The 69,644-nt window shown below is 46.7% G+C and overlaps 5 protein-coding genes and 2 long non-coding RNA genes across 19 annotated transcripts in view; 4 read left to right on the top strand and 3 right to left on the bottom strand.

Moving 5' to 3' along the window:
• LOC118379199 (zinc finger and BTB domain-containing protein 17-like) overlaps positions 1-3,079 on the top strand; it is a 6,229-nt gene extending 3,150 nt beyond the window's left edge. The window contains exon 3 of the mRNA XM_035766201.2: positions 870-3,079. Within this exon, the coding sequence (XP_035622094.1) occupies positions 870-2,540 (1,671 nt within the window). The 3' untranslated portion in view covers positions 2,541-3,079. The remainder of the gene's footprint in view (positions 1-869) is intronic.
• A 4,292-nt stretch (positions 3,080-7,371) lies between these two features.
• parn (poly(A)-specific ribonuclease (deadenylation nuclease)) lies at positions 7,372-34,486 on the top strand. 4 transcript variants are annotated; one of them, XM_052503207.1, is made up of 26 exons: positions 7,372-7,500; positions 7,723-7,800; positions 7,982-8,061; positions 10,516-10,583; positions 11,012-11,093; positions 11,633-11,693; positions 11,896-12,061; positions 13,744-13,806; positions 14,000-14,038; positions 14,487-14,529; positions 16,392-16,472; positions 16,897-16,953; positions 17,165-17,242; positions 20,101-20,144; positions 20,460-20,502; positions 21,053-21,128; positions 21,957-22,067; positions 24,636-24,705; positions 24,861-24,916; positions 26,453-26,539; positions 26,698-26,772; positions 27,282-27,477; positions 27,668-27,813; positions 30,794-30,860; positions 30,987-31,297; positions 33,894-34,486. In XM_052503207.1, exons 1-26 carry the CDS (start codon positions 7,482-7,484, stop codon positions 33,938-33,940), a joined length of 2,244 nt encoding a protein of 747 aa, XP_052359167.1. In that variant the 5' UTR covers positions 7,372-7,481; the 3' UTR covers positions 33,941-34,486. The 4 variants fall into 4 exon arrangements, with proteins under 4 accessions (XP_052359167.1, XP_052359168.1, XP_052359169.1 ...); XM_052503208.1 differs by having other exon boundaries at positions 30,987-31,267; XM_052503209.1 differs by having other exon boundaries at positions 7,373-7,500; positions 30,987-31,177.
• LOC127919531 (uncharacterized) lies at positions 15,611-16,378 on the top strand. Of its 3 annotated transcripts, none has more exons than XR_008103246.1 (3): positions 15,611-15,739; positions 15,777-16,035; positions 16,110-16,378. It is a non-coding gene; the product is annotated as an uncharacterized LOC127919531 (long non-coding RNA). The 3 variants fall into 3 exon arrangements; XR_008103245.1 differs by having other exon boundaries at positions 15,777-15,998; XR_008103244.1 differs by having other exon boundaries at positions 15,777-15,961; positions 16,073-16,377.
• Positions 31,386-33,188, top strand: LOC127919532 (uncharacterized). Its single transcript, XR_008103247.1, has 3 exons — positions 31,386-32,371; positions 32,439-32,505; positions 32,573-33,188. It is a non-coding gene; the product is annotated as an uncharacterized LOC127919532 (long non-coding RNA).
• Positions 34,487-39,383: 4,897 nt separating the features above from the next.
• LOC118379846 (zinc finger protein 585A-like) lies at positions 39,384-46,445 on the bottom strand. The gene is made up of 3 exons (XM_052503199.1): positions 45,121-46,445; positions 43,575-44,591; positions 39,384-43,329 (listed from the first exon to the last, which is right to left on the bottom strand). The coding sequence occupies exons 2-3, from the start codon at positions 44,310-44,312 to the stop codon at positions 40,654-40,656; spliced, it is 3,414 nt and encodes a 1,137-aa protein (XP_052359159.1). The 5' UTR covers positions 44,313-44,591; positions 45,121-46,445; the 3' UTR covers positions 39,384-40,653.
• Positions 46,446-54,647: 8,202 nt separating this feature from the next.
• On the bottom strand, positions 54,648-64,777 carry LOC118383031 (zinc finger protein 260-like). Of its 8 annotated transcripts, none has more exons than XM_052503200.1 (3): positions 64,378-64,769; positions 57,733-58,910; positions 54,648-57,005 (listed from the first exon to the last, which is right to left on the bottom strand). In XM_052503200.1, the coding sequence occupies exons 2-3, from the start codon at positions 58,222-58,224 to the stop codon at positions 55,230-55,232; spliced, it is 2,268 nt and encodes a 755-aa protein (XP_052359160.1). In that variant the 5' UTR covers positions 58,225-58,910; positions 64,378-64,769; the 3' UTR covers positions 54,648-55,229. The 8 variants fall into 8 exon arrangements, 7 of the variants coding, with proteins under 7 accessions (XP_052359160.1, XP_052359163.1, XP_052359162.1 ...); XM_052503203.1 differs by having other exon boundaries at positions 57,733-58,885; positions 64,378-64,492; XM_052503202.1 differs by lacking the exon at positions 64,378-64,769 and having other exon boundaries at positions 57,733-58,319; positions 58,433-58,939.
• Positions 64,778-66,825: 2,048 nt separating this feature from the next.
• LOC118379847 (gastrula zinc finger protein XlCGF26.1-like) overlaps positions 66,826-69,644 on the bottom strand; it is a 4,357-nt gene continuing 1,538 nt past the window's right edge. The window contains exon 3 of the mRNA XM_035766851.2: positions 66,826-69,327. Coding sequence (XP_035622744.2) covers positions 68,065-69,327 — 1,263 coding nt within the window. The 3' untranslated portion in view covers positions 66,826-68,064. The remainder of the gene's footprint in view (positions 69,328-69,644) is intronic.

Consider the following 69,644-nt stretch of genomic DNA (forward strand, 5'->3'; position numbering starts at 1 on the left):
GTCTTTCCTTGATTCCCCAAGCTTATTTTTATAAATGCATTGGGAGGAGAATAACGGAGACTCCACCTCTTGGACTTTGTCTTCCAATGCATTTTGAGAAGGAGGCAGAGTAATCGAGGATGAGAGTCATCGAGGAAAGACTCTTGAGACTTCCAAATTCCTTGACAGGAAGTAGAGCGTTTCCCACACTAAGGGTTTTTCTGGATCAAAAATGGACTTAGGGGGTGGGCGTGGCATGGGGTGTGGCATAGGGGTGTGGCATGGGGGTGCGGCATAGGGGCGTGGCATGGGGGGCGTGGCGTGGGGATGTGGCATGGGGGCGTGGCAATGGGCGGGTTCGGCCCATTGGCTCAGTTGAATTTTGGACAGCATTTTTGAGGCCCCCATCTTGGCGGTCTACAGAATTCTTAGCATTTTTAAGCCAATTTTCTGCAACTTTTCAAATTTCTCCATGGAGCTGAGAGAGATTTTTAACACATTCTTAAAGCAACATTTTTTTTTTGCGTTTCTACGTATTCTGCCATGGACCTGAGAGAAGATTTTGGAGTTTGAAGCTAATTTCCTTGAACTCTATGCATTTTGCCATGGTTATTGCTGTGTTATTTTGCTTAAACAAAGCAAATCTAAATTAATTCTGCTAAATTAATTGTTTTGGGCATTGTTTATTCTCCCTGACTGTCTGGTTTTTATTTTGATGATTGTTAGTTCTCAGATTATATTATTGAGACATGTATCAGTCTGTTATCTTTTCTACATACTTTCTATCTAGTTTTAATCCTTTACCCTGAAAGTGTTTTTTCAGGACTTCAGTGGCAGAAAAATCGCAGCACCCTGATTTTTGATTCCATGTCTATTTTTCTGATTTCCAGGACAAGCCTCTCTTGCCCTCCTCCACCCTCGCTGAGTCCCCGAGTCGTGCCTCTCCCGGTAGCGCCTTATTGTGCGGTCTGAAGAGGGTGTCTGTGCGGCTTGTCGACTGCAGGAAGACACCGGGGCAGAGTGGCCTTCAAATGCACAAGGCAACACAGACAGGAGAGAAACCCCACAGCTGGTCTAATGCGGAACAACACAAAACCCTCTCAGGAGACAGGCCTGGCTCCCATATCTGTGATCACTGTGGGAAGAATTTTACCACAGCAACCAATCTGAAAAGACACTTGCTGTATTTGTCTGGAGAGAAACCATACATCTGCTCTGAATGCGGAAAGAGATTCACGCAGGCCGGCAGTCTTAAGACACACCAGAGAACTCATACTGGGGAGAAACCGTACATCTGCCCTCGTTGTGGGAAGGCTTGGAGTGATTATGGAAACTTAAAGAGACACATGAGAAGGCATACTGTTAATAAACAATACACAGTGAAACCTCACCACTGCTCTGATTGTGGGAAACAGTTCATTGTAAAATCAAGCCTTAAACATCACCGGGAGGTTTTTCACACAGATCACCCTCATCGCTGTGGTCAATGTAAGAAGAGTTTCATAACCGCAGAAAGACTGGAATCACACATTAAGACACAACACCCGCCAAGGGATCCTCTGAAGAACCCACACGTGTGCTCTGAATGCGGAAAGGGCTTCCATCAGACCGGCTGTCTTAAGAGACACCTGAGGACTCATACGGGGGAGAAACCGTTTGTTTGCCCTCGTTGTGGGAGGGCTTGGAGTGATTCTGGAAACTTAAAGAGACACATGAGAAAAACTCACCCAGGAGAGGAGATGGTTGATAAGAGGGTTGATACTCAGAGGAGTGACCCTACAGGAAGTAGGGAGGAAATGAATGTGGATTCAATTAAATCGGAGGAGCAGGGAAGGTCTCCGGCACTCCAGCTGAAAGAGGACATCAGAAGGATACTGGTGGATGCCAGCGGTGCACCAATGAGTCCCATCCAAGCCGATGATTATTCTGAAGGCGGTGACGAGGGAGGAACTTGGTTGCCTAGCAACAGACTGGGGGCGAAATCTGATCTAGAGAGGCACACGCCAGAGCAGAGGGAGAGTGATGTGACTACTTCCCAGTCAGAAAGTGTTTTTCTCAAACCACACTTGTGCACTAAATGCGGTAAGGGATTCAAAAAAGCTGGCTGTCTTAAGAGACACCTGAGGACTCATACGGGGGAGAAACCATTTGTTTGCTCTTGTTGTGGGAAGGCTTGGAGTGATTCTGGAAACTTAAAGAGACACATGAGAAAAACTCACCCAGGAGAGGAGATGGTTGTTAAGAGGGTCGACACTCAGAGGAGTGACCCTACAGAAAATAGGGAGGAAATGACTGTGTATTCAATTAAATCAGAGGAGCAGGGAACGTCTCGGTCACTCCAGCTGAAAGAGGAGGATGCTTGCGGTGCGCCCGTGAGTCCCAGCCAGGCTCATGCTGATAATATAGACCTAAACGTTGAGGACAGGGATTGGTTGCCTAGCATCGGACTGAAGGCAGAGCCCATGAGTCCCAGCCAATCCGATGATGACGCTGCAGACCGCAAAGAAGAATGGAACGAACTGGAAGGCGCCCTTCGTTGTGGGAAGGCTTGGAGTTATTAAAGGGACCCATGAAAAGAGCTCAACCACCACCCAATCATCATGTCCCTTATCCCTACCCACCACCCAATCATCATGTCCCTTATCCCTACCCACCACCCAATCAGCATGTCCCTTATCCCTACCCACATCAGACACCATGGTAACCTGGTTTACACCTGTCCAATCTCTTATAGATGTGTTTACTACTTCAAAGAAACAAGATGTGAACCATGTGTTTTTTTTAAAGGGGGTTATATTAGATGTTGTAGTTGTTTTTAATGGAGAGGTTAGAAGTAGAGACAGAGACAGATGAGGAGGGAAGACAGTGAAGTAGATGCAGGGATTGAACCCGGGACTCCAGTGGGGAGGCTGAGGCATACACAGAGCATCCAGCTGTGCTACCACAAGACTACAGGCTATATGTACTAGAGCTGAGGCATACACAGAGCATCCAGCTGTGCTTCCACAAGACTACAGGCTATATGTACTAGAGCTGAGACATACATAGAGCATCCAGCTGCATCCAGCATCTAGCTTAATAAAATTATATTTTCCCCAAACGATTTCAAAGAAAGTGCAGACATGCGGCTATTCTGTGTTGAGAGGTTAACAAAGAAACCGGTTCTCTCATATGCTTCATTCAGAGTTATTTATTCGACTTTACTTGTGATATACGAACGTTGAGATATGTTCTTATTCTTAATATATTAATAAGGCTGCATGATGGGACTCTGATGATTTGAAAAAAAAGTCGCAAGCTGAACACACTTCATCAGTCTCTCATTCACAATTTCACTTGGCAATATTCTCAGCATTCTCAGAGTTTCCCGGTGGCATCCCCCTTGTGTGGCTGTAATGCCCCATTTAAAAAAAATGGTTGCCTTTTACGGCCAATGTGGGTGTTATAATAATTATAATTACTCTCACTCACATGGTTCCTTCAGATGTAGCCAATGCCCGTCACGTGATTGGTCCATCTGACAGTCATTTCAGCTAAGAAGTAATGAAGACAGACACATCGGGGGGCGTAACTGCGCGCGTCCAATTCCCGAGGCGCATATTGAAAATGTTAGAGAACTGTCCACATTTTACTTTTCGTCAGCCAATCAGATGAGTCGATCTAACCAACAGCAGCAGCTTATGCCCAATGTACTATCCCCCATAGTGCAAAAGTTGACCTATGCTATTGGTCAACTGTTCTTCTGTGAAATAAATAAATATGCCAAACATACTGTAGGACAGTTGTGGGATGCGATAGATCCCAATTGAATACAGCAACTCGCATCCAATTTTTGTATTTTTTTTAAAGCAGTGAGGCTGATGCAACAGATCAGAACGTTTAGCTTACGATGTTGATAAACTATTAAGGCTTTTTCTATTGGGCTTTTTCTTCACATTAGATGCGTATCAATGTGCACACGGTGGTAGGCGATTAGTGCGAATGTTCCAACATGCAATCAATTAGCAGGAAAACACTGTTCCCGAAAGTGAAGGCAAATGTGATTGTGCAATTAATAGTTTCTTTTAAAAAGGTGCATTTAATAGTTTATTTTAAAAAGGTGCATTTAATAGTTTTTTATAAAAGGTGCATTTAATAGTTTATTATAAAAGGTGCATATTTATGGTGGAAATTATCTTCCCCAAACGTGAAACTCACACAGCTTATGTCTGCCAGTTCGGCTCCGGTTATAAAGCGGTTTAATATTTATTATTATTATTCTTTATTTAACTAGGAAAGTCAGTTAAGAACAAATTCTTATTTTGAACGACGACCTAGGAACAGTGAGTTAACTGCCTTGTTCAGGGACAGAATGATAGATTTTTACCTTGTCAGTTCAGGGGATTTGATCTTGCAACCTTTCGGGTTACTGGCCCAACGCTTTAACCACTAGGCTACCTGCCGCCACTACATTCTAACCACTAGGCTACCTGCCGCCCCTACGCTCTAACCACTAGGCCACCTGCCGCCCCTACACTTTAACCACTAGGCTACCTGCCGCCCCTACGCTCTAAATACTAGGCTACCTGCCGCCCCTACACTCTAACCACTAGGCTACCTGCCGCCACTACATTCTAACCACTAGGCTACCTGCCGCCCCTACACTTTAACCACTAGGCTACCTGCCACCCCTACACTCTAACCACCAGGCTACCTGCCGCCCCTACACTCTAACCACCAGGGTACCTGTCGCCCCAACACTCTAACCACCAGGCTACCTGCCGCCCCTACACTCTAACCACTAGGCCACCTGCCGCCCCTACACTTTAACCACTAGGCTACCTGCCGCCCCTACACTCTAACCACCAGGCTACCTGCCGCCCCTACACTCTAACCACTAGGCCACCTGCCGCCCCTACACTTTAACCACTAGGCTACCTGCCACCCCTACTCTCTAACCACTAGGCTACCTGCCGCCCCTACACTTTAACCACTAGGCTACCTGCCGCCCCTACACTCTAACCACCAGGCTACCTGCCGCCCCTACACTTTAACCACTAGGCTACCTGCCACCCCTACTCTCTAACCACTAGGCTACCTGCACTCCCTGTGCTTCGTTTTAAGGAGTTATTTGGCCACTTTAGTTGTGATAAAAAAACACATCAAAACATATAGGCCTATGGGCTGGGCTACATACCTACGATTTGAAGATGTCGCAAAAAAACGCATGAGTTATTCCTTGCCTTACTGCACAAGCTGGGCGTCATTCACAAGTGATAGGCCAATATTGTCACCCATCAAACTATTCTTAATTTAATCTTGTCTTTACATATACTAAATAATATGTGTGTGAAATTAGTTTTGATTTAGAATGGACCATTATCATGCACCTGTATCGAAACAGGGGTATGGGGGGAAAGAATGTCAACTATGCACTTAAATAGCAAAATGGAGGACGCTTTTCCCCGTGGTTCATTTTCATGACAGCAAGGTAGGCTATACTCCTGTTGTAAAGAGAAGCAATGTGCTTAATATTAGGAAAGTTTATAAATATAATAGGCCTAGCCTATAGAAAGCTGATGGGATCCTCCTCTTTTTAACAGAAGCCATCACTCTGTTTTCTCACGCAGTTACATAGCCTATAGAAATGTTGCACAACATGAGCTCATGGGCTCTCATGAAGTGTTTTGATGAGATGTTTTAATACATTTACATTGATGTCAGAGTGATTTAAAGGGACGATACAGTGCTGAGTACCAGGCAGTTAGTTTGGTAGGTTACTAATGACCATCAGTAGCATCAGAGAAGCCTAATTACCGTGTCTAAACTGTCACGTGGAATTTTACTGTCTTCATGACTAGTGACCTCTGGTCTGGTGGTAATACCGTCACCTTGACAACCCCTCCATGTTGGCAGATCTAGGGACAAGATGACTGAGGTTACCAAAGACAAAACGGCTGAATGTAGAACTATATACAGCTGACTTCCTATCATTGGATCATTGGAGAAGGGCCCAATCCCAAATTGACATCTAGACCTTATGCACTTGTGGAGATGTAAGATAATCTAATTGGTTGTAAGCAATATGGGTTTACTTCCACCTAGCCTATCATTGAGTGGTAGAGCTATTACCATATTGCTTACACCTGACAAAACCTCTCTGATCTCCACAAGTGCATATGGCATAGGGTCTAGGGGGTATTTAGGATTGGGCCCATTGGGTCAATGTGTCTTGATTTCTGGTTTTAAAAGACTTGTCAGCAATCTTACCACCATGACTAGTTTATTCTAAATTCAAAATGCCATGCTGTTGTATCCTTTATGTATAACTTAGTTGGGAGCTTCATGAAACGGGTTTCAATGGCTGAGCAGCCGTACACATGCCTACGAAAAGTAATGTTCTGTAGCTGTTTTTCATGGTTCAGGCCCTTTAGTTCCAGTGAAGGTAGATCTTAACACGACAGCGTACAATGACATTCTAGATTAATCAACTTTGTGGCAACAGTTTGGGGAAGGCCCTTTCCTGTTTCAGAATGACAATCCTCCTGTGCACAAAGCGAGGTCCATTCAGAAATGGTTTGTCGAGGTCGATGTGGAAGAACTTGACTTGCCTGCACAGAGCCCTGACCTCAATGAGCCAGGCCTAATAGCAAGCCAGGCCTAATTACAAGCATCAGTGCCCGACCTCACTAATGTTCGTGCCTGAATGGAAGTCCCTGCAACGATGTTCCGAAGCCGTCCCAGAAGTGTGGAGGTTGTTATAGCAACGGGGGGGTCGTTTTAGTCATGTAGTGTATGTTGTCCATTTCAAATAATTTTTAGAATTTATTGCTGAACACCAACTAGAGTTAATAAAAATGGTGACAGCAATGTGTTGTTTGAGTAGATCTTTGAGTCAGGTTTATGTATAACCAAGGGTCCTAGTATAACCAAGGGTCCTAGTATAACCTAGGGTTCAAGTATCACAGGCAAAGTGTATGTATGTAGTGTTACATCAACATTTTGTGAGGACAGAAATGTAAGAAAGTCTTAGATTTGTAATTATTTGTTAATTGATCAATAATGACAAAGGTGAAACTCTAGCTTCAGTTAGATAACAATAGTCATATGTGTAATTTTAACATAAACACACATTAATCCGGATAAGATTGCTATACTACCATTATTTGACACCTAAAAAAATGGATCTTCATTTCAGTTTGCCTTACATGGCTTTTGCATTGGGTGACCGTTGATAGCATGAAAAGACAAATTAAAATTGCGGGTCAAAATGGGGGGGGACACACACCCATTATAACATGTTCAGTTGTGCTCACCGCACGACTGATAAACCCACACTGTACATTCGAGCTAAAAAGCGCGTAATCGTGATTCGTGCATCGTACGGCTTTTATTTTGTCGTAGCCATATTTTGATTGACGTCGTGTCAAAAACGTCACTACGCCGGAAGTGTTGGAAAGATTAAAATCCTCTTGAGTGACAGCAGCGGTTTGGTATATTGTATTTTTTGTCTTTCTGTAAGGATGGAGGTGACACGAACAAGTAATTCACTTCTTTATGCACCCTTACAGATAATATACACCAAGATTATAGTCATATGCTATTAGATACACCAATTTAGCTGTGGTTTCTCACCGCACAATCATGATTCCGTTAATTTCCGCGAGGTTGTGAATGCTAACCCGCTAACTAGCATTAATAGCTAGCTTGCGTGTTGAGTAAACCAGCAACGCATGTTGGCCGATTGTTGTTTTTGTATTACAGATTTCAAAGACAGTTTAAGCACTGTGTACAGCGCAATAGAGGAAGCAGACTTTCTCGCAATCGATGGGGAATTTTCAGGTAAGTCATTGTTAGCTATCTATTTAACTGGCAAACGTTTATAGTTACATCTTAACTAGCTCGCTGGCCAACCCGTTTCCGTGGCTGCTACAAGCCACACACACGCAGTCGGTCATGAACTCTTGACATCTTCATCATGTTCTAGTTAATACAGTAGAAAATACACTCTATTCGGTTTCAGGTATTAGCGATGGGCCCAACGTCAGCGCACTGACTAACGGGTTGGACACGCCAGAGGAGCGCTACATGAAGCTAAAAAAGGTAATAGGCAAGAGAGACATGCGTTTTAGAGTTGGGGGGGGCAATGCGGGTTCCTGCAATATGCTGCATTTACTTGACACTTCAACGTTTTATGGCAGCCATGTTGGTTCCCCGTTAGTTTAACATGGAGAATATTTAACAATGTAACGGAATGTCTAGAATGAGAACGATATTCAAAACTCTAAACATAAACAAAACACTAAATGTGGCCCCGGTCAAAACTGTCGGTGTCGGTCAGGCACTGAGTGAGTCGCTACAGTTGAAGTCAGAAGTTTACATACACCTTAGCAAAAGATTTAAACTCAGTTTTTTCCCCACAATTCTTGACATTTAATCCTAGTAAAAAGTCCCGGTCTTATGTCAGTTAGGATGACTACTTTATTTTAAGAATGTGAAATGTCAGAATAATAGTGCAGAGAATGACCCCACCCACCCACCAGCTTTTATTTATTTCATCACATTCCCAGTGGGTCAGAAGTGTACATACATACACTCAATTAGCATTTTGTAGCATTGCCTTTAAATTGGATAACTTTGGTCAAACGTTTTGGGTAGCCTTCCACAAGCTTCCCACAATTAAGTTGGGTGAATTTTGGCCCATTCCTCCTGACAGAGCTGTTGTAACTGAGTCAGGTTTGTAGGCCTCCTTGCTCGCACGTGCTTTTCCAGTTCTGCCCACACATTTTCTATAGGATTGAGGTCAGGGCTTTGTGATGGCCACTCCAATACCTTGACTTTATTGTCCTGAAGCCATTTTGCCATAACTTTGGAAGTATGCTTGGGGTCATTGTCTATTTGGAAGACTCATTTGCAACCAAGCTTTAACTTCCTGACTGAGGTCTTGTGATGTTGCTAAAATATATCCACATTATTTTCCTTTATGATGCCATCTATTTTGTGAAGTGCACCAGTCCCTCCTGCAGCAAAGCACCCACACAACATGATGCTGCCACTCCCGTGCTTCACGGTTGGGATGGTGTTCTTCGGCTTGCAAGCCTCCCCCTTTTTCCTCCAAACATAACAATGGTCATTATGGCCAAACAGTTCTATTTTTGTTTAATCAGACCAGAGGACATTAATTCAAAAAGTACAATCTTTGTCCCCATGTGCAGTTGCAAACTGTAGTCTGGCTTATATAGCGGTTTTGGAGCAGTGGCTTCTTCCTTGCTGAGCGGCTTTTCAGGTTATGTCGTTAAGGACTTGTTTTTACTGTTGATATAGATACTTTTGTACCTGTTTCCTCCAGCATCTTCACAAGGTCATTTGCTGTTGTTCTGGGATTGATTTGCACTTTTCGCACCAAAGTACGTTCATCTCTAGGAGACAGAATGCCTCTCCTTCCTGAGTGGTATGACAGCTGCGTGGTCCCATGGTGTTTGTACAGATGAACGTGGTACCTTCAGGCGTTTGGAAATTGCTCCCAAGGATGAACCAGACTTGTGGAGGTCTACCATTTTTTTTCTGAGGTCTTGGCTGATTTCTTTTGATTTTTCCCATGATGTGAAGCAAAGAGGCACTGAGTTTGAAGGTAGGCCTTCAAAATGTTCCAAGCTGTTTAAAGGCATAGTCAACTTAGTGTATGTAAACTTCTGACCCACTGGTATTGTGATAGTGATTTATAAGTCAAATAATCTGTCTGTAAACAATTGTTGGAAAAATGACTTGTGTCATGCACAAAGTAGATGTCCTAACCGACTTGCCAAAACTATAGTTTATCAAGAAACGTGTGGAGTGGTTGAAAAACGAGTTTTAATGACTCCAACCCAAGTGTATGTAAACTCCCCACTGTATATAACTAATATAGTGAGGTAGCTTGCATAACTTTTTATATCATGGCTGAATTTGATCATTGTTTTCGGGTGTTTTTGATTCCTGGAGTCTGTAAGTATGGGCCACAACAAGGCCATGTGCTATCTGTCCTGTTTTAAATGTACACGTTTGAGACTCTCTCCACTCCTCTGCCCCCCCCTCCCCTCCTCTGCCCCCTCCTCCACTCCTCTGCCCCCTCCCCTCTCCTCTGCCCCCTCCCCTCCACTCCTCTGCCCTCCCCTCCACTCCTCTGCCCTCCCTCCCCTCCTCTGCCCCCCTCCACTCCTCTGCCCCCCTCCACTCCTCTGCCCTCCCCTCCACTCCTCTGCCCCCCCTCCCTCCTCTGCCCCCCCCCTCCCTCCTGCCCCCTCCCCTCCACTCCTCTGCCCTCCTCTCCACTCCTCTGCCCCCCTCCACTCCTCTGCCCCCCTCCCTCCTCTGCCCCCCTCCCTCCTCTGCCCCCCCTCCACTCCTCTGCCCCCCTCCACTCCTCTGCCCCCCCTCCACTCCTCTGCCCCCCCCTCCACTCCTCTGCCCCCCCCCTCCACTCCTCTGCCCCCCCCCCTCCACTCCCTCCACTCCTCTGCCCCCCTCCCTCCCCCTCCTCTGCCCCCCCCTCTGCCCCCCCCCCCTCTCTCTACCCAGCATTCCATGGACTTCTTGCTGTTTCAGTTTGGACTGTGTGCGTTCACATATGACCAGGCAGAGTCCAAGTGAGTGGGATTTCTCTCTCCGATTTAACATTTAACACGCGGTCGGTTTTGAACTGAGTTACTGAGTAACATGACGCTTCTCAGAGTAGGAGTGCTGATTTAGGATCAGTTTTTAGCCTTTCGGATCGTTCTGAATGAGACTCCATGTGGCCCTGATCCTATATCGGCCCTCTTAAGCTTGACTCATAGGACCCATGACCTGACCCCAGATCAGTTAGTGATTTATCCAATTCTTCTCTGCTGTGTTGTTACACTGTCATAACAAACGGGTTGGTTCTGAAATACTGATCTGGGACCAGCTGATATAGGCTGATCTAGTGTTAAATAGAAAGTCTAAGTCAGTTATATGTGATCTCTCTGCAGGCTATAGGAATGTTTAACCTAGCTGACCTGCTGTTATTTCTCTCCTGGTGTTTTTGTCTCCACAGGTACGTCATCAAGACTTTTAATTTTTATATATTCCCAAAGCCGTTCAACAGAACCTCCCCAGACACCAAGTTCATCTGCCAGGTGAGGAAACCCGTTGGTCTGTCTTATTTTATCCGGGTGCTACAAGCAGTTCTTATTGGTGCTTCGACAACCTGCATCGCTTGCTGTTTGGGGGGTTTTAAGGCTGGGTTTCTGTACAGCACTTTGAGATATCAGCTGATGTAAGAAGGGCTATATAAATACATGGGGAGTGACGACCTAAACCTCTCCAATCAAATCACGTTTCAGCCCGTTATGTAAATACATTTGATTTGATTGGACAGGTTTAGGTCGTCACTCCCGTTTCAGCCCGTTATGTAAATACACGTGATTTGATTGGACAGGTTTAGGTCGTCACTGCGCGTTTCAGCCCGTTATGTAAATACATTTGATTTGATTGGACAGGTTTAGGTCGTCACTCTCCGTTTCAGCCCGTTATGTAAATACACGTGATTTGATTGGACAGGTTTAGGTCGTCACTCCGCGTTTCAGCCCGTTTGCTTCCTTTCCATCCCTGGAGAATAGGACCCATGTTGCCCCTGGTGGTGCTTTGGTAAATATGTCTGTGTTTGTTATTTCAGAGTTCCAGCATAGACTTCCTGGCCAGTCAGGGTTTTGACTTCAACAAGGTGTTCCGTAACGGTAGGTAGCATTCTGTCTGGTTGCCGTAGAAATCCCAACTAGGACAATAAAATCGATTCGATGGATTGAAGCTACTCTAGCTAACACCTCTGTTCTGGATGCTCTAGATATTCCAACTAGGTCAATAAAGATGACTTAGTGATTGATTTAAGCCAACCAACACTCCGCCATCTAACCCCGCCTCCTTTTCTGGTTGCCGTAGGAATCCCGTACCTGAACCAGGAAGAGGAAGTGCAGCTGCGGGAGCAGTATGAGGAGAGGCGGAGTCAGAGTAACGGATCAGGAAACCCCTCCTACATCTCCCCCAACCCAAACAAAGGCCCCGGCAGCGTCCCCGAGGAGCACAGGGAGTACATCGGACGGGTGGTGTACGTTTAAACCTGACTCCCGTTTCTAGTTACAACTTTAGACTGTAGTTGCATGTGGTGAGAGATGACAGCCTGGTCCCAAATCTGCCCCTTTCCCTCCTTCTGACACCAGTACCTCCTGCTGCCACTAGCCCCCTCCCTCCCTAGCTACCCTCTGACACTAGTTCCTCCTACCGCCCCTTTCCCTCCCTAGCCACCCTCTGACACTAGTTCCTCCAGCCACCCCTTTCCCTCCCTAGCCACCTGCTGACACTAGTTCCTCCTACCGCCCCTTTCCCTCCCTAGCCACCCTCTGACACTAGTTCCTCCAGCTCCCCCTTTCCCTCCCTAGCCACCCTCTGACACTAGTTCCTCCAGCCGCCCCTTTCCCTCCCTAGCCACCCTCTGACACTAGTTCCTCCGTCCGCCCCTCCCCTCCCTAGCCACCCTCTGACACTAGTTCCTCCAGCTGCCCCTTTCCCTTCCTAGCCACCCTCTGACACTAGTTCCTCCGTCCGCCCCTCCCCTCCCTAGCCACCCTCTGACACTAGTTCCTCCAGCTGCCCCTTTCCCTCCCTATCCACCCTCTGACACTAGTTCCTCCTACCGCCCCTTTCCCTCCCTATCCACCCTCTGACACTAGTTCCTCCGTCCGCCCCTCCCCTCCCTAGCCACCCTCTGACACTAGTTCCTCCAGCTGCCCCTTTCCCTCCCTAGTCACCCTCTGACACCAGATCCTCCAGCTGCCCCTTTCCCTCCCTAGCCACCTGCTCACACTAGTTCCTCCTACTGCCCCTTTTCCTCCCTAGCCACCCTCTGACACTAGTTCCTCCTACCGCCCCTTTCCCTCCCTATCCACCCTCTGACACTAGTTCCTCCGTCCGTCCGCCCCTCCCCTCCCTAGCCACCCTCTGACACTAGTTCCTCCAGCCGCCCCTTTCCCTCCCTAGCCACCCTCTGACACCAGATCCTCCAGCCGCCCCTTTCCCTCCCTAGCCACCCTCTGACACTAGTTCCTCCTACCGCCCCTTTCCCTCCCTAGCCACCCTCTGACACCAGATCCTCCAGCTGCCCCTTTCCCTCCCTAGCCACCTGCTGACACTAGTTCCTCCTACCGCCCCTTTCCCTCCCTAGCCACCCTCTGACACCAGATCCTCCAGCCGCCCCTTTCCCTCCCTAGCCACCTGCTGACACTAGTTCCTCCTACCGCCCCTTTCCCTCCCTAGCCACCCTCTGACACCAGATCCTCCAGCCGCCCCTTTCCCTCCCTAGCCACCCTCTGACACTAGTTCCTCCGGCCGCCCCTTTCCCTCCCTAGCCACCCTCTGACACCAGATCCTCCAGCCGCCCCTTTCCCTCCCTAGCCACCTGCGGACACTAGTTCCTCCAGCCACCCCTTTCCCTCCCTAGCCACCCTCTGACACCAGTTGCTCCTTCATATAAGGCTGGTTTAAACTCCTCCAAACGGGTGTTACGGCCTCAGCGCGTAACCCGTCCTACGGTCCACGGTGAAGTCACATGGTACTGATTTATGTCTAGCGGAACCCGTCCTACGGTCCACGGTGAAGTCACATGGTACTGATTTATGTCTAGCGGAGCAGAAATCCATGGTAACAGTCCAGACACCACCATTCAGCTCCAGCCCAGAATGCATCCCTGTCGTTGTTTTGTTTAGTCTTCCTCCTGCCTCTTGTCCCTTGCAGAGAGAAGGTGGAATCTCTGTTCACTACCTCAGAGAAGACTGTGGACCTGGAGCCCTGCACTGGGTAAAGAAACACCTGTGTGTGTGTTTGTTTGTGTGTGAGAGAGAAATGTGCATTTATACAACACTTTAATTTCAGTCTGAAAGGACTTTACCATGTTAACATGGCTCTCCTGATCCCCCCCCAGCAATATTTACCAGTGTTTTGTTTATTAAAAACCTCCATTCCCCATGTTCTGTTCTCTGCTCCACTCCAGGTTTCAGAGGAAGCTGATCTACCAGACTCTCAACTCCAAGTAAGTACGTTCTGTCCTTCAAGAGCAGCAATGTTCTAGAACTCTGCAGATATGATTCAGTGTTCTGTCCTTCAAGAGCAGCAATGTTCTAGAACTCTGCAGATATGATTCAGTGTTCTGTCCTTCAAGAGCAGCAATGTTCTAGAACTCTGCAGGTATGATTCAGTGTTCTGTCCTTCAAGAGCAGCAATGTTCTAGAACTCTGCAGATATGATTCAGTGTTCCATCCTAAGAACACAGGGAGATGAATGAAATCTACTTTTTGAATTGTTACCATTCTGCTATTTCTAAAACAGATGAATTAGGGTTTATAACTGTAGTTTGAACGCTGCTAAGTGACAGTTAATGTTTATAATAAAATGTTTATATAGTTCTAGTACTGAGTGTGTGTATTGTACAGAGATGTCATATCTTTATAGAAGGATAATGTTGATCTCCTCTCCTATAGGTTCCCAAAGGGCCTTCATGTGGAGACCTTGGAGACAGAGAAGGTCAGTCTGCCAGCTAGATGAGGTTCTCAAACCTCTCCTCGGGGGGGACCCCCAGCCAGTCCATGTATTTGATCTATTCCAGAGCCCTACGGGTCTCCTGATCACGGCCGGTTGTGATACAGCCCGGGATCGAACCAGGGTCTGTAGTGACACCTCTAGCACTTTCGATGCAGTGCCTTAAACCGCTAGCACACCTGATTCAACTAATCATTAAGACCTTTATACTAGGAATAAGGCTCCCGAATGGCGCAGCGATTTAAAGCACTACATTGAAGTGCTAGAGACGTCACTACAGACCCTGGTTTGATCCTGTGCTGTATCACAACAGGCCGTGATCAAGAGTCCCGTAGGGCAGCGCACAATTGGCCCAGCATCAACCGGGTTAGGGGAGGGGTAGGTCGTCATTGTAAAAATAAGAATTAGTTCTTAACTGACTTGCCTAGTTAAATAAAACCATTAAGCTAGAGGATATAATGAGTGATACCAGTTTCAACTTTAGTTTAGGGCTCCATTTTAACTGTCTTTTTACCTATGGTAGAGTTACTTTTTAAGGATCTTCTACGTTAGTAATCTGGAGTTACTCAGGGATCTTCTACGTTAGTAATCTGGAGTTACTCAGGGATCTTCTACGTTAGTAATCTGGAGTTACTCAGGGATCTTCTACGTTAGTAATCTGGAGTTACTCAGGGATCTTCTACGTTAGTAATCTGGATTTACTCAGGGATCTTCTACGTTAGTAATCTGGATTTACTCAGGGATCTTCTACGTTAGTAATCTGGATTTACTCAGGGATCTTCTAGTCTGACCCCCCTCCGCCGGTGTTCTAGTCTGACCCCCCGCCGGTGTTCTAGTCTGACCCCCCCCGCCGGTGTTCTAGTCTGTAGTCTGACCCCCCCGCCGGTGTTCTAGTCTGTAGTCTGACCCCCCTGCCGGTGTTCTAGTCTGACCCCCCTGCCGGTGTTCTGGTCTCATCCAGAAATAGAAGGAATAACACGATGCTTAGAGTACAGAAATACTCTCCTGTAATGTGAGTGATGCTGTGGGATCGTCTCCAGTCGGTAGGTGTGAGTGATGCTGTGGGATCGTCTCCAGTCGGTAGGTGTGAGTGATGCTGTGGGATCGTCTCCAGTCAGTAGGTGTGAGTGATGCTGTGGGATCGTCTCCAGTCAGTAGGTGTGAGTGATGCTGTGGGATCGTCTCCAGTCAGTAGGTGTGAGTGATGCTGTGGGATCGTCTCCAGTCGGTAGGTGTGAGTGATGCTGTGGGATCGTCTCCAGTCAGTAGGTGTGAGTGATGCTGTGGGATCGTCTCCAGTCAGTAGGTGTGAGTGATGCTGTGGGATCGTCTCCAGTCAGTAGGTGTGAGTGATGCTGTGGGATCGTCTCCAGTCAGTAGGTGTGAGTGATGCTGTGGGATCGTCTCCAGTCAGTAGGTGTGAGTGATGCTGTGGGATCGTCTCCAGTCGGTAGGTGTGAGTGATGCTGTGGGATCGTCTCCAGTCGGTAGGTGTGAGTGATGCTGTGGGATCGTCTCCAGTCGGTAGGTGTGAGTGATGCTGTGGGATCGTCTCCAGTCAGTAGGTGTGAGTGATGCTGTGGGATCGTCTCCAGTCAGTAGGTGTGAGTGATGCTGTGGGATCGTCTCCAGTCAGTAGGTGTGAGTGATGCTGTGGGATCGTCTCCAGTCAGTAGGTGTGAGTGATGCTGTGGGATCGTCTCCAGTCAGTAGGTGTGAGTGATGCTGTGGGATCGTCTCCAGTCAGTAGGTGTGAGTGATGCTGTGGGATCGTCTCCATTCAGTAGGTGTGTGTTGATGTACATTAATAGACGGGTGTATTATGTGATGATATAATGGGGTTTCAGAAAGAGCGATACATCCAGATCAGCAAGGTGGACGACGAGGAGAGGAAGAGGAGGGAACGGCAGAAACAGGAGAGAGAACAGGTGACGTCCCTTCTACCGTTTTTTTCAACAACAAAAAAAGAAGCAAACCCAACATTCCAGAACATTCCTCCCTGTGGTGTTCTAGATGGATAGTAGATAGCGGTCTAAACACAGTAACTCCAGAACATTCCTCCCTGTGATATGTTTTGAATGACACGACCAGCTGAATTTTCTTCTACTGTATCTAAAAAGCAGACTGTACATTTCTTCTTGAAATGTTCCAAACCTTCACCCCCCCTGAAGAAACACGATCAGGAGGCAATGTTTTGAATCTGGGAGATTACTTGTCCAATAAGAGACATTCCTTTGCGGTTTCTTTGCAATGTTTTGAATCTGGGAGATCAATTGTCCAATAAGAGACATTCCTTCTTTGCAATGTTTTGCTACGTTTCCTACTGAACATGACCCTCGTCAATCCTTCCAGGAGGAGCTGAATGACGCTGTGGGATTCTCCAGGGTCATACACGCCATCTCCAAATCTGTGAGTTACCCTGACAACCTGTTATCAAATGGTTTAATTTGAATCTGTATGTTTTGTTACGTTACGATGTACCAGTATATGCCAACTGCCTTTGCAATCCACCACTGAAACTATAAGGAATATTGTAGTTGAGTGAGTTCTCCTTTATCTCTCTTTGGGCGCTATGCCTTTAGGATGGGACTCATCTCTTTCCCCCCTCTCTCCAACCCAGGGAAAGTTGGTGGTTGGCCACAACATGCTGCTGGACGTCATGCACACCATCCATCAGTTCTACTGCCTACTGCCAGAGGTACAAAACACGCACCATTTTATATATGAACACAGTGGTTTATTTTTATATATATATATTTTAATTTCACCTTTATTTAACCAGGTAGGCCAGTTGAGAACCAGTTCTCATTTACAACTGTGATCTGGCCAAGATAAAGCATAGCAGTGCGACACAGAGTTACCCATGGAATAAACAAGCATATAGTCAATAACACAATAGAAAAGTCTATATACAGTGAGTGCAAATGAGGTAAGATAATGGAGGTAAGGTAATAAATAAGCCATAGTGGTGAAATAATTCAGATTTAGCAATTAAACACTGGAGCGATGTACAGAAGATGAATGTGCAAGTTGAGATACTGGGGTGCAAAGGAGCACAACAAAAAACAGTATGGGGATGAGGTAGTTGGATGGGCTATTTACAGATGGGCTATGTACAGGTGCAGTCATCTGTGAGCTGCTCTGACAGCTGATGCTTAAAGTTAGTGAGGGAGATGAGTCTCCAGCTTCAGCGATTTTTGCAATTAGTTCCAGTCATTGGCAGCAGAGAACTGGAAGGAAAGGCAGCCAAAGGAATTTGCGGTGACCAGTGAAATATACCTGCTGGAGCGTGTGCTACGGGTGGGTGCTGCTATGGTGACCAGTGCTCTGAGATAAGGCAGGGCTTTACCTAGCAAAGACTAATAGGTGACCTTGAGCCAGTGGGTATGGCGACGAATATGAAGCGAGGGTCAGCCAACGAGAGCATACAGGTCGCAGTGGTGGGTAGTATATGGGGCTTTGGTGACAAAACGGATGGCACTGTGATAGACTGCATTGAATTTGTTGAGTAGAGTGTTGGAGGCTATTTTGTAAGTGACTTCGCCGAAGTCGAGGATCGGTAGGATAGTCAGTTTTACGAGGATATGTTTGGCAGCATGAGTGAAGGATGCTTTGTTGCGTAATAGGAAGCTGATTCTAGATTTCATTTTGTGAGTCTGGAAGGCGAGTTTACAGTCTAACCAGACACCTAGATATTTGTAGATGTCAGAACTGTCCAGAGTAGTGATACTGGATGGGCGGGCAGATGCTGTTAGTGATCGGTTGAAGAGCATGCATTTAGTTTTACTTGCATTAAGAGCAGTTGGAGGCCACTGAAGCAGAGTTGTATGGCATTGAAGCTCGTCTGGAGGTTTTTAAGTGTCCAAAGAAGGGCCAGAAGTATACAGAATGGTATCGTCTGCGTAGAGGTGGATCAGAGAATCACCAGCAGCAAGAGCGACATCATTGATGTATACAGAGAAAAGAGTTGGCCCGAGAATTGAACCCTGTGGCACCCCCATAGACTGCCTGAGGACCGGACAACAGGCCCTCCGATTTGACACACTGAACTCTATCAGAAGTAGTTGGTGAACCAGAGGCAGTCATTTGAGAAGCCAAGGCTGTTGAGTCTGCCAATAAGAATGTGGTGATTGACCGAGTTGAAAGCCTTGGCCAGGTCGATGAATACGGCTGCACAGTAATGTCTCTTATCGATGGCGGTTATGATATCGTTTAGGACCTTGAGTGTGGCTGAGGTGTAACCATGACCAGCTCGGAAACCAGATTGCATAGCGGAGAAGGTACGGTGGGATTCGAAATGGTCGGTGAGCTGTTTGTTAACTTGGCTTTCGATGACCTTAGAAAGGCAGGATAGATAGTCTGTAGCAGTTTGGGTCTGGAGTGTCTCCCCCTTTGAAGAGGGGGATGACCGCGGCAGCTTTCCAATCTTCAGGGATCTCAGACAATACGAAAGATCTTGAGCAGGCAAGTAATAGGGGTTGCAACAATTTCGGCTGATAATTTTAGAAAGAGGTTCCAGATTGTCTAGTCCTGCTGATTTGTAGGGGTCCAGATTTTGCAGCTCTTTCAGAACATCCGCTATCTGGATTTGGGTGAAGGAGAAATGGGGGAGGCTTGGGAAAATTGTTGTGGGAGGTACAGGGCTGTTAACCAGGGTAGGGGTGGCCAGGTGGAAAGCATGGCCAGCTGTGGAAAAATGCTTATTGAAATCCTCAATGATCACAGATTTATAGGTGGTGACAATGTTTTCTAGCCTCAGTGCAGTGGGAAGCTGGGAGGAGGTGCTCTTATTCTCCATGGACTTTAGTGTCCCAGAACTTTTTGGAGTTTGTGTGACAGGATGCAAATCTCTGTTTGAAAAAGCCAGCCTTAACTTTTCTAACTGCCTGTGTATATTGGTTCCTAACTTCCCTGAGAAGTTGCATATCGCAGGGTCTATTTGATGCTAATGCAGAACGCCACAGGATGCTTTTGTGCTGGTCAAGGGCAGTCGGGTCTGGAGTGAACCAAGGGCAGTCAGGTCTGGAGTGAACCAAGGGCAGTCAGGTCTGGAGTGAACCAAGGGCGGTCAGGTCTGGAGTGAACCAAGGGCGGTCAGGTCTGGAGTGAACCAAGGGCGGTCAGGTCTGGAGTGAACCAAGGGCGGTCAGGTCTGGAGTGAACCAAGGGCGGTCAGGTCTGGAGTGAACCAAGGGCGGTCAGGTCTGGAGTGAACCAAGGGCGGTCAGGTCTGGAGTGAACCAAGGGCGGTCAGGTCTGGAGTGAACCAAGGGCGGTCAGGTCTGGAGTGAACCAAGGGCGGTCAGGTCTGGAGTGAACCAAGGGCGGTCAGGTCTGGAGTGAACCAAGGGCGGTCAGGTCTGGAGTGAACCAAGGGCTATATCTGTTCCTGGTTCTACATGTTTTTAACAGGGCATGCTTATTTAAGATGGTGAGGAAAGCACTTTTAAAGAATAACCAGTTATATTCTACTGACGGAATGAGGTCTGAAACACAGTGGTTTAGAAGAACCTTGTTTCTTTTCTATTTGACAGTCTTTTTCTTTCTTCCCCACAGGACCTGAATGACTTTAAAGAAGTCACTCAGTGTGTCTTCCCCAGGTAAATACATTCTGCTGCGTCAGGGTTTGTGGGGTCTTCCCTGGGTAAAGCCATACTGCTACTACTTCCCTATGGGCCGTTCTGGCTCCGACAAGGCTTACCACTACTTTGACCTAACCTCTCTGGGAGTCAGTCTATTTATCTGGTGCACTGTTAATATAGAAACCTCTCCAGTTGCTCCTCCCCCTCAACGCGCCGCTCCTCCCCCTCAACGCGCCGCTCCTCCCCCTCAATGCGTGTGTATATCTGGTTCTGTTGGTAAAGACAGATGTTCCTCTATAACCAACGGACCAAGTATCTTCTCTGTTTCCTCAGGCTGTTGGACACCAAGCTCATGGCCACTACGCAACCTTTCAAGGTAATACTATTTCCAGTATTTAGATGTTAAAGGATGTCATAGCCTCCCGGGTGGTGCAGTGGTTCAGGGCCACCAGAGACTCTGGGTTCGCGCCCAGGCTCTGTCGCAACCGTCCGCGACCGGGATGTCCTTGGGGCGATGCACAATTGGCCTAGTGTCGTCCGGGTTAGGGAGGGTTTGGCCGGTAGGGATATCCTTGTCTCATCGCGCACCAGCGACTCCTGTGGCGGGCCGGGAACAGTGCACGCTAACCAAGTTCGCCAGGTGCACAGCGTTTCCTCCGACACATTGGTGCGGCTGGCTTCCGGGTTGGTTGCGCGCTGTGTTAAGAAGCAGTGTGGCATGGTTGGGTTGTGTATCGGAGGATGCTTGACTTTCGATCTTCGTCTCTCCCGAGCCCGTACGGGAGTAGTAGCGATGAGAAAAGATAGTAGCTACTAACAATTGGATACCACGAAAAAGGGGGTCAAATTCAACAACAAATAAAGGATGTCATGAAATCCCCTGTGGAAGAATATTCATTGTGCCTTTGTTATTTGAACCCTTCTAGGAGTTGATCAACATCACGTCTCTAGCAGAGCTGCAGAAACAGCTGAAAGAGAGCCCCTTCAAATCTCCTAAAGTTGGTAAGAGAACATGACGACGACTACGCCACGTTTAAGGTCTCATCCATGGCTAATGTAGTGTCTGATTACAGTAGGACAGGTCTCATCCATGGCTAATGTAGTGTCTGATTACAGTAGGACAGGTCTCATCCATGGCTAATGTAGTGTCTGATTACAGTAGGACAGGTCTCATCCATGGCTAATGTAGTGTCTGATTACAGTAGGACAGGTCTCCGTCCATGGCTAATGTAGTGTCTGATTACAGTAGGACAGGTCTCATCCATGGCTAATGTAGTGTCTGATTACAGTAGGACAGGTCTCATCCATGGCTAATGTAGTGTCTGATTACAGTAGGACAGGTCTCATCCATGGCTAATGTAGTGTCTGATTACAGTAGGACAGGTCTCATCCATGGCTAATGTAGTGTCTGATTACAGTAGGACAGGTCTCATCCATGGCTAATGTAGTGTCTGATTACAGTAGGACAGGTCTCATCCATGGCTAATGTAGTGTCTGATTACAGTAGGACAGGTCTCATCCATGGCTAATGTAGTGTCTGATTACAGTAGGACAGGTCTCATCCATGGCTAATGTAGTGTCTGATTACAGTAGGACAGGTCTCATCCATGGCTAATGTAGTGTCTGATTACAGTAGGACAGGTCTCATCCATGGCTAATGTAGTGTCTGATTACAGTAGGACAGGTCTCATCCATGGCTAATGTAGTGTCTGATTACAGTAGGACAGGTCTCATCCATGGCTAATGTAGTGTCTGATTACAGTAGGACAGGTCTCATCCATGGCTAATGTAGTGTCTGATTTATCCCTGCTTCTTTCCTCCGTGGCTCAGTGACGGCGGAGGGGTTCCCCAGCTACGATACAGCCCAGGAACAGCTCCACGAGGCGGGCTACGATGCCTTCATCACTGGTCTCTGCTTCATCTCCATGGCCAACTACCTAGGTACTGCCTTTTACACTGTGTACTGCTATAGGTACTGCCTTTTACACTGTGTACTGCTATAGGTACTGCCTTTTACACTGTGTACTGCTATAGGTACTGCCTTTTACACTGTGTACTGCTATAGGTACTGCCTTTTACACTGTGTACTGCTATAGGTACTGCCTTTTACACTGTGTACTGCTATAGGTACTGCCTTTTACACTGTGTACTGCTATAGGTACTGCCTTTTACACTGTGTACTGCTATAGGTACTGCCTTTTACACTGTGTACTGCCTTTTACACTGTGTACTGCCTTTTACACTGTGTACTGCCTTTTACACTGTGTACTGCCTTTTACACTGTGTACTGCCTTTTACACGGTGTACTGCCTTTTACACTGTGTACTGCCTTTTACACTGTGTACTGCCTTTTACACTGTGTACTGCCTTTTACACGGTGTACTGCCTTTTACACTGGGTACTGCCTTTTACACTGGGTACTGCCTTTTACACTGGGTACTGCCTTTTACACTGGGTACTGCCTTTTACACTGGGTACTGCCTTTTACACTGGGTACTGCCTTTTACACTGGGTACTGCCTTTTACACTGGGTACTGCCTTTTACACTGGGTACTGCCTTTTACACTGGGTACTGCCTTTTACACTGGGTACTGCCTTTTACACTGGGTACTGCCTTTTACACTGGGTACTGCCTTTTACACTTTGCCTTTTACACACTGCCTTTTACACTGGGTACTGCCTTTTACACTGGGTACTGCCTTTTTTACACTGGGTACTGCCTTTTACACCTTTTACACGGTGTACTGCCTTTTACACGGTGTACTGCCTTTTACACGGTGTACTGCCTTTTACACGGTGTACTGCCTTTTACACGGTGTACTGCCTTTTACACTGGGTACTGCCTTTTACACTGGGTACTGCCTTTTACACTGGGTACTTTACACTGGGTACTGCCTTTTACACTGGGTACTGCCTTTTACACTGGGTACTGCCTTTTACACTGGGTTTACACTGGGTACTGCCTTACACTGGGTACTGCCTTCTACACTTCCTACTGTGGCTCTAACCCTACGGCCCGTGGCCCTGACCCTACGGCCCTGACCCTACGCCCCGTGGCCCTGACCCTACGGCGCCGGCCAAAAGTCTGCTCTCCTTCTTTCTCTCCTCCTGTGGTCGAAGATGTCAATTGGTTCGTAGGGAACGGAGGTCCTCCCCTCCTCGACAGCCACCTTTACATTGAGGATAGTGAAGTGTATCCTACCCTAAGTCCTTCATGGAGGAGTTGATCTGCCACCACAGCTTGTTGAGTCTGGTGTTGTCGGAGGAGACGAGGATGTACTCACTTAAAAACAACATGCTACTTATTGTTTTTATCTATAAAAAGTATTGCGCAACCTAATTTGTCTTCATCACAAATATACATTTTTCTTTTGAGATCCACCCCTTGTAAACGTCAGTCTACTGGAGGACTCATTTCCATCCACGTTCCCTCATCGCTGGTCCTCATGTGGTGCTACTGGAGGACTCATTTCCATCCACGTTCCCTCATCGCTGGTCCTCATGTGGTGCTACTGGAGGACTCATTTCCATCCACGTTCCCTCATCGCTGGTCCTCATGTGGTGCTACTGGAGGACTCATTTCCATCCACGTTCCCTCATCACTGGTCCTCATGTGGTGCTACTGGAGGACTCATTTCCATCCACGTTCCCTCATCGCTGGTCCTCATGTGGTGCTACTGGAGGACTCATTTCCGTCCACGTTCCCTCATCACTGCCTCATGTGGTGCTACTGGAGGACTCATTTCCATCCACGTTCCCTCATCGCTGCCTCATGTGGTGCTACTGGAGGACTCATTTCCATCCACGTTCCCTCATCGCTGGTCCTCATGTGGTGCTACTGGAGGACTCATTTCCATCCACGTTCCCTCATCACTGCTTCTCCTCGATTTTTACCTCTGACCTTTTTTCAAAAGGAGGCGGGAGAGGAGGCGGGAGTTGAGAAAAGGCCATCTCCATGGTAACACTACTGGGAACAGTTGAGACGAGGCCATCTCCATGGTAACACTACTGGGAACAGTTGAGACGAGGCCATCTCCATGGTAACACTACTGGGAACAGTTGAGACGAGGCCATCTCCATGGTAACACTACTGGGAACAGTTGAGACGAGGCCATCTCCATGGTAACACTACTGGGAACAGTTGAGACGAGGCCATCTCCATGGTAACACTACTGGGAACAGTTGAGACGAGGCCATCTCCATGGTAACACTACTGGGAACAGTTGAGACGAGGCCATCTCCATGGTAACACTACTGGGAACAGTTGAGACGAGGCCATCTCCATGGTAACACTACTGGGAACAGTTGAGACGAGGCCATCTCCATGGTAACACTACTGGGAACAGTTGAGACAAGGCCATCTCCATGGTAACACTACAGGGGGTACAGTTCCATGGACAGCTTTGAATCTCTCTATGATGCCGTGTAGACTATAGCAGTAGCTGCTGTGATATGCGTATGGTCATCGTGGCTGTTTCTCAATCTTTTAACTTTCTCTTTCCTTCTCAGGTACTTTCCTGACTCCCCCCAGAGCCCACATCCCATCCCAATCGAAACTCATCCAACCCTTCGTCAACAAGTAAGATCTCGGTTCGCTCCCCTTCAGTTTCTTTACCTCTCCTACGGGGGACTCGTGTATATATCCCCTACCTCAGCATGTCTTAGTGTAGTTATAACACATGTCAGCTGTATGAGGCGTTATAATGCTACGTTGACATCTCGTGTTTTCGCCAGACTGTTCCTGATGAGGATCATAGATATTCCCTACCTCAACATCAGCGGACCAGACCGTGAGTAGTTCAATGGGATACTATATACTGTACAACACAGTATTATTAGTAGTAGTTCAATGGGATACTATATACTGTACAACACAGTAGTATTAGTAGTTCAATGGGATACTATATACTGTACAACACAGTATTATTAGTAGTTCAATGGGATACTATATACTGTACAACACAGTAGTATTAGTAGTTCAATGGGATACTATATACTGTACAACACAGTAGTATTAGTAGTTCAATGGGATACTATATACTGTACAACACAGTATTATTAGTAGTAGTTCAATGGGATACTATATACTGTACAACACAGTAGTATTAGTAGTTCAATGGGATACTATATACTGTACAACACAGTAGTATTAGTAGTAGTTCAATGGGATACTATATACTGTACAACACAGTAGTATTAGTAGTAGTTCAATGGGATACTATATACTGTACAACACAGTAGTATTAGTAGTAGTTCAATGGGATACTATATACTGTACAACACAGTAGTATTAGTAGTAGTTCAATGGGATACTATATACTGTACAACACAGTAGTATTAGTAGTTCAATGGGATACTATATACTGTACAACACAGTAGTATTAGTAGTAGTTCAATGGGATACTATATACTGTACAACACAGTAGTATTAGTAGTAGTTCAATGGGATAATATATACTGTACAACACAGTAGTATTAGTAGTAGTTCAATGAGATAATATATACTGTACAACACAGTAGTATTAGTAGTAGTTCAATGAGATAATATATACTGTACAACACAGTATTATTAGTAGTTCAATGGGATAATATATACTGTACAACACAGTAGTATTAGTAGTAGTTCAATGGGATACTATATACTGTACAACACAGTATTATTAGTAGTAGTTCAATGGGATACTATATACTGTACAACACAGTATTATTAGTAGTAGTTCAATGGGATACTATATACTGTACAACACAGTATTAGTAGTAGTTCAATGGGATACTATATACTGTACAACACAGTATTATTAGTAGTAGTTCAATGGGATACTATATACTGTACAACACAGTATTATTAGTAGTAGTTCAATGGGATACTATATACTGTACAACACAGTATTATTAGTAGTTCAATGGGATACTATATACTGTACAACACAGTAGTATTAGTAGTAGTTCAATGTGATAATATATACTGTACAACACAGTAGTATTAGTAGTAGTTCAATGGGATACTATATACTGTACAACACAGTAGTATTAGTAGTAGTTCAATGGGATACTATATACTGTACAACACAGTAGTATTAGTAGTTCAGTGTGATACAGCACAGCAGTATTAGACACTACCTCGTCTGCGTATAGTCGTCAGCGAATAGAAAATGGAGAGGATTTATTAAAGATGGCATATAGAAATGGGCCGTGACATTGATGTACACAAACCTGTCATTAGTCAGTGGTGACTAAGAACGTTCCTTGTTCCTCTGTCTCTCCCCCTCTGTCTCTCCCCCTTCGCCTCTCCCCCTCTCCCCCCCCCATTCCCTTCTCCTCTGCAGTCCAGCCCAAGAGGGATCATGTTCTGTACGTCACCTTCCCTAAGGAGTGGAAGACCAGTGACCTCTACCAGCTGTTCAGTGCCTTTGGTAAGACCCACCACATAATAATGATCTATATCACTACCGACTGGGCCAGGTCACTGCCGACCGGGCCAGGCCACTGCCGACCGGGCCAGGTCACTGCCGCCCGGGCCAGATCACCAGGAAACCTTTTTAATTCCCATGTCTTCCCGCATGTCTCCTAGGTAACATCCAGGTGTCGTGGATTGATGACACGTCAGCGTTTGTATCTCTGAGTCAGACGGACCAGGTTCAGATCGGTGAGTACTGGCCTATCCATAAGCCTCTTCCCTGCGCTATGTTTGACCCAGAGACCAGCCCTGTTCCCTATATATAGTGCGCTACATTTGACCCAGAGACCGGCCCTGTTCCCTATATATAGTGCGCTACGTTTGACCCAGAGACCGGCCCTGTTCCCTATATATAGTGCGCTACGTTTGACCCAGAGACCGGCCCTGTTCCCTATATATAGTGCGCTACGTTTGACCCAGAGACCGGCCCTGTTCCCTATATATAGTGCGCTACGTTTGACCCAGAGACCGGCCCTGTTCCCTATATATAGTGCGCTACGTTTGACCCAGAGACCAGTACTGGACTTGGGCCGGAGCTCACATGATGGGAGTACCGGGCCAGCAGCACCTCTAATGTTCTACATCTTTATTCTGACCCGACTCCCTTTCCCTCTTCTGATGGGAGTACCGGGCCAGCAGCACCTCTAATGGTCTACATCTTTATTCTGACCTGACTCCCGTTCCCCCTCTGTGTCCAGCGATGAACACCAGTCGCTATGCGGAGAGCTACCGTATCCAGACGTATGCAGAGTATGTCCAGGGCAGGCAGCAGGTCAGGGAGAGCCAGGGCCATTCTACCCAGTCCTGGGACGAGGACGGCTGGGTTAAACCGCACTACACCTCCCCCTCTACAGTTGGTGCTGGTCCTACTGGCTACAGCTACGGTCACAACAGGTACACACACACACACACACACACACACCTTCATTCGATGGACTTTTAATGGAAGAGGGTTGTTGAAAGGCGTCTTGTCCATTAAAATGTCCCTGTTCTCTTATTAAAAGAAGTGAAGGATGTTCTACAAGGTGGAGTCTCTAAGGCAGGTTGATGTTTTAACGGCCGGTCTGTGTGTTGTGGGCGTCAGGCCGTCGTTGGGGAAACGCTGTGTCAGTCCGATCCAGGAGGAGCAGCCTACAGAGGGAGAGGCTCAGAGACACGCTGACGGATGGAGTGGCTACACACACTCTCACACACACTCCGACACGGGCAGCAAGAAGATCAGGACCGACGGTAAGGAGACACACACACACACTCTCACACACACTCCGACACGGGCAGCAAGAAGATCAGGACCGACGGTAAGGAGACACACACACACACTCTCACACACACTCCGACACGGGCAGCAAGAAGATCAGGACCGACGGTAAGGACACACACACACTCTCACACACACTCCGACACGGGCAGCAAGAAGATCAGGACCGACGGTAAGGAGACACACACACACACTCTCACACACACTCCGACACGGGCAGCCAGAAGATCAGGACCGACGGTAAGGAGACACACACACACACTCACACACACTCCGACACGGGCAGCAAGAAGATCAGGACCGACGGTAAGGAGACACACACACACACACACACACACTCCCCTGCTAGAAGACAGACAGTAACTAAGTGTATATATATCCACCACCACTGTGTCTCTAGGGGTGTGTGGGTTTGATCTGTGTTGTCTCTAGGGGTGTGGTGGTCTGTGTTGTCTCTAGGGGTGTGGTGGTCTGTGTTGTCTCTAGGGGTGTGGTGGTCTGTGTTGTCTCTAGGGGTGTGGTGGTCTGTGTTGTCTCTAGGGGTGTGGTGGTCTGTGTTGTCTCTAGGGGTGTGGTGGTCTGTGTTGTCTCTAGGGGTGTGGTGGTCTGTGTTGTCTCTAGGGGTGTGGTGGTCTGTGTTGTCTCTAGGGGTGTGGTGGTCTGTGTTGTCTCTAGGGGTGTGGTGGTCTGTGTTGTCTCTAGGGGTGTGGTGGTCTGTGTTGTCTCTAGGGGTGTGGTGGTCTGTGTTGTCTCTAGGGGTGTGGTGGTCTGTGGTGTCTCTAGGGGTGTGTGGTGGTCTGTGTTGTCTTCTAGGGGTGTGTGGTGGTCTGTGTTGTCTTTAGGGGTGTGTGGTGGTCTGTGTTGTCTTTAGGGGTGTGTGGTGGTCTGTGTTGTCTTTAGGGGTGTGTGGTGGTCTGTGTTGTCTCTAGGGGTGTGGTGGTCTGTGTTGTCTCTAGGGGTGTGGTGGTCTGTGTTGTCTCTAGGGGTGTGGTGGTCTGTGGTGTCTCTAGGGGTGTGTAGGTCTGTGGTGTGTAGATCTGTGGTGTCTCTAGGGGTGTGGTGGTCTGTAGGGGTGTGGATCTGATCTGGGGTCTGTGTCTCTAGGGGGGTGTAGGTCTGATCTGTGGTCTGTGTTGTCTCTAGGGGTGTGTAGATCTGATCTGTGGTCTGTGTCTCTAGGGGTGTGGTGGTCTGTGTCTCTAGGGGTGTGTGGATCTGATCTGTGGTCTGTGTCTCTAGGGGTGTGGTGGTCTGTGTCTCTAGGGGTGTGGTGGTCTGTGTCTCTAGGGGTGTGGTGGTCTGTGTCTCTATGGGGGTGTGTGGATCTGATCTGTTGTCTGTGTCTCTAGGGGTGTGGTGGTCTGTGTCTCTAGGGGTGTGTAGATCTGATCTGTGGTCTGTGTCTCTCACACTCTCACACACACTCCGACACGGGCAGCAAGAAGATCAGGACCGACGGTAAGGAGACACACACACACACTCTCACACACACTCTGACACGGGCAGCAAGAAGATCAGGACCGACGGTAAGGAGACACACACACACACTCTCACACACACTCCGACACGGGCAGCAAGAAGATCAGGACCGACGGTAAGGACACACACACACTCTCACACACACTCCGACACGGGCAGCAAGAAGATCAGGACCGACGGTAAGGACACACACACCCTCTCACACACACTCCGACACGGGCAGCAAGAAGATTAGGGCCGACGGTAAGGACACACACACTCTCACACACACTCCGACACGGGCAGCAAGAAGATCAGGACCGACGGTAAGGAGACACACACACACACACACTCTCACACACACTCTGACACGGGCAGCAAGAAGATCAGGACCGACGGTAAGGAGACACACACACACTCTCACACACACTCCGACACGGGCAGCCAGAAGATCAGGACCGACGGTAAGGAGACACACACACACACTCACACACACTCCGACACGGGCAGCAAGAAGATCAGGACCGACGGTAAGGAGACACACACACACACACACACACACTCCCCTGCTAGAAGACAGACAGTAACTAAGTGTATATATATCCACCACCACTGTGTCTCTAGGGGTGTGGTGGTCTGTGTTGTCTCTAGGGGTGTGTGGTGGTCTGTGTTGTCTTTAGGGGTGTGTGGTGGGGGTGTGTGGTGGTCTGTGTTGTCTCTAGGGGTGTGGTGGTCTGTGTTGTCTCTAGGGGTGTGGTGGTCTGTGGTGTCTCTAGGGGTGTGGTGGTCTGTGTTGTCTCTAGGGGTGTGGTGGTCTGTGGTGTCTCTAGGGGTGTGGTGGTCTGTGTTGTCTCTAGGGGTGTGGTGGTCTGTGTTGTCTTTAGGGGTGTGTGGTGGTCTGTGTTGTCTTTAGGGGTGTGTGGTGGTCTGTGTTGTCTTTAGGGGGTGTGGTGGTCTGTGTTGTCTCTAGGGGTGTGGTGGTCTGTGTTGTCTCTAGGGGTGTGGTGGTCTGTGTTGTCTCTAGGGGTGTGGTGGTCTGTGTTGTCTCTAGGGGTGTGGTGGTCTGTGGTGTCTCTAGGGGTGTGTAGGTCTGTGGTGTGTAGATCTGTGGTGTCTCTAGGGGTGTGGTGGTCTGTAGGGGTGTGGATCTGATCTGGGGTCTGTGTCTCTAGGGGGTGTAGGTCTGATCTGGGGTCTGTGTCTCTAGGGGGTGTAGGTCTGATCTGTGGTCTGTGTCTCTAGGGGTGTGTAGATCTGATCTGTGGTCTGTGTCTCTAGGGGTGTGGTGGTCTGTGTCTCTAGGGGTGTGTGGATCTGATCTGTGGTCTGTGTCTCTAGGGGTGTGGTGGTCTGTGTCTCTAGGGGTGTGGTGGTCTGTGTCTCTAGGGGTGTGTGGATCTGATCTGTGGTCTGTGTCTCTAGGGGTGTGTAGATCTGATCTGTGGTCTGTGTCTCTAGGGGTGTGTAGATCTGATCTGTGGTCTGTGTCTCTAGGGGTGTGTGTACGGACGTATGCAGGAGTAGTGGACAGTAGGACGTCAGAAGGCTGGCTGAAAACTCAGTAAGTAAAGATGTGTACAGTTGAACACGTGACTCCAGTACTCCAGTGCTGCCTTAAACTTGGAAAAACTACCTGGGTGTTCGTTGAAGTTAGTTAAGCCTGTGATTTGGTTGCTGTTTCCTGTAGGTCTGAGTCTGATTCGTCGAGCATGAGTCCGATCCAGGAAGAGGCGGGGTCGGAGGCGGTAGACGACGCTAGTGATCCGGCGGCGGGCGAATGGCAACAGCAGCCTTCAACCAATCAGAGCAAGAAGAGCCGCAAGAACAACAGGATGAGGAAGAGTGATGGTGAGAACACCAGGATGAGGAAGAGTGATGGTGAGAACAACAGGATGAGGAAGAGTGATTGTGAGAACAACAGGATGAGGAAGTGTGATGGTGAGAACAACAGGATGAGGAAGAGTGATGGTGAGAACACCAGGATGAGGAAGAGTGATGGTGAGAACAACAGGATGAGGAACAGAACAACAGGATGAGGAAGAGTGATGGTGAGAACACCAGGATGAGGAAGAGTGATGGTGAGACGAGTGAGAGCCACGCTTCTGTTCTAACGACCGAACGACTAAAAAGCACCTGAAGGAAATGCAAAGCTACAAATGTCGTTTAAAAATTTAAAAAAAGTATAGTTTCGTCCCCCTCAGGTTCTCTAGCAGGTTATACCAGATGCTGGGGTTTAGTTACTACAGGCTGCCTCTTGGTCCCCCTCAGGTTCTCTTGCAGGTTATACCAGAGGCTGGGGTATAGTTACTACAGGCTGCCTCTTGGTCCCCCTCAGGTTCTCTAGCAGGTCATACCAGAGGCTGGGGTATAGTTAGTACAGGCTGCCTCTTGGTCCCCCTCAGGTCCTCTAGCAGGTTATACCAGATGCTGGGGTTTAGTTACTACAGGATGCCTCTTGGTCCCCCTCAGGTTCTCTAGCAGGTTATACCAGATGCTGGGGTATAGTTACTACAGGCTGCCTCTTGGTCCCCCTCAGGTTCTCTAGCAGGTTATACCAGATGCTGGGGTTTAGTTACTACAGGCTGCCTCTTGGTCCCCCTCAGGTTCTCTAGCAGGTTATACCAGAGGCTGGGGTTTAGTTACTACAGGATGCCTCTTGGTCCCCCTCAGGTTCTCTAGCAGGTTATACCAGAGGCTGGGGTATAGTTACTACAGGCTGCCTCTTGGTCCCCCTCAGGTTCTCTCGCAGGTTATACCAGATGCTGGGGTTTAGTTACTACAGGCTGCCTCTTGGTCCCCCTCAGGTTCTCTAGCAGGTTATACCAGAGGCTGGGGTATAGTTACTACAGGCTGCCTCTTGGTCCCCCTCAGGTTCTCTCGCAGGTTATACCAGATGCTGGGGTTTAGTTACTACAGGCTGCCTCTTGGTCCCCCTCAGGTTCTCTAGCAGGTTATACCAGAGGCTGGGGTTTAGTTACTACAGGATGCCTCTTGGTCCCCCTCAGGTTCTCTAGCAGGTTATACCAGAGGCTGGGGTATAGTTACTACAGGCTGCCTCTTGGTCCCCCTCAGGTTCTCTAGCAGGTTATACCAGATGCTGGGGTTTAGTTACTACAGGCTGCCTCTTGGTCCCCCTCAGGTTCTCTAGCAGGTTATACCAGAGGCTGGGGTATAGTTACTACAGGCTGCCTCTTGGTCCCCCTCAGGTTCTCTCGCAGGTTATACCAGATGCTGGGGTTTAGTTACTACAGGCTGCCTCTTGGTCCCCCTCAGGTTCTCTAGCAGGTTATACCAGAGGCTGGGGTATAGTTACTACAGGCTGCCTCTTGGTCCCCCTCAGGTTCTCTAGCAGGTTATACCAGAGGCTGGGGTATAGTTACTACAGGCTGCCTCTTGGTCCCCCTCAGGTTCTCTAGCAGGTCATACCAGAGGCTGGGGTATATTTACTATATTCAATAGAAGAATCTGAACGTGTTTAATTGTTAATCTTGCAGCCAGTGCAGAGACCTTTTTAAACCGGTGTAAAGTGTGTTCTCCTCAGTACCCACGCTGCAGAGACCTTTTAAACCGGTGTATAGTGTGTTCTCCTCAGTACCCACGCTGCGGAGACCCTGATAAGTTGGAGCCTCACAGCTCAGCTTGGCTCTGGTGCCAGACCCTGATAAGTTGGAGCCTCACAGCTCAGCTTGGCTCTGGTGCCAGACCCTGATAAGTTGGAGCCTCACAGCTCAGCTTGGCTCTGGTGCCAGACCCTGATAAGTTGGAGCCTCACAGCTCAGCTTGGCTCTGGTGCCAGACCCTGATAAGTTGGAGCCTCACAGCTCAGCTTGGCTCTGGTGCCAGACCCTGATAAGTTGGAGCCTCACAGCTCAGCTTGGCTCTGGTGCCAGACCCTGACAGCTCAGCTTGGCTCTGGAGCCTCACAGCTCAGCTTGGCTCTGGTGCCAGACCCTGATAAGTTGGAGCCTCACAGCTCAGCTTGGCTCTGGTGCCAGACCCTGATAAGTTGGAGCCTCACAGCTCAGCTTGGCTCTGGTGCCAGACCCTGATAAGTTGGAGCCTCACAGCTCAGCTTGGCTCTGGTGCCAGACCCTGATAAGCTCTGGAGCCTCACAGCTCAGCTTGGCTCTGGTGCCAGACCCTGATAAGTTGGAGCCTCACAGCTCAGCTTGGCTCTGGTGCCAGACCCTGATAAGTTGGAGCCTCACAGCTCAGCTTGGCTCTGGTGCCAGACCCTGATAAGTTGGAGCCTCACAGCTCAGCTTGGCTCTGGTGCCAGACCCTGATAAGTTGGAGCCTCACAGCTCAGCTTGGCTCTGGTGCCAGACCCTGATAAGTTGGAGCCTCACAGCTCAGCTTGGCTCTGGTGCCAGACCCTGATAAGTTGGAGCCTCACAGCTCAGCTTGGCTCTGGTGCCAGACCCTGATAAGTTGGAGCCTCACAGCTCAGCTTGGCTGTGCGTTTGCTCTCTGCTTCTCTCTATTGGAACAGTGGTCCGCAGCATCATCACCAGGACAACGAAACACCAGTGGTGTACCTCAGGTTGACTGACTGGGATCTGTCTCTCTGTCTCTCGTCTTTCCCTCCCTCTAGGTGCAGAGACGACGTCTTCTCTGTTCGACGTACCTCAGGTCTGGTAGCGATGGAACCCGAGCTCCTGGCTCCTTACCACCTGGGTTCCTACTTCCTACCCCTGGCCACTTGACTCCTACCCCCTAGGACCGGGTTTGGAACGAGGCCTGAAGTTTCAACCAGCTGCACTTATCTGACTGGCTGAGAGAAACGAAGCCATAAATCATGATAGGAGTCCTCAGCATGTGGTATAGCAGGATATTCTTTAGGAAAGAAAAAACGGTCCCAAATGGCACCCTAATCTGTATATAGTACACTACTTTTAACTACGGCCAATAGAGCTCTGGTTAAAACTAGTGCTCTATGGATTGTTGTGTCCCAAATATTTTTTTCACTGCTTTTTTTTGTTGTTGCTCGCACTGTTTTTCATTTCTGATTGATTGATGAATCCCCTGTATCGTGATGGATTAGGTAGTTTACCACTCTGCATGTTGTGCCGCTACTGACAGCTGTTCAGTACAGAGAGAGAGAACTCACACCCAGGCTCTACTCTCCTAACCCACCAGGCTCTACTCTCCTAACCCACCAGGCTCTACTCTCCTAACCCACCAGGCTCTACTCTCCTAACCCACCAGGCTCTACTCTCCTAACCCACCAGGCTCTACTCTCCTAACCCACCAGGCTCTACTCTCCTAACCCACCAGGCTCTACTCTCCTAACCCACCAGGCTCTACTCTCCTAACCCACCAGGCTCTACTCTCCTAACCCACCAGGCTCTACTCTCCTAACCCACCAGGCTCTACTCTCCTAACCCACCAGGACCAGAATGTGGGCCAGGATCTCTGTTCTACTCTTAACCAGGGTCTAACCCAAAACCAGGCTCTAGGGGAATGTGGGCCATTTGGTTCTCCTGAACCCACAGGGTCAGGCTCTGGTCAAAACTAGTGCTCTATATAGGGGAATGTGGGCCATTTGGTTCAGCCTGATCTCTGTTCCACTACTCTTAACCAGGGTCTGCGCTCTGGTCAAAACCCTATATAGGGGAATGTGGGCCATTTGGGCCTGATCTCTGTTCCACTCCTAACCAGGGTCTATAGCGCTCTGGTCAAAACTAGTGCTCTATATAGGGGAACATTTGGTTCAGCCTGATCTCTGTTCCAACCTTAACCAGGGTCTATAGCTCTGGTCAAAACTAGTGCTCTATATAGGGGAACCCAGCCATCTCTGTTCCACTACTCTTAACCAGGGTCTATAGCGCTCTGGTCAAAACTAGTGCCTATATAGGGGAATGTGGGCCATTTGGTTCAGGCTCTGTTCCACTCTCTTAACCAGGGTCTATAGTGCTCTGGTCAAAACAGTGCTCTATATAGGGGAAGGTTCAGCCTGATCTCTGTTCCACTACTCTTAACCAGGGTCTAGCGCTCTGGTCAAAACTAATCTCTGTTCCACTACTCTTAACCAGGGTCTATAGCGCTCTGGTCAAAACTAGTGCTCTATATAGGGGAATGTGGGCTAGGCCTGATCTCTGTTCCACTACTCACCAGGTCTAACCCACCAGGCTCTACTCTCAAAACTAACCTATATAGGGAATGTGGGCCAGGCTGATCTCTGTTCCACTACTCTAACCAGGGTCTAAGCGCTCTGGTCAAAACTAGTGCTCTATATAGGGAATGTGGGCCATTTGGTTCAGCCTGATCTCTGTTCCACTACTCTTAACCAGGGTCCAGCGCTCTGGTCAAAACAGGCTCTATATAGGGGAATGTGGGCCATTTGGTTCAGCCTGATCTCTGTTCCACTACTCTTAACCAGGGTCTATAGCGCTCTGGTCAAAACTAGTGCTCTATAGGGAATGTGGGCCATTTGGTTCAGCCTGAACCCTTAACCAGGGGCTCTCAAAACTAGTGCTCCTAAGGGGAACATTTGGTTCAGGCTCCACTACTCTTAACCAGGGTCTATAGCGCTCTGGTCAAAACCCTATATAGGGAATGGGGCCATTTGGTTCAGCTCTGTTCCACTACTCTTAACCAGGGTCTATACTCTGGTCAAAACAGTGCTCTATAGGGGAATGTGGGCCATTTGGTTCAGCCTGATCTCTGTTCCACTACTCTTAACCAGGGTCTATAGGCTCTGGTCAAAACTAGTGCTCTATATAGGGGAATGTGGGCCATTTGGTTCAGCCTGATCTCTGTTCCACCCTTAACCAGGGTCTATAGCGCTCTGGCTCTATATAGGGGAATGTGGGCCATTTGGTTCAGCCTCTCTGTTCCAACCCACTATAGGCTCTCAAAACTAGTGCTCCTAGGGGAATGTGGGCATTTGGTTCTGATCTCTGTTCCACTAACCCAGGGTCAGCCTGATGCTCTGAATTGGGCCATTTGGTTCAGCCTGATCTCTGTTCCAACTTAACCAGGGTCTATAGCGCTCTGGTCAAAACTCAGTGCTCTAGGGTCTATAGGGGAATGTGGGCCATTTGGTTCAGCCTGATCTCTGTTCCACTACTCTTAACCAGGGTCTATAGCGCTCTGGTCAAAACTAGTGCTCTATATAGGGGAATGTGGGCCATTTGGTTCAGCCTGATCTCTGTTCCACTACTCTTAACCAGGGTCTATAGCGCTCTGGTCAAAACTAGTGCTCTATATAGGGGAATGTGGGCCATTTGGTTCAGCCTGATCTCTGTTCCACTACTCTTAACCAGGGTCTATAGCGCTCTGGTCAAAACTAGTGCTCTATATAGGGGAATGTGGGCCATTTGGTTCAGCCTGATCTCTGTTCCACTACTCTTAACCAGGGTCTATAGCGCTCTGGTCAAAACTAGTGCTCTATATAGGGGAATGTGGGCCATTTGGTTCAGCCTGATCTCTGTTCCACTACTCTTAACCAGGGTCTATAGCGCTCTGGTCAAAACTAGTGCTCTATATAGGGGAATGTGGGCCATTTGGTTCAGCCTGATCTCTGTTCCACTACTCTTAACCAGGGTCTATAGCGCTCTGGTCAAAACTAGTGCTCTATATAGGGGAATGTGGGCCATTTGGTTCAGCCTGATCTCTGTTCCACTACTCTTAACCAGGGTCTATAGCGCTCTGGTCAAAACTAGTGCTCTAGGGTCTATAGCGCTCTGGGGCTCTATATAGGGGAATGTGGGCCATTTGGTTCACAGCCTGATCTCTGTTCCACTACTCTTAACCAGGGTCTATAGCGCTCTGGTCAAAACTAGTGCTCTATATAGGGGAATTGGGGCCATTTGGTTCACAGCCTGGGTCTGTGTTGCATGAGGATCAACGTTATAGAATATTCATCTAGAAATACACTATCTAGATTTGATGCGCTGCTTTGTTCTATAGAAGAGGGAATCGTGTCTTTTCTACGTTGTATCATCCTGAACACCAGGCCAGGCTCGTTGTTCCACGACCTCCTAGTTACTGTCACCGAGTCTGAAATCTTTCCCCTCACTGTGTCTGTTACCGGTGCCAAACCGGTTTAGTTTTAACCGTAAAAAATGTTGCCTCCGTGTCCCGTTCATCGTGAACCATCATTAAGTGTCTCTTAACCCCCCCCCCCAATGCCACTTGACTGATTCTAGTGTAACACTGTCCTGGTGCTGTAGTGGGATTTTAAATGTAGTTTAATTAACTTCCTTTTTTAAAATATGTATAAAGTTAAAGCCCCTCCCCTCTAGTTTTATAGATCCTGCTGGAACCGTCTCTAATGGTCTCCTAAATGGCTCCCTGTGCAGTGTACTAGGGAATAGGGCCCTGTGTACTAGGGAATAGGGCCCTGGGTAGTGCAGTGTACTAGGGAATAGGGCCCTGGGTAGTGCAGTGTACTAGGGAATAGGGCCCTGGGTAGTGCAGTGTACTAGGGAATAGGGCCCTGGGTAGTGCAGTGTACTAGGGAGTAGGAAGCCATTTTGTGAAACAACAAGAGGTGTTTTTTTTTTGGCGTGGTTGGTCTTTTCCCTACAACAGACAGTCTAGTGGCATTATTACTTTTGTATGGACGACTTTTTTTGTTGTGGCGTTTAAATGTCTTTATTTTTGCGGTCTTTACTTTCCCCTCGTCGTAACGTCCTCCCCTTGCAACTGTGTCAAATATTGTATCAATGCAAAACGTGTCAACGTTAAGAAGACGCTGTTTTTGTATGAAAAATGTCGAAACAAATATTTCCTTATGAACAGGAACAATTAAAGAACGTTTTCTTAGTAATCCAGTGTTTTTCCTTTTTCATCCATTTAGTAGGTTTCTATATCCACGGCAACGTTACAGTACTAAATAGACCCGACGGCTGAGATGTAACGTTGCCATGGATACAGAACAGTACTAAATAGACCCGACGGCTGAGATGTAACGTTGCCATGGATACAGAACAGTACTAAATAGACCCGACGGCTGAGATGTAACGTTGCCATGGATACAGAACAGTACTAAATAGACCCGACGGCTGAGATGTAACGTTGCCATGGATACAGAACAGTACTAAATAGATCCGACGGCTGAGATGTAACGTTGCCGTGGATAAAGAACAGTACTAAATAGATCCGACGGCTGAGATGTAACCTTGCCGTGGATAAAGAACATCTCAGCTGTTGGTGTAGGATCTATTTAGTACTGTTCTATATCCACGGCAACGTCACGTCTCAGCTTGTCGGTGTAGGCGTTTTCTTATTGTTCAGTTTTTGTGTATTTTTTTTCCAACACAAACATGTATAGACAGATCCACATCACCTACGTGTTGACAATTATAATCCAACCTTAAGGTATCATGTGTTTTTATTAGAAATTAGCTTCAATTTCTAGAAGTGGAAGATGTTGTTTTTCTAAATGTCTTGTCAGTTTGCCTGTGCAGTGCCAATCCTGGTCATGGATGTGATGGCGCAGACCTGATCACAATTTAAATATTTCTTGCATCGCTGCCAATGAAGGCGCCCAACTGCCTGGCACTTCAGGTTAGAACTCCAGGAGCAATTATATCTGGACAGTGTTAGTCTGAATGACATGTATATAATTATACAACTGCCTGGAACTTCAGGCTAGAACGCCAGGAGCAATTATATCTGGACAGTGTTAGTCTGAATGACATGTATATAATTATCTAACTGCACCTCCAATCAAATGTATTTATATAGCCCTTCATACATCAGCTGATATCTCAGTGCTGTACAGAAACCCAGCCTAAAATCCCAAACAGCAAGCAATGCAGGTGTAGAAGCACGGTGGCTAGGAAAAACTCCCTAGAAAGGCCGAAACCTAGAGAGGAGCCAGGCTATGAGGGGTGGCCAGTTAATAATATGAATTTTAAATGTATAATTATTTTATTAATAATAATAACAAATAATAATAATCACAGGCAGAACGGTTGAAACTGGAGCAGCAGCACGGCCAGGTGGACTGTGGACAGCAAGGAGTCATCATGCCAGGTCGTCCTGATGTCCATATTGATCATCTCTGGCTCTGCTGTAAAACTCCACTGACCAGAAAGTCAAATAACTGAAGACAAAAACTACAACCTCAGAATTCAGTTCAAACACGTTTACTGTCACGGTTTCCATGATGTTTTTCCATAAGACTCAAAAACAGCCTTTCGAAACACAACATTCCTCAATATCATCTGCCAAAGTGTGTACACTTAGGCCTAGATTCAATGAGATCATCAACCGACGTGGCGGATGTTTTGGTGGCGTCTGAGGGGGAACTGTTGGAGCTGTCGACTATACATAGAAAGAATACACTCGGATTTCAAAATCATTCAACGGGCTGTAGATTACATCACATTTCAGTGTTCCGTTGCCATGTCTATTTCAGTGTTCTGTTGCCATGTCTATTTCAGTGGTTCCAACGTCTAAACAAGGGCTGCATGGGATTTCTGTGACTGTGCAAAACCGATTGCAATGTCCGCTTTAGTTATGTTTTAGGTATAATGCCAGGAGCCGCTTATGGATTTGACAGCTCTTACGCAGTTCTACCTCTGACACCACTAAAGTGGATCTGATCGAAACTGAGCCCTAAAAATGTAAAACAAAAACATGATTTGCTATACACAACTGTGAAACATGTCAGTATCCTTTAAGTTCATTGAGTCTCTTAGGTATGTGTGTGGTGGAGGGGCGCTTGTTTCTAAAGAGTTGTGGAAATGTTATCTTCAAGGACAAAGAATATAATCAATGAATCCATTTTAAAATCCAATGGTTGTAAATGGTAGCTGTGTAAAATGCTATGGGCAGCTTTCTGTTGCCATGTCTATGAATTTGAGGTTGTTTTCCCCCCCATTCCCATCCCTCAGCTTGTTTATACCGAAGATGGAGTGTTGATCTCATCATCTTGGTGTTTTCAACCAAATGATCTTCTCATGCTCTTTAAAAAATATATATATATTATGTTATATAATTGAGAAAAGTCTCAATACAACACGCAACGAAACAAAATTGCTTTAAAGCAGAATTCGCATACTGAAGGTTGACATAGTGTGAAGAAGGGGAAAAGCCTGAAGAACTGCTGGCCAAAACAAGACAATACAATCCTATCTGCCCTGTTTAAACGAGGTCCTGGGCTCATCTGACTGGGGGTCAATACTGAGGCCCTGTCTGAGTCTTTATAAAGAGATTGAGTCTCTCCTGTCTTGGTCGGAGTCTTTATAAAGAGGTCTGAGTCTCTCCTGTCTTGGTCTGAGTCTTTATAAAGAGGTCCAGTCTTGGTCTGAGTCTTTATAAAGAGGTCCAGTCTTGGTCTGAGTCTTTATAAAGAGGTCCAGTCTTGGTCTGAGCCTCTCCAGTCTTGGTCTGAGTCTTTATAAAGAGGTCCAGTCTTGGTCTTGGTCAGAGTCTGAGTCAGTATTAGAGTGTTGCGGGTCTTGACTCCATCGCTGCAGTATACCGGACCAATAGGGGGCGCTGTCTCTCCTGTGTGTCTTCTGGTGTTTCGTTAGAGCTCTTTTCTCTGAGAAACACTTGCCACAGTCAGGGCATTGGTACAGCTTTGCTCGAGGGCTCCCGTCTTGACTCAATCCCTGTTTTTTACCAGGCAAAGAGAAAGCAGAGTTGTGTTCCCCTGACCCGTGTGTGTTGCTGTGTGTGTTGCGCTGGTGTTTCTTCATGGCTTTCTTTTCAGTGAAACGCTTCCCGCAGTCGGGGCACTGGTACGGTTTCTCTCCGGTGTGCGTTAGTATGTGTGTTTTCAGCGTATTTGACTGAGAGAAACTCTTGTCGCAGTAAGTGCAGTGGTACGGTTTCTCACCTGAGTGTATTAGGCGGTGCCGTATTAAAGATGCACCATGCGAAAACTTCATGTCGCAGACGGAGCATTGGAAAGGTTTATCTCCCGTGTGCACAGTCTGGTGACGTTTCATGTATGACTTCTCAGTGAAGCATTTGTCGCAATGGGAGCATTGGTAAGGCTTCTCTCCTGTGTGCTTTCGCTCGTGGATTACCAATCTATGCTTTGAATTGAATTCCTGGCCGCAAGTAAGGCACAGGAACGGATTCTTCTCTCTTACTTCCTTGTTCGTTTTTTGATGCTTGGTTCTCTGATGATTTGACAAGGCCTGGACCACCCTGAAGGTCTTCCCGCAGTCGGGACAGAGGTGCTGTTTCTCCTCGTGGGTCACCACATGTTTCTTCAGCGCTCCAGATTCCATGAAACCTTTTCCACAGACAGAGCAGACGTGCGGCTTCGCTACTTGCTCTCCGTGCTGCGTTTTCTGATGTCTTCTCAAAGCTGAGTGGAAGCCGAAGCTCTTGCCGCAGTCGGCGCAGAGGTGAGGTTTCTCTCCAGTGTGGGTCCGCAGGTGAGTCTCTAACCCTGCCTTAGAAGCCAGCCTCTTCCCACATTGAGGGCATGGCTCAGAGACCTGTGTCTTGCCTACCTTCTCTCCTTTATGTCTTCTAACATGTGTTCTAAGATTTGAAGAGTCATTAAATTGCTTCCCGCAAAGGGGGCAAATGAAGGGTTTCTCCCCAGTGTGCATACGAAGGTGCCTTTGATAACTACTTGAGTGAGAGAAGCGTTTGTGGCATTGGGAGCAGCGAAATGGTTTCTCCCCGGTATGCGTTCTCTGGTGGCTTGTCAGCCTTTCCTTTGTTGGGAAATGGCGCTTGCATTCAGGGCATTGGAATTGGTCTCTGTTTAAACGATGCAATTTGGAATGATTCGTTAAGGTAAATAAGGATGCAAAAGTCTTTCCACAATCAGAACAGAGGTGAGGTTTCTCTTCCGAATGGATGGCTTGATGTTTTATTAAGTATCCAGAATCTCTAAAGCCTTTCCCACAGACAGAGCACATGTGGGGCTTCGCACTACCTGCTGCGTGAAGTGCCTGATGTCTTTTCAGAGACGACTGAAAAGAGAAACTCTTCCCACAGTCAGCACAGAGGTGAGGTTTCTCTCCAGTGTGGGTTCTTTGATGGGACCTCAAGGCTCCTGGTTGATTAAAGACTTTCCCACAGACTGAACATTCGTGCCGTTTCACTCCTCCGTGCTCTGAATGACTAAGTTTCTGATGTTTGGTCAAGGAGGGACGGAAAGCAAAGCTCTTCCCGCAGTCGGGGCAGATGTGAGATTTCTCTACAGTGTGGTTCTTCAGGTGAATCTTTAGTCTTGTCTTGGTTGACAACTTCTTCCCACAGTGAGAACATGGATGAAGGACTGGCTTCTTTACGGTCTCCTGTTCTGAAGAACCAACATTGTTTTCGGAAGGTTTCTCTTTGGAATATTCTCCGGAGTGAGTTCTTTTCATGTGTTTCTTCAAGTTTCCTGGATCATTAAAAGGCTTGCCACAACGAGGGCAAATGTATGGTTTCTCCCCAGTATGAGTTCTCAGATGCCTCTTAAGACTAGACAATTCCTTGAATCCCTTCCCGCAGTCAGAGCACTGGTGAGGTTTCTCTCCTGTGTGGGTTACCAGGTGTTCCTCCAAAGCCTTCTTTGTGGGAAACTTCTCCCCACAGTGAGGACACGGTTCACGGTAGAGCCTCTCCACACCCAACTTCTCTCCTGGGTGAGCTCTCCTGATGTGTTTCTTCAAGTTTCCTGGATCATTGAAACCTTTCTTACAACGAGGGCAAACGTACGGTTTCTCTCCAGTGTGAGTTAGCAGATGTCTCCTAAGACTGGAATGTGTACTGAATGTCTTTCCGCATTCAGAGCATGTGGTTTCAGAAACATGACATTTCTCTCCAGTGTGAGTTTTCAGATGCCTGGTAAGGCTGGAAAATGTACTGAATACTTTTCCACATTCAGCGCATATATTCTTCTGTTTCTCTCCAGTGTAAGTTAGCAGATGTCGCTCCAGAATGTCTTTTGTGGCAAAACTCTTCCCACACTGAGCACAGGAGTGGGTTTTCTTGGAGGTTTTCTGCCCCGGTGTTTTCCTGCAGTCCATCAGCTGCACAGACACCCTCTTCAGACCCCAAATTAAGGAGGTACTGGGAGAGGCACGACACAGGGTCTTCGGTGGGCGACGCTTGTCCTAGAAATCAGAAAAAAAAGAGACTTAATTAATCAGGATGGGAAACCCTCTCCTGCCTGTCAATGAACTTTGAAGTCTTTCAATTCCTCGATTACTCAACCTCATCCTTCTCAATAAAGGAGAAAGTCTAAGAGGAAAAACATCCAATATTCTCCCAAAGCCTTGCGTAAGTTGTTGAGGAATGAATGAAAGCATTGAGAAACAAACTAAATACTCACTTTCTGACTGGGAAAATAAATATTCACCTTCTGCTCTGGTGTATGCTTCTCTGGAGATAACTCCACCTCCAGCCCATCCCTGACCTCCCTGTCCAATTCTTCATCGCAGTCTGCAGCATCACAATCACCGGACTGGCTGGGACTCGTGGACTCTGCCTCCAGCCCATTGCTAGGCAACCAATCCGTGTCCCCTGCGTCACAGTCTGCAGCGTCATTATCATCATCCGATTGGCTGGGACTCATGGGTTCCACCTCCAACCTGTTGCTAGGTAACCCAGCCCCTCCCTCTCCGTTCCATTCTTCATCGCAATCTACAGGATCATCATCTTCATCGGCTTTGCTGGGACTCATGGGTTCCACCTCCAACCTGTTGCTAGGTAACCCAGCCCCTCCCTCTCCATTCCATTCTTCATCCGATTGGCTGGGACTCACGGGTTCCACCTCCAACCTGTTGCTAGGTAACCCAGCCCCTCCCTCATCGGCTTTGCTGGGACTCACGGGTGCACCACTACCCTCCTCCTGTATCCTCCTGATGTCCTCTATCAGTTGAACTAACCAAGACGTTCCCTGCTCCACCGATTTCATTGAATCCGTATTGTCCCACATTTCCTCCATGATTTTACGCCGCAGCGAGCGGTGATCCAATCCTTTAACTTGGGATGCATCTTGGCCATAACGTTCACAAAGGGAGCGTAAATTGTCCTCGGTTAAATTCCATAAACTCTTTTCGATTTCATCCATCAACGTTCCCTTCTTTTGACTCATATTGTCTGTCGAGTTAGAATGTTTCTTGGTAAAAAAAAAAAAACAAACAGCAATAATAAATAAACCTGGGTAATTGAATGGAGCCGTCACAAGTTTGATGTGTCTCTCCTCCCGCTGGGCACAGACCGTCAATTCAAGGTCTATTCCGTGTTGGTTCAAAGTAATTGAATTAAAATGTGAAAACAACGCCGATTCAAATCAGTGTGTGCCAAGAGGGCTGTGTTTATTCACAAGTCTTCTAGAACTGGAGTCTCAGAACACCAGATCTTGTATGGTCACCTGTGTACAAAGGAGGATATGGAGTGAAACAACTGTTTGTACCATTCAATATCTTCATGTATATTTCGATTCTATTTTTGTCGAGTGTCAAATATGTACCTTTTTTTATAATGAATTTGTATCTTTAGTTAATAGAACAATATCAGTGACACATTTATTTACCGATTTAATGACATTCCAATGTTCCCATGAGGGATTTTATTTTGAAGGATTCAAACCGGAAGCATTATTCCGCTAGCTAACAGGCTAAGAAAAGAGGAACATCAAGTACAACAGTAACTAATTGATTATGCACAGCTACAATCGATCTGCATGTAGCTACCAGTCAGCAGAAAACAATACTTGTATTATTATATCGACTCAATTTGAGCACAGATTCAAATTAGTTCGCAGGAGCAATTGGCTAGCTAGCTACCAAGCTAAACGGAGCAGGTAGCTAGCCAAGCTAACGGTTATGCAAACCTATCAACTAATTACAACGTTTAGACGACTTTTATGACTGTTGGTAGATACCTAAATCTTAACTTACCAGCTCGATTGAAGAAAAAATATTTCCCTGTATTTAGCAGTGTACTATTAGCTAGCTAGCTTTTCAAACGCGACCTGTTCACGTTCGAGGAGAAAAGAAACAAAGGGGCGGGGACAACAGAAGGTACGGAGGCTGAGAAAGGACATGACAGGAGAGCAGTGGTTCTCAACCAGGGGTACTAGGACCACTCCTACGTTGTCTTGGCTGTGTGCTCAGGGTCGTTGTCCGGTTGGAAGGTGAACCTTCGCCCCAGTCTGAGCTCCTGAGTGCTCTGGAGCAGGTTTTCATCAAGGATCTCTCTGTACTTTGCCTCGATCCTGACTAGTCTACCAGTCCCTGCCGCTGAAAAACTTGCCCACAGCATGATGCTGCCACCCCTCACCGTAGGGATGGTGCCAGGTTTCCTCCAGACGGAACGCTTGGCATTTAGGCCAAAGAGTACATTCTTGGTTTGATCAGACAAGAGAATCTCGTTTCTCACACTCTGTCTTTAGGTGCCTTTTGTCTGTCATGTGCCTTTTACTGAGGACCGGCTTCTGTCTGGCCACTCCACCTTAAAGGCCTGATTTAGCAGAGTGCTGCAGAGATGGTTGTCCTTCTGGAAGTTTCTCCCATCTTCCACAGAGGAACTCTGGAGCTCTGTCAGAGTGACCATCGGGTTCTTGGTCACCTCCCTGACCAACTCCCATCTCCCCTAATTGCTCAGTTTGGCTGGACGGCCAGCTTTAGGAAGAGTTTCGGTGGTTCCAAACTTTATTTATTTTTAATGATGGAGGCCACTGTGTTCTTGGGGACCTTCAGTGCTGCAGACATTTTTTGGTTCCCTTCCCCAATCCACCTTGTGACCACAGGTGGACTCCAATCAAGTTGTAGATACATCTGAAGGATGAGCAATGGAAACAGGATGCACCCGAGCTCAATTTAGAGTCTCATAGCAAAGGGTCTGAATACGTATGTAAATACTGTATTTCTGTTTTTGCTTTGTCAATATGGAGTATTGTGTGTAGATTGATAAGGAAAACTAATTTAATCAATTTTATAATAAGGCTGTAAATGTAACAAAATGTGGAGAAAATCAAGGGGTCTGAATACTTTCCGAATGCATTGTATATGCTTATAATTGCAGTAATATTACATGTACTGAATGATGTTGTGAAACATATTGAAGATAACAGAGAGACTGTAAATATTTGGATTTGAAAGGATTTTTGTACTTGCACAGACAAACATATCCCGTAACAATATTTCTCCGTTGTCCCATTATCACAAGTTTTGACTTAATTGCATTCCTTTAATGGGTAACTCAACCACCTGGTAGAACATATTTTTACTATTATGTGGTTTTACAATTTTAATTTAATCATCCTTAAATGACATTACAATTTCCCTTTTTTTATATATACACAATTAGTACAAAAACATTTGTGGTAAATGAGGTTTGGTTTTGCTCACATTCACTTCCTGGTTTTCAACCACCTTTGAATGGGGTGTTTTAAAAAATGTGAGTCTGATAAATAGCATTGTTTGTTTGAGATGATAAAATATGCCAAACAAAATGCATATGTTTCATTTCATAAAAAATGTGCTGTTCAAATGATCTCAACTGCAGGTTTGAGCTGCCTGTTAAAGGGTCCCTAGCAACAATGAACGCGGCCTCAGGATACGCTTTTTCCAGTTTGCAAATAGTCCAGTGTCGTTCGTAGAGAGTCGTTGCGGCGTCGGGGAGGGGATACACACGGCAGTGACGATGACCAAATAAAACCATTTTCATGAAGTCGGTATGTGATGGTGAGGTATTTCAGATCAGGAGAACAGAAGCACTTCAGTTGCTGTACATTACCACAATCACACCATGTAACAACAACTCCTTTATTTAACTAGGCAAGTCAGTTAAGAACAAACTTTTATATTCAATAACGGAACAGTGGGTTAACTGCCTGTTCAGGGGCAGAACGACAGATTTGTACCTTGTCAGCTTGGGGATTTGAACTTGCAACCTTTAAGGTACTAGTCCAAAGCTCTAACCACTAGGCTACCTGCTGTCCCTACACTCTAACCACTAGGCTACCCTGCCTCCTCTACACTCTAACCACTAGGCTACCCTGCCGCCCCTACACTCTAACCACTAGGCTACCCTGCCTCCTCTACACTCTAACCACTAGGCTACCCTGCCTCCTCTACACTCTAACCACTAGGCTACCCTGCCTCCTCTACACTAACCACTAGGCTACCTGCCGCCTCTACACTCTAACCACTAGGCTACCCTGCCTCCTCTACACTCTAACCACTAGGCTACCCTGCCTCCTCTACACTCTAACCACTAGGCTACCCTGCCTCCTCTACACTCTAACCACTAGGCTACCCTGCCTCCTCTACACTCTAACCACTAGGCTACCTGCCGTCCCTACACTCTAACCACTAGGCTACCCTGCCTCCTCTACACTCTAACCACTAGGCTACCTGCCTCCTCTACACTAACCTAGGCTACCTGCCTCCTCTACACTCTAACCACTAGGCTACCCTAACTCTAACCACTAGGCTACCCTGCCTCCTCTACACTCTAACCACTAGGCTACCCTGCCGCCCCTACACTTTAACCACTAGGCTACCCTGCCTCCTCTACACTCTAACCACTAGGCTACCTGCCGTCCCTACACTCTAACCACTAGGCTACCCTGCCTCCTCTACACTCTAACCATTAGGCTACCTGCCGTCCCTACACTCTAACCACTAGGCTACCCTGCCTCCTCTACACTCTAACCACTAGGCTACCTGCCGCCCCTACACTCTAACCACTAGGCTACCTGCCGCCTCTACACTCTAACCACTAGGCTACCCTGCCTCCTCTACACTCTAACCACTAGGCTACCCTGCCTCCTCTACACTCTAACCACTAGGCTACCCTGCCTCCTCTACACTCTAACCACTAGGCTACCCTTCCGCCTCACTTTAATAAGAGAACACTCATTCATATATACATACTGTGTTCTATTCAACTATTGCTGTACATATACTATTCTATCCTATGAATTCTACAGATATACAAAATGTTCTTTCCACATACTGTCCATAATATCTGTACATCCCATCACATATACATCTTTTACTTTTTCATGTGTATTACTTTTAGATATTACTATACTGTTGGAGCTAGGAACACAAGCATTTCGCTACACCCACAATAACATCTGCTGAATATGTGACCAATAAAATGTGATTAGATTTTTCCTGGGGAATTCTTTCTTCCTGTCGGCGCGATGGACGGAGAACCCCCGTGAGGCTGAATGGACGGGAGACAATATATCCAGAGAGAGACACTATTCCGTAAAACAGAGTATGTTACAGTCCCTGATGTCTCTCTGGAAGGAGATCCTCGCCCTGAGCTTGTCTACTTTATTGTCCAGGGACTGAACGTTAACGAGTAATGTACTCTGAATGGATGGTATGCACGCCACCTGTGTCTGACTAGGGCTCCTTGTTCTCCGGCGTCAGTGTTTTAGTGCAGCTCCCGGGATGAAAATAATTACCTGTCTCAGAAAGTTCAAATAAAGAATCCAGGTCAAGAAGTCAAATTCATGCTCATCTAATATCCAAAAGTTATTTTCGGCTGTAGATAATAATGCAAATATTGTTACAAATAACACACAAAAATAAAAATATTGCAAAGTTAGAAGCTCATAGCTTTTCCTGGTTAAATAAATAAAATAGCCAGCTATGAGCTAGGTTGACCATGTCTGTTGGCGCCATCTTGTGTCAACGGTTATGTAACCTAGCTACCAAATACATCATGTGGGTGACCCCTTTATTGGTAGATGCTTTACTCACCAGCTCGATTTTAACGCTGTTGTCTTGTAGCTAGCTTTTCTTCTTCTATGGTATTATGGCGGTCCGCAAACAAACAGAGGTGCACGCCACCACCTACTGTGTGGGATGAAAACAAAAAGATCTCACAAAACAGGAGCATTGTGGGAGTTGGGGGGGTGGGGAGAAATCCATACAGACTACCAACGGCAACAACAAAAAACTGAACAAAAACATCCTATTTTATTCTGTTAAAAACAGCAAAGCCAATCCCTACTGACGCTCAGGAACCTGGGAGGAAAATCTTCCGTACCTGCCAGTAGCATTTTTAGGTCTTCAGCTATGAACTCCTGCAAACCCAGCAACTTTTCTGCCGCAGCCACAATATGTCCAGTTTTTTCGATTCTTGTGCTGTACAATTATTTACTGGGGCAACAAGCATAAAATACATTTTTCCACACACATCGTCCCCGGTTCTCTCGACTGACAACAAACATTCTCAATGTATACTTTACCTAGCCTAGCTTCATATGTAGGGAGGTGAATGTATACCTTAAATAGCCTAGCTTCACATGTAGGGAGGTGAATGGATACCTTACCTAGCCTAGCTTCACATGTAGGGAGGTGAATGGATACCTTACCTAGCTTCGCATGTAGGGAGGTGAATGGATACCTTACCTAGCCTAGCTTCGCATGTAGGGAGGTGAATGGATACCTTACCTAGCTTCGCATGTAGGGAGGTGAATGGATACCTTACCTAGCTTCTTCGCATGTAGGGAGGTGAATGGATACCTTACCTAGCCTAGCTTCACATGTAGGGAGGTGAATGGATACCTTACCTAGCTTCGCATGTAGGGAGGTGAATGTATACCTTACCTAGCCTAGCTTCACATGTAGGGAGGTGAATGGATACCATACCTAGCTTCGCATGTAGGGAGGTGAATGGATACCTTACCTAGCTTCTTCGCATGTAGGGAGGTGAATGGATACCTTACCTAGCCTAGCTTCACATGTAGGGAGGTGAATGGATACCTTACCTAGCCTAGCTTCACATGTAGGGAGGTGAATGGATACCTTACCTAGCCTAGCTTCACATGTAGGGAGGTGAATGGATACCTTACCTAGCCTAGCTTCACATGTAGGGAGGTGAATGGATACCTTACCTAGCTTCGCATGTAGGGAGGTGAATGGATACCTTACCTAGCCTAGCTTCGCATGTAGGGAGGTGAATGGATACCTTACCTAGCCTAGCTTCACATGTAGGGAGGTGAATGGATACCTTACCTAGCTTCGCATGTAGGGAGGTGAATGTATACCTTGCCTAGCTTCACATGTAGGGAGGTGAATGGATACCATACCTAGCTTCGCATGTAGGGAGGTGAATGGATACCTTACCTAGCCTAGCTTCGCATGTAGGGAGGTGAATGGATACCTTACCTAGCTTCGCATGTAGGGAGGTGAATGGATACCTTACCTAGCCTAGCTCCGCATGTAGGGAGATGCTCTTTATCAAAAAACAATAGAACCATTGACTTTCTTCTTCCTTTTTCCTCCGTTCACCAATCATCTCAGGCAACGGGCACCATACACACTTTAGATTATTTTCTTGAGGTATTCATTCTCAACTGCCATAGACACCCAGGAGATGACTTGAGGTATTCATTCTCAACTGCCATAGACACCCAGGAGATGACTTGAGGTATTCATTCTCAACTGCCATAGACACCCAGGAGATGACTTGAGGTATTCATTCTCAACTGCCATAGACACCCAGGAGATGACTTGAGGTATTCATTCTCAACTGCCAAAGACACCCAGGAGATGACTTGAGGTATTCATTCTCAACTGCCATAGACACCCAGGAGATGACTTGAGGTATTCATTCTCAACTGCCATAGACACCCAGGAGATGACTTGAGGTATTCATTCTCAACTGCCATAGACACCCCGGAGATGACTCCTTTAACAGGGAACCTACTCTGACGTTCAAAGCACGTTACTTTGGAATTTGCGATGGTTGCGAGTCCTAGTGGAATTGTATTGTTCTTCAGAAATACAATGAATCATAACCAGCTGACTTCTTGTCAGCCTGGCCGCATAGATTAGAAGTAACATAGTGAACGTAAACCCGGGGACACTCAAATTAGTATGATATGTTACGTTTTGGTATGGTTACATAAGACAGGATACTTAAGGCAAAAATGTACGCAAACATCTAGCAACTCAAAGGTTGCGTGTTTGAATTTCATCACAGACAACTTCAGCATTTTAGCAACTTTGCATGTTAGCTAACCATTACCCAACCTTAAAAGGTTAGTGGAATTCGTAGTGTAACATACATTTTGCAAATATATACCATATCGTGCAAATTAACATTTTTAACATATCGTACTAATTTCCATTTGGAACATATCGTACGGATTTGAATTTGTGACATATCGTAAGAAATGGATAACGGACATCCACAAATTAATATGCACCATATCATACTAATTGGACTGTTTCCATTTACTATGTTACGTCTACCCATGAGTCCAGGTTGCATCTGGTCACTCTGATTGACTCCACTTTTCATGTACAACAGGGATGGCGAACTGGTGGCCCATCAATTTCCAAAACAAATGTTTTTATTTAAGATTATTTTTATTTTTTTTGGGGGGGACTCAGTCGGGGTATCAACTTACTGTTGAGAGTTAGAATAGTAGAGTACACAAGGTGACATTTCAATATTTTATAGATATTTTATAAACTCTGCAGATTTTCTCTCGTTATGTCAGTCTCCCAATTAGCCCATGTCAGCTTACATTTTTTAGATCAGTAAATTGGTCTAACCAGCTATATAAACTTCTTGTAATCGTGGGTCAATTACCGACCGCTGGGCCCCCCATTGATTTTGTTCGTCACTCAAATATTATATTAAAAACAGCAAACCTTTCTCTCCACCCTATGGTAAGATGTGTAGAAGGAAATTTGCTGCAAAACGGCCAGTGGTTTTCTCTGTCCCAATGCAAAATGAGTAGAATTCCATGTAATTAGATATCAAATTACAAAATATTCTCTCTGTCCCATCGCAAAATGAGTAGAATTCCATGTAATTAGATATCAAATTACAAAATATTCTCTCTGTCCCATCGCAAAATGAGTAGAATTCCATGTAATTAGATATCAAATCACAAAATATTCTCTCTGTCCCATCGCAAAATGAGTAGAATTGCAGCCAACTTACGTTAAAACCGCAACATCCTCTGTCGGGGGGGGTTATGGATTAGGTAATGCAGACCCTTGAGCCACTGTGAACCCTTTATGATGTTCAGATTGTTTGTGGCCCCCACCCCCATCCGAGTGGCCCCCCCCCCATCCAAGTGGCCCCCACCCCCATCCAAGTGGTCCCCACCCGTGGCCCCCACCCCCATCCAAGTGGCCCCCACGCCCCACCCGTGGCCCCCACCCCCATCCAAGTGGCCCCCACCCCCATCCAAGTGGCCCCCACCCGTGGCCCCCACCCCCATCCAAGTGGTCCCCACCCGTGGCCCCCACCCCCATCCAAGTGGCCCCCACCCCCCATCCAAGTGGCCCCCACCCCCATCCAAGTGGCCCCCATCCAAGTGGCCCCCATCCAAGTGGCCCCCACCCCCATCCAAGTGGCCCCCACCCGTGGCCCCCACCCCCATCCAAGTGGCCCCCACCCCCATCCAAGTGGCCCCCACCCCCCATCCAAGTGGCCCCCACCCCCATCCAAGTTGCCCAGAACATCGTTAGATACAGTCTCCAATCTTTTTATATAAATCTTTTGTACTTCCAAAGATTGTGGATAAATAAGATTCATGCCGTTTACCGTTATAAAAAGATTCAAGGTTCCTGTCAGTGTAAGTGAGCTCATTGCTATTGGCTGGCTCTGGTCGACTTATTGTCCCCTCCCCGCTTGCCTGCCCAGAAGATATTAGGCAGTGAAATGTCTCGCTATCAGTCTCTCTCCTACTGACCACACTGTATCAGTCTCTCTCCTACTGACCACACTGTATCAGTCTCTCTCCTACTGACCACACTGTATCAGTCTCTCTCCTACTGACCACACTGTATCAGTCTCTCCTACTGACCACACTGTATCAGTCTCTCTCCTACTGACCACACTGTATCAATCTCTCCTACTGACCACACTGTATCAATCTCTCCTACTGACCACACTGTATCAGTCTCTCCTACTGACCACACTGTATCAGCCTCTCTCCTACTGACCACACTGTATCAGTCTCTCTCCTACTGACCATACTGTATCAGTCTCTCTCCTACTGACCACACTGTATCAGCCTCTCTCCTACTGACCACACTGTATCAGCCTCTCTCCTACTGACCACACTGTATCAGTCTCTCTCCTACTGACCACACTGTATCAGCCTCTCTCCTACTGACCACACTGTATCAGCCTCTCTCCTACTGACCACACTGTATCAGTCTCTCTCCTACTGACCACACTGTATCAGTCTCTCTCCTACTGACCACACTGTATCAGCCTCTCTCCTACTGACCACACTGTATCAGTCTCTCTCCTACTGACTACACTGTATCAGCCTCTCTCCTACTGACCACACTGTATCAGTCTCTCCTACTGACCACAACGTATCAGTCTCTCTCCTACTGACCACACTGTATCAGCCTCTCTCCTACTGACCACACTGTATCAGTCTCTCCTACTGACCACAACGTATCAGTCTCTCCTACTGACCACACTGTATCAGTCTCTCTCCTACTGACCACACTCTCCTACTGACCACACTGTATCAGTCTCTCTCCTACTGACCACACTGTATCAGTCTCTCCTACTGACCACACTGTATCAGCCTCTCTCCTACTGACCACACTGTATCAGTCTCTCCTACTGACCACACTGTATCAGCCTCTCTCCTACTGACCACACTGTATCAGCCTCTCTCCTACTGACCACACTGTATCAGTCTCTCTCCTACTGACCACACTGTATCAGTCTCTCTCCTACTGACCACACTGTATCAGTCTCTCTCCTACTGACCACACTGTATCAGTCTCTCTCCTACTGACCACACTGTATCAGTCTCTCCTACTGACCACACTGTATCAGCACATGCTCCATTGTCTCTGTTTCCTGTCAGATGCTTTCCTATCACATTTAAAAGAGGTGAGAGAACGAATGAAGATATCCTCATTGAGGACATGGATACGGTTTACATTCCATCGTGGCTAAATAAAACGTAACATTACTCAGTAGGATGATTTGAGTTAATACACATGAATGATCTGTTTGATCCACTTTGGGTAATAGCCCATGTAATGACGATACATCGCAGAAAGGAGTGTTCAGTTTGCTGGCGATTTTCACTAGTTTGTTTAGATGGTTAGATTACTTGTTGGTTATCACAGCATTGTCGGAACTAGAAGCACAAGCATTTCGCTACACTCGCATTAACATCTGCTAACCATGTGTATGTTACAAATAAAATTTGATTTGATTTGTGATTGAGCAATTTGCCAAAACCAGCAAATGAATGCAATAGTATTATTGAAATATCAATATATAAATCCATGTTTCTATCCACTTGAAACCACTTTAGCTTCCAGAGGATTAATCTATACAGCTAAACATACGAAAATAAACATCACCATTCAAGACCAGAAAATGTTCTGAGCTCTAATTCATGACTGTTTCCAAACCAGACTCACAGTTGGGGCCAAGTGGAGAAAAAACACAACTATTTTGAAAAGCACATGTTTATTTTAAAACATTCTCAAACCATCAGATCAAAATGAAACAATAAGGGGCGCTGTCGCTCCGGTGTGCCATCTGGGTTTTCACAAGAGCTCTTTTCTCCGAGAAACATTTTTTTCAGTCAGGACATCGGTAGGGCTTTGCCCGAGGGCTCTGGTCTTGACTCAATCTCTATGAGAAAGCAGTGTGTTGCTGTGTGCTCCTGTCCCGTGTGTGTCATGTTGGTGTTTCTTAATGGCTTTCTTTTCAGTGAAACCCTTCCCACAGTCGGGGCACTGGTACGGTTTCTCTCCGGTGTGGGTTAGTATGTGCGTTTTCAGCGTGTTCGACTGAGAGAAACTCTTGTCACAGTAAGTGCAGTGGTGCGGTTTGTGACCCGAGTGTATTAGCCGGTGCCGTATTAAAGAGGCGACTTGAGAGAACTTCATGTCGCAGACGGAGCATTGGAATGGTTTCTCTCCTGTGTGCACCGTCTGGTGACGTCTCATGTTAGTCTTATCAGCGAAGCACCTGCCACACAGAGAGCATTGGTAAGGTTTCTCTCCTGTGTGCTTTCTCTCGTGGATTACTAATCTATGCTTGAATTGAATTCCTGGCCGCAAGTAAGACAGAGGTATGAATTGTTTTCTCTTACTTGCTCATTTGTTTTCTGATGCTTGGTTCTCTGATGAATAGACAAGGCCTGAAGCACCCTAAAACTCTTTCCGCAATCGGAGCAAAGGTGCTGTTTCTCCTCGTGGGTCACCACATGTTTCTTCAGCGCTCCAGACTCCACGAAGCCTTTCCCACAGACAGAACAGACGTGCGGCTTCGCTACTTGCTCTCTGTGCTGCGTTTTCTGATGTCTTCTCAAGGCGGAGAGGAAGGTAAATCGCTTGCCGCATGTGGCACAGAGGTGAGGTTTCTCTCCAGTGTGGATCCGCAGGTGGGTCTCTAACCCTGCCTTAGAAGCCAGCCTCTTCCCACAGTGAGGGCATGGCTCAGAGACCTGTGTCTTTCCTACCTTTTCTCCTTTATGTCTTCTAACATGTGTTCTAAGGTTCGAAGAGTCATTAAATCGCTTCCCACAGAGAGGACACACAAAGGGTTTTTCACCGGAGTGCATACGAAGGTGCCTTTGATAACTATTTGAATGAGAGAAGCGCTTGTGGCATTGGGAGCAGCAGAACGGTTTTTCACCAGTATGCGTCCTCCGGTGGCTTGTCAGCCTTTCCTTTGTTGGGAAATGGCGCTTACATTCAGGGCATTGGAATTGGTTTCCATCTTGACGATGTGATTTGGAATGATTTGTTAAGCTAAGGAAGGACGTGAAAGTTTTTCCGCAATTGGAGCAGAGGTGAGGTTTCTCTCCTGAATGGATGGATTGATGTTTTTTTAAGTATCCAGAATCTCTGAAGCCTTTCCCACAGACAGAGCACACGTGGGGCTTCGCACTGTCCCCTGCGTGGAGTACCTGATGTCTTCTCAGAGACGAACGAAAACAGAAACTCTTCCCACAGTCGGAGCAGAGGTGGGGTTTCTCTCCCGTGTGGGTTCTTTGATGGGACCTCAAGGCTCCTGGTTGATTAAAGACTTTCCCACACACTGAACATTGGTGCCGTTTCACTCCTCCGTGCTCTGAATGACAAAGTTTCTGATGTTTGGTGAAGGAGGGACGGAAAGCAAAGCTCTTCCCGCAGTCGGGGCAGACGTGAGGTTTCTCTCCAGTGTGGGTCTTCAGGTGAATCGTTAGTCTTGTTTTGGTTGACAACTTCTTACCACAGTGAGCACATGGATGAAGGACTTGTTTCTTCACGGCCCCATCATGTTCTGAGGAACCAACATTGTTTTCAGAAGGTTCCTCTTCAAAATGTTCTCCTGAGTGAGTTCTAAAGATGTGTTTCTTTAAGTTGCCTGGATCATTTAAATTCTTCCCACGAGGACAAACGTACGGTTTCTCTCCAGTGTGAGTTAGCAGATGTCTCCTAAGACTGGAATGTGTACTGAATGTCTTTCCGCATTCAGAGCATGTGGTTTCAGAAACATGACATTTCTCTCCAGTGTGAGTTTTCAGATGCCTGGTAAGGCTGGAAAATGTACTGAATACTTTTCCACATTCAGCGCATATATTCTTCTGTTTCTCTCCAGTGTGAGTTAGCAGATGTCGCTCCAGAATATCTTTTGTGGCAAGACTCTTCCCGCCTTGAGGACAGGAGTGGGTTTTCTTGTGTGTTTTCTGCCCTGGTGTTTTCCTGCAGTCCACCAGCTGCACAGACACCCTCTTCAGACCCCAAATTAAGGGGGTACCGGGAGAGGCACGACACAGGGTCTTCAGGAGAGTGGAGGGGGGCGGGAGAGACGTGTCCTGTAAATCACAAAAATAGAGACAGAGTTAATCAGGGAAATGCTCCTCTACCTGTCAAAGGAAGTCTTTAAATTCCCCTCATCCCCGATTACGTCAAGAGGAGGAACCTCAGATACTCTCCTCCAATGTCTGTAGCTCAGTTGGTAGAGCATGGCGCTTGTAACGCCAGGGTAGTGGGTTCGATTCCCGGGACCACCCATACGTGACTAAGTCGCTTTGGATAAAAGCGTCTGCTAAATGGCATATATTATTATTATATTATTATTATTATTATAGAAGGAAGTTGAGGAATCAATGAAGGACTGTTGAGAAACACTTTGACTGGGATAATAAATACTCCCTTTCTGACTGGGATAAAGAATACTTCCTTTCCGACTGGGATAAAGAATACTCCCATTCCTACTGGGATAATAAATAAATACTCCCTTTCCGACTGGGACAATAAATACTCCCATTCCTACTGGGATAATAATTACTCCCTTTCCGACTGGAATAATAAATACTCCCTTTCTTACTGGGATAATAAATAAATACTCCCTTTCCTACTGGGACAATAAATACTTCCTTTCCGACTGGGATAATAAATACTCCCTTTCCGACTGGGACAATAAATACTCCCTTTCCGACTGGGAAAATAAATACTCCCTTTCTGACTGGGAAAATAAATACTCCCTTTCCTAATGGGACAATAAATACTCCCTTTCCGACTGGGACAATAAATACTCACGCCTCTCACTCTTTGCTCTAGTGTGTGCCTTTCTGGAGTTAACTCCGCCTCCAGTCTGTTGCTAGGTAACCAATCCTTGTCCTCCACGTCGCAGTCTGCAGCGACGTTGGATTGTCTGGGACTCATGGACTCCGCCTCCAACCCGTCGCTAGGTAACCCAGCCCCTCCCTCTCCGCTCCACTCTTCATCACAGTCTACAGCATCCTCAGCCTGGAGGGGACTCGAGGGTGCACTGCTAGCATCCTCCAGCATCCTCCTGATGTTCTCTTTCAGTTGGAGTAACCAAGACGTTCCCTGCTCCTCTGATTTCATTGAATCCGTATTGTCCCACATTTCCTCCATGATTTTACGCCGCAGCGAGCGGTGATCCATTGCTTTAACTTCCAATCCATCATGTCCATGATGTTCACACAGGTAACGTAAATTGGCCTCAGTCAAATTCCATAAACTCTTTTCGATTTCATCCATCAACACTCCCTCCTCTCGATTCATTTTGTCCCCGCAGAGTTTGAATGTTTCTTGGTAAAAGGAGCAATAACAACTGGTTATTGAATGGAGCTGCAACAAGTGTGAGGTGTCTCTCTCTCCTGTGTCAAATCAAATGTTACATTTTCATATGCGCCAAATACAACAGGTGTAAACCTTACAGTGAAATGCTGAATACAACATGTGTAAACCTTACAGTGAAATGCTTACTTACAAGCCCTTGACACTAATTGTTCTTAAAAATGCATTGTTGGTTAAGTAAAAAATAGAGAACTCATATCTGGAGTTGTCATAACACCAGATCTTCTTCCTGTCACCAGAGCAGTGGAATCTCCTTGTGAGGTCCCCTGTGGAAGCTCCTTGTCCCCTGTGGAAGCTCCTTGTGAGGTCCCCTGTGGAAGCTCCTTGTGAGGTCCCCTGTGGAAGCTCCTTGTGAGGTCCCCTGTGGAAGCTCCTTGTGAGGTCCCCTGTGGAAGCTCCTTGTGAGGTCCCCTGTGGAAGCTCCTTGTGAGGTCCCCTGTGGAAGCTCCTTGTGAGGTCCCCTGTGGAAGCTCCTTGTGAGGTCCCCTGTGGAAGCTCCTTGTGAGGTCCCCTGTGGAAGCTCCTTGTGAGGTCCCCTGTGGAAGCTCCTTGTGAGGTCCCCTGTGGAAGCTCCTTGTGAGGTCCCCTGTGGAATCTCCTTGTGAGGTCCCCTGTGGAATCTCCTTGTGAGGTCCCCTGTGGAATCTCCTTGTGAGGTCCCCTGTGGAATCTCCTTGTGAGGTCACCTGTGGAAACAGGAGAACATGGTGAGAGAAAAGAAACAACAGTTTTGCCCATCTATGTAGATGTGTAGCGGCATTCAGTTTTGCGGAATCTGTCAAATCAAAACATTTTCTCCATTAGATTGTCAATCTTACATTTTTTACTTAAAGCACCGATCAGCAGTTAAAACAATAACAAAGCGTCATCCCCGACCCTGTTTTGATAAAAAGCGGTGGGATGGGGCAGGAGAAATCTAACCACTCTCAAATTCATTGACAGAGCTATAGATGCAAGGACTGACCATCCATGAAATCTAAATGACACAGTTTTAACTATATTTTGAGACTATACAGTGTTTGTTTACAAACAATCACCTGACCTCAACCCAATTGAGATGGTTTGGGATGAGTTGGACCGCAGAGTGAAGGAAAAGCAGCCAACAAGTGCTCAGCATATGGGGCAACTTCTTTAAGACTGTTGGAAAAGCATTCCTCATGAAGCTGGTTGAGAGAATGTTAAGTGGCTACTTTTAAGAATCTCAAAAATAAAATATATTTTGATTTGTTTATTAACACTTTATGGTTACTACATGATCCCATATGTGTTACTTCATAGTTTTGATGTTGTCACTATTATTCTACAATGTAGAAAAAAGTAAAATAAAGAAAAACCCTGGAATGAGTAGGTGTGTCCAAACTGTTGACTGGTACTGTATGTCGTGACATCAGTTTAAAGGAAAGTAGTGGGCGTGTCAAAAGGAAAGTAGTGGGCGTGTATAATGAGTGGGTGTGTCGAAAGGAAAGTAGTGGGCGTGTTGAAAGGAAAGTAGTGGGCGTGTATAATGAGTGGGTGTGTCGAAAGGAAAGTAGTGGGCGTGTATAATGAGTGGGTGTGTCAAAAGGAAAGTAGTGGGCGTGTAAAAGGAAAGTAGTGGGCGTGTATAATGAGTGGGTGTGTCGAAAGGAAAGTAGTGGGCGTGTCAAAAGGAAAGTAGTGGGCGTGTATAATGAGTGGGCGTGTCGAAAGGAAAGTAGTGGGCGTGTAGAAAGGAAAGTAGTGGGCGTGTATAATGAGTGGGCGTGTCAAAAGGAAAGTAGTGGGCGTGTATAATGAGTGGGTGTGTCGAAAGGAAAGTAGTGGGCGTGTATAATGAGTGGGTGTGTCGAAAGGAAAGTAGTGGGCGTGTATAATGAGTGGGTGTGTCAAAAGGAAAGTAGTGGGCATGTATAATGAGTGGAAAGGAAAGTAGTGGGCGTGTATAATGAGTGGGCGTGTCGAAAGGAAAGTAGTGGGCGTGTATAATGAGTGGGTGTGTCGAAAGGAAAGTAGTGGGCGTGTATAATGAGTGGGTGTGTCAAAAGGAAAGTAGTGGGCATGTATAATGAGTGGGTGTGAAGTCGCTCTGGATAAGAGCGTCTGCTAAATGACTTAAATGTAAATGTTGAAAGGAAAGTAGTGGGCATGTATAATGAGTGGGCGTGTCGAAAGGAAAGTAGTGGGCGTGTAGAAAGGAAAGTACTGAGCGTGTATAATGAGTGGGCGTGTCAAAAGGAAAGTAGTGGGCGTGTATAATGAGTGGGTGTGTTGAAAGGAAAGTAGTGGGCGTGTATAATGAGTGGGTGTGTCAAAAGGAAAGTAGTGGGCGTGTATAATGAGTGGGTGTGAAGTCGCTCTGGATAAGAGCGTCTGCTAAATGACTTAAATGTAAATGTTGAAAGGAAAGTAGTGGGCGTGTATAATGAGTGGGCGTGTCGAAAGGAAAGTAGTGGGCGTGTATAATGAGTGGGTGTGTCGAAAGGAAAGTAGTGGGCGTGTATAATGAGTGGGTGTGTCGAAAGGAAAGTAGTGGGCGTGTATAATGAGTGGGTGTGTCGAAAGGAAAGTAGTGGGCGTGTATAATGAGTGGGCGTGTCGAAAGGAAAGTAGTGGGCGTGTCAAAAGGAAAGTAGTGGGCGTGTATAATGAGTGGGCGTGTCGAAAGGAAAGTAGTGGGCGTGTCGAAAGGAAAGTAGTGGGCGTGTCGAAAGGAAAGTAGTGGGCGTGTCGAAAGGAAAGTAGTGGGCGTGTCGAAAGGAAAGTAGTGGGCGTGTATAATGAGTGGGTGTGTCGAAAGGAAAGTAGTGGGCGTGTCGAAAGGAAAGTAGTGGGCGTGTCGAAAGGAAAGTAGTGGGCGTGTCGAAAGGAAAGTAGTGGGCGTGTCGAAAGGAAAGTAGTGGGCGTGTATAATGAGTGGGTGTGTCGAAAGGAAAGTAGTGGGCGTGTATAATGAGTGGGTGTGTTGATAGGAAAGTAGTGGGCGTGTCGAAAGGAAAGTAGTGGGCGTGTATAATGAGTGGGCGTGTCGAAAGGAAAGTAGTGGGCGTGTCAAAAGGAAAGTAGTGGGCGTGTATAATGAGTGGGCGTGTCAAAAGGAAAGTAGTGGGTGTGTCGAAAGGAAAGTAGTGGGCGTGTATAATGAGTGGGCGTGTCGAAAGGAAAGTAGTGGGCGTGTATAATGAGTGGGTGTGTCGAAAGGAAAGTAGTGGGTGTGTCGAAAGGAAAGTAGTGGGCGTGTATAATGAGTGGGCGTGTCAAAAGGAAAGTAGTGGGCGTGTCAAAAGGAAAGTAGTGGGCGTGTATAATGAGTGGGTGTGTCAAAAGGAAAGTAGTGGGCGTGTATAATGAGTGGGCGTGTCAAAAGGAAAGTAGTGGGCGTGTCGAAAGGAAAGTAGTGGGCGTGTATAATGAGTGGGCGTGTCAAAAGGAAAGTAGTGGGCGTGTATAATGAGTGGGTGTGTCAAAAGGAAAGTAGTGGGCGTGTCGAAAGGAAAGTAGTGGGCGTGTATAATGAGTGGGCGTGTATAATGAGTGGGTGTGTCGAAAGGAAAGTAGTGGGCGTGTCGAAAGGAAAGTAGTGGGCGTGTATAATGAGTGGGCGTGTCGAAAGGAAAGTAGTGGGCGTGTATAATGAGTGGGTGTGTCAAAAGGAAAGTAGTGGGCGTGTATAATGAGTGGGCGTGTCAAAAGGAAAGTAGTGGGCGTGTCGAAAGGAAAGTAGTGGGCGTGTATAATGAGTGGGTGTGTCGAAAGGAAAGTAGTGGGCGTGTCAAAAGGAAAGTAGTGGGCATGTAGAAAGGAAAGTAGTGGGCGTGTATAATGAGTGGGTGTGTTGATAGGAAAGTAGTGGGTGTGTCAAAAGGAAAGTAGTGGGCGTGTATAATGAGTGGGCATGTCGAAAGGAAAGTAGTGGGTGTGTGGAAAGGGGTGGGTGGAAATCGCTCCCCTTTCTCCCCCTTCGGTTTCTTAAAAGGCAGCGACCGTACATTGAGATACCGCGAGAAATTGGACTTCTGTTCTGAAGCCAGAGGATGAGGCAGTCGTATTTCATTGTTAGTTTTACACAAATAATTACACATTTTCAGTTATAAAACTGACGATTGTTTATTTTTGATTGTACTGTTGCTTCATGAGTTGTATGCGTGCGCTTACTGTGACTGTCACCCTGCTATTGGCTACTAGGTAGCTACTTCCCAGGTCGTTGCTGGACATTAGTGCTCCTCAAGAGGGCGTGAAGGGCACTGTGTCCCGGTGTTGCTGTGATATCCAGTAGGAAGCACTTCAAGTCAGCAGACAGACCGATACACTGGCTTATCGATTCGCTATCGATTCGCTGGGGGGCAGATCCATATGTGCTGTCAGGAGAGCATGGGGGAAACAGAGTGTTGAGTGGTAGTGTTCTGTTCTCTCAGACCTGGTGGAGAGCGTGGGGAAACAGAGTGTTGAGTGGTAGTGTTCTGTTCTCTCAGACCTGGTGGAGAGCGTGGGGAAACAGAGTGTTGAGTGGTAGTGTTCTGTTCTCTCAGACCTGGTGGAGAGCGTGGGGAAACAGAGTGTTGAGTGGTAGTGTTCTGTTCTCTCAGACCTGGTGGAGAGCGTGGGGAAACAGTGTTGAGTGGTAGTGTTCTGTTCTCTCAGACCTGGTGGAGAGCATGGGGAAACAGAGTGTTGAGTGGTAGTGTTCTGTTCTCTCAGACCTGGTGGAGAGCATGGGGGAAACAGAGTGTTGAGTGGTAGTGTTCTGTTCTCTCAGACCTGGTGGAGAGCGTGGGGAAACAGAGTGTGTTAGTGTTCTGTTCTCTCAGACCTGGTGGAGAGCATGGGGGAACAGAGTGTTGAGTGGTAGTGTTCTGTTCTCTCAGACCTGGTGGAGAGCGTGGGGAAACAGAGTGTTGAGTGGTAGTGTTCTGTTCTCTCAGACCTGGTGGAGAGCGTGGGGAAACAGAGTGTTGAGTGGTAGTGTTCTGTTCTCTCAGACCTGGTGGAGAGCGTGGGGAAACAGAGTGTTGAGTGGTAGTGTTCTGTTCTCTCAGACCTGGTGGAGAGCGTGGGGAAACAGAGTGTTGAGTGGTAGTGTTCTGTTCTCTCAGACCTGGTGGAGGAAACAGAGTGTTGAGTGGTAGTGTAAGTGTTCTCTCAGACCTGGTGGAGAGCGTGGAGAAACAGAGAGTGGTAGTGTTCTGTTCTCTCAGACCTGGTGGAGAGCGTGGGGGAAACAGAGTGTTGAGTGGTAGTGTTCTGTTCTCTCAGACCTGGTGGAGAGCATGGGGAAAACAGAGAGTGTTAGTGTTCTCTCAGACCTGGTGGAGAGCGTGGAGAAACAGAGAGTGTTAGTGTTCTGTTCTCTCAGACCTGGTGGAGAGCGTGGAGAAACAGAGAGTGTTAGTGTTCTGTTCTCTCAGACCTGGTGGAGAGCGTGGGGAAACAGAGTGTTGAGTGGTAGTGTTCTGTTCTCTCAGACCTGGTGGAGGAAACAGAGTGTTGAGTGGTAGTGTATGTGTTCTCTCAGACCTGGTGGAGAGCGTGGAGAAACAGAGAGTGGTAGTGTTCTGTTCTCTCAGACATTGGTCTGGAGTAGAGTTAGGAGAGGGTTAAATAGTGGATTGGGGTGGTGTTCTTCATTATAGATGGGTAATAGTTGGCAGGGCAATTTTCCTTATCCCTAATTTTGTATTACCATATCAATTAACGTACGTAGGCCGAATGGCCTCACACCAGTACAGTAGGTGGCGCCGTGCGCCCCTAAAAGTTGGATGCGATTCGCCAATCAAATCCTAAAGAAGAAGAAGCAGCTAACGTTAGCTAACATGGCTAATACAGACAGAAAATACAACGGTAACTCGTTGATGATTTCATATAGCTACAATCGATATGCATGTAGCTTCGAGTCAGAAAACAATAATTTTATTTGAATATCGACTCAGTTTGAACTACATCTTAAAACATTGTTTACAAGAGCAATTAGCTAACTAGCTACTAAGCTAAAAAAAAACAGCTAGTCTGAAGAGAAGCTTCAGCTAAATGAGCGGTTATGTAAACCTAACAACTTGCTAATTGCATATTTTTGGCCGTTAGTAGATACCTTAATGATTTACTCACCGGTTGGATTGTAAACATAATCCTTTCTTCGTTTTCAGTCGTCTTCTAGCTTCTACCTGTTCAAAACGCAAGCGGCCTGTTCACGTTCCAGATGAGAACAAAACAAAGGGGCGGGGCGAGCAGGAAGGACCTGAGAGCAGAAGGGTCTCGAGAACAGTAATACAACTACGCTCATTGGTGACATAGATAACACTATATTGCGTCATAGATAAATTCGAAGAACAATTACTCAGTACACGAACATACGAGTACATGTATTATCCCACGTGCCTATGTCAAATCAAATTGTATGTTTCTAGCCCTTCTTACATCAGCTGATATCTCAAAGTGCTGTACAGAAACCCAGACTAAAATCCCAAACAGCAAGCAATTCTACACAGCACAGAGAGAAAGAGTGTTCAGCGAGTTTACTGGTGATTTTCACTAGTTGTATTGTTTATGATTGAGTAATTTGCCAAATGGGGCGATGAAAGCAAACGTGAAAGTAGTTTTATGAAATTATCTGTACATTAATCCATTGGGTGTATTTACTCGGGATTTGTCCAAACGAAACTAGTTTTCATTGCATAACATTTTATGTTGCAAAACTGTTTGCTATGACCTGCAACTAATGAATACATCCCATTTTCTATCCACTTCAAACCGCTTTTGTTTCCGCGGGATTAAGTCAGCGTTTCCCAAACTCGGTCCTCGGAACCCCAAGGGTTGCCACGTTTTGGTTTTTGCCCGAACACGACACAGCGGATTCAAATGGGCAAATGTTGATGATTGGTTGATTATTTGAATCAGCTGTGAAGTACTGGAGGGGGCAAAAACTAAAACGGACCGAGTTTGGTTGGGAAACACTGGATTAAGAAAGATTACATACAAGACCGAAAGATTAGCTCAACTTCATGACTCAGCATCCAAACCAGTCTCACCACTGGGGCCAAGCAGGAACAAACATGACTTATTATTTGGAAAAACACGTTTAATTTTTAAACATTAAAAAAACACATCAAAATGAAACAGATGAACAACTGTGTGAGACATGTCAACTTCCCCCTCCAATCAACGGATGGAATGGAGAATCACCTTTATTCGCATGTACAGAAATTTGACTCGGTGATATGGTGCTGACACAAACAGAATCTAGGCTACAAACAGAATATACGGACAAGATATACACAATTCACATACAGTATGTACACTATGAACAGTAAGATAAAAACTACAGAGTACACTATGAACACTAATCTACATTATGAATTGTGCATGTATTGATGTAGAACTAAAAGATGACTCCTGGGAGTCCAGGGGAAAGGGGGGATACCTAGACAGTTGTACAACTATAATCTACATTATGAATTGTGCATGTATTGATGTAGAACTAAAAGATGAGTCCAGGGGAAAGGGGGGATACCTAGACAGTTGTACAACTAAATACCTTCAACTGAAATGCATTTAACAACTCCTCTGACTCAGAGAGGTGCGGGAAGTCTGCCTTAATAAATCGACGTGTTCGGCGCCCGGGGAACATAACGTGGGTCTGTTAAAAATATAATTCATTAGTTCTTAAGCAATGACACATTCCAAGAAGCGGATAGAGATACACCCATTCAGAAGAATAGGAGCCTAGACCTTTAAATAAATATATAAACACATGTGGCTAGTTGCTTCTTCAGACTGCTTCTAAAACTGCCATGTAATTAATGGATGTTATTATTATTATTAATAATAATAGAACCTCATTTATTGCGATAACATAATGTTGCCAGTAGCAAGCTAATGGAGGAAGCATTTAGTGTTCAGTAACTCTGGCTGATCGTTTTCGCTCCAATGCAGCGTGTAAACTGCGTCTTATTCAAGGCAATATCCGCCACAACAGACAGTAAAGCCTTTTGGGAATATTCTTTCAAATCGCCACAGAGTTGATATATTCCAGCCGTTCAGAAATATGAGGCTACAGCTCCATGTCGATCACATTGGTCGAGGGTTCAGAAGAGGGGAGTAAAGCATCGTTTAAAGAGAGAAACGTGAATGTGTGTAAAATAACACAAAACATGATGTGTATCCTTAGTTTTGAGAAGAAAAAAATCTAAAGTAGAGGGACAGAGGCAGGGGAGAACACTTTATATTACTAGCCTCGGCCTATAAATTAACTGGAGACAATCTAAAGGAGAGGGACGGAGGCGGGGGAGAACACTTTATATTACTAGCCTCGGCCTATAAATTAACTGGAGACAATCTAAAGGAGAGGGACGGAGGCAGGGGAGAACACTTTATATTCCTAGCCTCGGCCTAGAAATTAACTGGAGACAATCTAAAGGAGAGGGACGGAGGCAGGGGAGAACACTTTATATTCCTAGCCTCGGCCTAGAAACGGAGGCAGGGGGAGAACACTTTATATTCCTAGCCTCGGCCTAGAAACGGAAGGGGGAGACATATTCCTAGCCTCGGGAAACGGAGGCAGGGGGAGAACACTTTATATTCCTAGCCTCGGCCTAGAAATTAACTGGAGACAATCTAAAGGAGAGGGACGGAGGCAGGGGAGAACACTTTATATTCCTAGCCTCGGCCTAGAAATTAACTGGAGACCGCATCCAAAATGGAAAACTGTTTTCAACGTAACCTACTCACGTTCGCAAAACGCTGACTTGTGGACAGTCTATATAAAACATTTAGCAGACGCTCTTATCTAGAGCGATTTACAGGAGCATTTAGAGTTAAGTGCCTTGCTCAAGGGCAGATTTTCACCTATTCGTCTCAAGGATTCGAACCAGTGACCTTTCGGTTAACCGCTCTTAACCGCTCGGTTACCTGTTGCACTGTATATCTCCGGGTTGCATCCTTTTCACGGGGGCCAACTCACATGCACACTCGCACTCAATGTGCACAGGGAGCACCACGACTTGCCTAGTTAAATAACATATATAAATATTTAACTAGGCAAGTCAGTTAACAAACAAATTCTTATTTACAATGGCAGACTACCCCCCCCACAGGCTTATTAAATCAGCCTGTTTTGACAAATAAATGTACTTCACTTCAGTATTATTTTTGAAAATTATAACAGCCCATTGTAGGCGGAGTCCTTTTGATCAATCCCATGACTATGCAAAAGATACGAGGCAGATCAGTGCAGGCGTGTTCGTTACCTCGTGAATAAGATGTCATAATGTATTTATCTAGTTGCTTCGTTCAGATGTGTACAGTTGTCTTGGCAGACCTCTTCTAAAACGGCCATAGCGCGAGCCAACCATAGTAGAAGACAAGTGAAGCAACCTCACAACATTAAACAGGCAAGTGGTGTCCTTTTTGTGTCCACATTGGTAACTGCACCTTACACTGCTAAATACATGCCAAAATGGGAGTCATATATACATTTATATATACACACACATATTCGCACAAAACAGGTTATGGATTCAGGCTAGATAGAACAGTTCAAAGCAAGCAGACAATTCATAAACAGAACACCCAGACACAAAATAACTAGTTAATGGTAGTTTCTTGGTAAGTCTTTTCAGAGAAAATCAGACAGTCTATCACGTGGGAGTCGGGAAGGCAGCCGTGTACAATATCTAAGTTTTATTTTAAAACGTTTTAGTAATTTAGCAGACGCTCTTATCCAGAGCGACTCATTCTAATGGCAGTTATTTATGCTCTTCAACCCCAGCGTGTATCTCCGGGTGCCGAGTTACATTCTCACAGACATTGGAACGTTGGAGCGGTTTCTCTCCCGTGTGTGAGCATGTGATTCTTCAGAGCTCTCTTCTCTGAGAAACCTTTCCCACATTCAGGGCAGTGGCAGGGTTTCACTCCAGTGTGCGTTTGCAGGTGTGATTTCAGACCAGATGAAGAAATGAAACTCTTTACACAATAGGTACATCTGTAACGTCTCTCACCTGAATGCACCCTGAGATGCTTTTTAAGATTCTGTGAAAGAGCAAAACTTTTCCCACACTGGGAGCAAAGGTAGGGCTTCTCTCCAGTGTGTACACGCTGATGACTTTTCAATTTCTGCTCATTAACAAAGCGCCGGTCACACTGAGAGCAATGGTAAGGCTTCTCTCCCGTGTGCATTCTCTGGTGAAATATCAGGTTGCGCTTTGTTGAGAGACACTGATTGCAAACAGGGCAAGGGAAAGATGGCTTTGCTTCGACATGCTGCTTCTGGTGTGTTGTGAAGTGTCCTAATGTTCTGAAACTCTTCCCGCATTCAGAGCAGAGGTAAGGTTTCTCTCCGGTGTGAATACTCTGATGTGACTTCAAGGACGAAGCTGCTGTAAAGCCCCTCCCACAGACGGGACACACATGCGGCCTTTCCCTGTGTTCAGCATGGACCCTCTGGTGAGATATCAAGTGTGCCTGAGTATAGAAGGTCTTCCCACAGTCAGGGCAGAGGTGGAGCTGCTCCCCAGTGTGTAGTCTCTGGTGTTTCCTCAGGGCGTAGGTGCTAGAGAATCTCTTGCCACATTCAGAGCAGAGCTGAGTTTTCTCAGTGTGGCGGATTCTCAGATGATCCTTTAATTCTTTCTTCGACGCTAGCATCGTCCCGCAGTGAGGACACGGATGAGGGACTTTGACTTTCTTCGTCCCTCTAACCTCACCAGTGTGAAGTTTCTGATGTTTTTTAAGGCTTCTTAACAGACGGAACGTCTCCCCACACTCGGAGCACTCGTGAGGTTTGTCTTCGGTATGAACGCGCATGTGGCTTTTCAGGCTTTTTTGACTTCCTAAATTCTTCCCACAGTCATCACAGATATGGGAGCTTGGCCTGTCTCCCGGGAGACTTTTCTTGCATCGTTTAGCGCTAGACGGGCTGTGAGATTTCTCTCCTGTGCGAGTTGTCTTGCTGTCGTCAAGCTGCACAGACACCCTCTTCTTCAGACAGCGCAGTAGGGCGCTGCCGCGGGACACACGACCCGGGGACTTCGAGGGGGTGGCGGGGGGCCGGGGAGGCTTGTCCTGGAAACGGTAAAAATACCAAATGAAACAGGTTGGGACACCATCTCCTACCCGCCAAGTCTCTCCTCGATTCCTCCTCAATTATTCAAACTACTTCTCAAAATCCATTGCATGAGAAAAGGCCAAGAGGAGGAGCATCAGGGGTGTATTCACAAGAACACAAACAGAAGTCAACGGAATGAAAACGGGGAGGGACCTACCCGACTTTGTCTTATATAAAACACCCCCCGTTGTAAAACTTTTTACAACTGTTTGGAATAATGATTACACCCCAGATGTGGAGAAAGACCAAGAGGAGGAACATCAGATCTTTTTTA

The sequence above is a fragment of the Oncorhynchus keta genome, unplaced genomic scaffold (assembly GCF_023373465.1).
Source record: "Oncorhynchus keta strain PuntledgeMale-10-30-2019 unplaced genomic scaffold, Oket_V2 Un_contig_16909_pilon_pilon, whole genome shotgun sequence".
Taxonomy (NCBI): domain Eukaryota; kingdom Metazoa; phylum Chordata; class Actinopteri; order Salmoniformes; family Salmonidae; genus Oncorhynchus; species Oncorhynchus keta.

Bases quoted from the DNA above. Each gene is read 5' to 3' on its own strand.
- LOC118379846 (XM_052503199.1), bottom strand. From the start codon at position 44,312: ATGAGTCAAAAGAAGGGAACGTTGATGGATGAAATCGAAAAGAGTTTA. The intron at 43,330-43,574 runs GTGAATATTTAT...TCTGATTTCTAG, and splicing joins AGCATACACCAGAGCAGAAG to GACAAGCGTCGCCCACCGAA.
- parn (XM_052503207.1), top strand. The intron at 11,094-11,632 runs GTGAGGAAACCC...TTGTTATTTCAG, and splicing joins ACACCAAGTTCATCTGCCAG to AGTTCCAGCATAGACTTCCT. The intron at 17,243-20,100 runs GTACAAAACACG...TCTTCCCCACAG, and splicing joins TCTACTGCCTACTGCCAGAG to GACCTGAATGACTTTAAAGA.
- LOC118383031 (XM_052503200.1), bottom strand. From the start codon at position 58,224: ATGAATCGAGAGGAGGGAGTGTTGATGGATGAAATCGAAAAGAGTTTA. The intron at 57,006-57,732 runs GTGAGTATTTAT...TGTGATTTACAG, and splicing joins TAGAGCAAAGAGTGAGAGGC to GACACGTCTCTCCCGCCCCC.